The sequence below is a fragment of the Trachypithecus francoisi genome, unplaced genomic scaffold (assembly GCF_009764315.1).
Source record: "Trachypithecus francoisi isolate TF-2019V2 unplaced genomic scaffold, Tfra_2.0 Lachesis_group17, whole genome shotgun sequence".
Taxonomy (NCBI): Eukaryota; Metazoa; Chordata; class Mammalia; order Primates; family Cercopithecidae; genus Trachypithecus; species Trachypithecus francoisi.
In genome coordinates, this window is record NW_022681462.1 from 26639192 (window position 1) to 26711280 (window position 72089).

The following is a 72089-nucleotide window of genomic DNA, read 5'->3' on the forward strand; positions in this document are numbered from 1 at the left end:
TTAGTACTGGTTCTCTCATTTACTTGGCCACACAACCTTGACACCATCATGGAACTGTTTTAAGACTTGATTTCCTCATTTGCCCTTGTGCCCTGTTGGCTCTCACCACACATCAGGGAGTTGCTGTTTATTGTCTGCTACACCACCAAAGAAGCTTTCCACCCCTAACAATATGTCCTTAAGGAGAAATTAGACCAACTCTGCCACGTGCCACATCAGTGCTTACCTTGGTCATTCACTGCCAGAACACAGGTCACTTCAGTCATCCATCATCATTCTGAACCTCATTCTGATGCTGTTCTTTACCTTCCCCCGTCCCTCTACTCTGTACTCCTAAATCTCTCCTCTACTCTCTTTGTGATTTGCAAGATCTCTCATCCTTTAGTTCAGCCATTTTCTACTGTCTATCCATACTCTCCTGAATTCATTTTTCTCCTTGCTCAGATCAAATTCCACTATTAGAATCATTCTCTTGCAACTAATCATAGTTCTATTGTATCCTTTTCCTTCTATTTCTTATTTTTCTTCTTATTTCTTGGGAAAAACTCAAACCTTGAATGAACATTACTTTCTCTATATATTCTTCATGTCAGCACTTGTGCAAATTAAACATTGCTGGGGAAAAAATCACATGGTTAAGGCTTCACTCTAATCATCTCAATTCTCAATTTGGGAGTATCTATCTACTAAAACTTCCAAAAGCTCTTTTCTACTCTCACATTCAACTGGAGACCGTGCCTCAAACTTAGTGGAGAAAGTAGAAGTCATAAGAAGCAAACTCTCATATTTTCCCACCATAAACCCTATAAACCTTCATAAAATTACTTTTTTGTTTTCTTTACCCTCTTATCTTTTTAAAAGTCCATTCTTTCTCTTTTCTCTATGGGATCATTCTATTTTTTTTTTTAACTGCTAAATTCAACAGACATGTTTCTTTCCTCACTTTGCTCCATCTTTTCTAGAATTCACAACAGTTAACCATATTCTTGTCGATTCACTCTCTTCTCTTAGCTTCAGTTACGACTCCGCCTTATGCTTTTCTTTCCATTTCACTGACTATTCTTTCCATGCTCCTTTGTTAGCTTATCTTTTCCCAATGATCTCCAGATGTGGAAGTGATTTGGAGTTCCATTCTGGTCCCTTTTCTTAAGTGGTATTTTCTCACTAGGTGATTTTCCCTTTCCTTGCATTTATCTGTCGTATTTGTGTTTATAAATTCAACATTACCAGCAGAAATTTTAGGTTTACAGAGTCAGCTTTCTGCTTTTTCATCTCAACTTGAATGTCTTAGAGATATCTTTAATATAACAGGAACATTAAACTCTAAAAGTAAATCCACAAAACTAAACCCTTGTCTCTCATCTTCAACAGTGCCATAACTTTGTAATGTCTCTTCTTAATAAATGGCAATATCGTTTTCCCTGTTCTCAGATCAAAACCTAGGTACCATATATATGAATCTAAGCCTTCAGTAAATCCATGTCACTGTCTTGCTGAAGAATTTCCATTGGCTTCCATTGCACTGAGATTCACCCAAACTGTTGAACATGGTCAATTAATGGATCAACACTATTTAGCTCTCCCGCTGAATGTCACACCATTGTCTTCCCAGATCCAGTAATGCTCCAGGAATGCTGATCTGTGTTTACTTCCTAGATCATGCTAAATTATTTCCTACCCCAGAACCCTGTCATGTTCTGTTGGCTTGGAATTTCTTCTGTCACTTATTTTGTAATTGTTTTTCCTTTTCCTTTGGATTTCAGCTTAAGCAAATCTCCTCAGAAGTGTGTTTCTAGCTGCCATATCTGAAATAAAATGTACTTTTCATCCCAATTCCATTATTCTCTGTCTCAGCAATTTGTTTTTCCTCATGGAAAAATGATAATTTTTTTTTTTTTAAATTTTGAGATTGAATTTTACTCTTGTTGCTCAGGTCGGAGTGCAGTGGTGCAATCTCGGCTCACTGCAACTTCCGCCTCCCAGATTCCAGTGATTCTCCTGTCTCAGCCAACCAGGTAGCTGGGATTATAGGTGCATGCCACCACGCTCTGCTAATTTTTATATTTTTAGTGGAGATGGGGTTTCATCATATTGGTCAGGCTGGTCTCAAACTCCTGGCCTCAGGTGATCCGCCCGCCTCGGCCTCCCAGAGTGCTGGAATTACAGGCAGGAGCCACTGCACCTGGCCAAAACGATTGTGCTATGGTGGTTTATTGACCCTTTAACCTATCTTGCATATCATTTCCCCTCTAGTATCTAAGCTGCCTGTGGCAGAAACATGTTTGTTTTGTTACTGTTTCTTCCTTGGTGCCTGGCTCATTTCTGGGCGTATATTAGTCACTCTATAAATATTCATTAATGAATGAATTAAACAATAAATGAGGAAAGAGGCCTATATAAGGTGAACATGAGGGTCAAATAAAATTATATAGGCCAATCAGCTTGGAAAATATTAAGGTGTTAAAGCAAGGCATTTTTATTCCATTTTGTTCTTTAGTGTGTGATAAACCTAAGACTATTTCCATCCTCCTATCTTCCGTGCCACCTTTCTGCCCTCATTCATAAATCTTTCTATCTCATGCAGGAAGCCTGCACAGACCAGGTGGGTTGGGAGAAAATTCTCACCTCCCTCACATATTTATGCCTAGCAACTGTCTTTCCCATATGTCCAATTATGTCTACATGATAAGAAAAGTAAAAATTATGTGGAAAAAAACCCAAAAACCTTAATTAACTCTAAAGGATAAATGTTGATTTTTTTCCTTTGTGTATATATGTCAGTGGAAGCGTGCTGTACATGAGGTTGTAACATGGGGTTGGGTTAGTGTTGAGCTGGATGACCTTAAAGACTCCATTTACTCTGTGATCTTTGTTCTTTTAGGATTATGTAGGTTGCAGGCTTAGACAGAAGACAGGCTTAAATGTTCAATAAGGGAAGCCTTTTCTTCCTTGTTTAATAGGTTAACTTAAACCAGCATATCCTGCTTGTGGTGTCCTTCAGTTTACGTGTTGGTTAAAATCATGTCATCATTTTTCCCCTTCATGTGGATAAATTTTTTTTTACCATTAGCATATCACACACAAGGTACCCTGTAAACCAAATCTTAACTATTCAGCTTTTCATTTTTTTTAAACCTCTGTCCCGTCTTTTCCAAACTACTCTGAAGACATTGCAAAATTTATGGTTTACTGACTATTAACCTCATGTTCTCTCATTTCTCTACCACTTTGTTCATTTCATGGCTTTTTTTCTGAAAGCTGTTAACCCTTTGGTCTTTTTACTCTAGAAAACATCCATCCATTTTTCAAAAATCAGCACAAATTTGACCTCCTCTATGAATATTTATTTAACCTCTCTAGAAAGAGTTAGGCATCTCTCTCCTGAGGTTTCATGTCTTCAGGATATTCTTTAGGAATATCCATACCCATACTTATATTTATATTTGTCACTCACATATGTGAATTATACTCTCTGAAGTACACAGTGCACAGTCTTGTTGGCAAAATATGGTGGCTGTATCAATTTTTATGTTTCTAAACATATTACATCTCTAACCTTATATCACAGCCTTTAATCTTAAATGCGATTTTGAACTTCTCAGTGCACACTTAATTACATTTTGGTTTGATTACACCCTCCCTCTGTACATACTACTTTCCTTATCATTGTAAGGAGCTCTACCATTTCCCTTGCCGCCATTTAAGTGTGGTGGAATTTTTAAAGCAATATACCTGTTATTTACTCATTTCTGTTTCTATCTCCCAGTTGGTTATAAATTTGAGAGTAGAAGACAACTGCTACTTATATGCCCTTTCAAATCTCAGGACTAATCTATAAAGCTCAGTTTTGCTTTGAGACACAGAAATTATTGTATTTTATTTCTTATAAATAAAACTTTATTTTAGATTTAGTCAGAATAGTAGCCATTCTGACTGGTGTGAGATAATATCTCATTGTGGTTTTGATTTGCATTTTTCTGATGATTAATGATGACCTTTTCTCATGTTTGTTTTTCATGTTTGTTTCTCATGTTTGTTGGCTGCTTGTATGTCTTCTTTTGAGAAGTGTCTGTTCATGTCTTAATTCATTTTTTAATAGGGTTATTTGTTTTAGTTTGGGTTCTTTATAGATCTTGGATATTAGTCTATTGTCAGATGCATAGGTTATGAATATTTTCTCTTATTCTGTAAGTTGTCTGTTGATAGTTTCTTTTGCTGTGCAGAAGCTGTTTCACTTAATTAGGTCTCGCTTGCCAATTTTTGTTTTTGTTGCAATTGGTTTTGAGGACTTAGTCATAAATTCTTTTCGAAGGCCAATGTCCAGAATGGTGTTTCCTAGGTTTTCTTCTAGGATTCTTAAAGTTTGAGGTCTTACATTTAGTCTTTAATCCATCTTGAATTAATTTTTGTGTATGGTGAAAGGTAGGCGTCCACTTTCATATTTCTGCATATAGCTAGACAGCTATCCCAGCACCACTTATTGAATAGGAAGTCTTTTCCCCATTGCTTATTTTTGTTGACTTTGTCAAAGATTAGATGGTTGTAGAAATGCAGTTTATTTCTGGATTCTCTAACCTGTTCCCTTAATCTGTGTATCTGTTGTTGTATCAGTACCATGCTGTTTTGGTTACAGTAGCTTTATGCTATTGTTTTAAGTGGGTAATATATGCCTCTGTCTTTGTTCTTTTTTGCTTAGGATTGCTTTGGCGATTTGGGCTCATTTTTGGTTCCATAGGAATTTTATAATAGTTTTTTTCTAATTCTGTGAACAATGATGCTGGTAGTTTGATAGGAATAGTGTTGAATCTGTAGATGGCTTTGGGCAGTATGGCCTTTTTAATAATGTTGATTCTTCCAATCTATGAACATGGAATATTTTTCCATTTGTTTATGTCATCTGTGATTTTTTTCAGTGTTGTTTTGTAGTTTTCCTTGTAGGGGCCTTTTTACTCTTTGGTTAGATATATTCCCAGGTATTATTATTTTTGGTGTGGCTACTGTAAATGGGATTATATTCTTGATTTTGCCTTCAGCTTGAATGTTATTGGTGTATAGAAATGCTACTGAGTTTTGTACATTGATTTTGTATACTGAAACTTTACTGAAATCATTTATCACTTCCAGGAGCCTTTGAAGGAGTCTTTAGGATTTTCTTTGTATAGAATCATATCATCAGTGAAGAGAGATTGACAAGCATTGCTTTAATGGTCAAACACTCAAGAATAAAATTCAGGGCAGCCAGAGTTAAAATGTGGCAATTTTGCTAATAAAAATGTTTCATTTTTGCCTGTTATAAAGTCTCAAATCATTTTAGTTCAGGTTAGTCTGCAGTGGTCCAATTCTATTGCTTTTTCTCACTGAAATGTCATCTATAATTTAGAGGAATAAGCAAAGAATTAAAATAGAGTAAAGTAAGTCTAGATCTTGTGATCAAGATTTGAGGAGCATTTGTAGTTTATTAAAAATTATGTCACTTCTATTTAAAAGCAACAGGGTCCCTCTATAAATTCAGAAATCAATACTTCCTTGTTTTTGCTTATTTGAAAACCCTATTTAATGATAATTGCTCTTCTGTTGGTTTTGGTTATTTAAAAGCTAAAAAGAACAAATACTTCCCTTAAGACATTTGTTTGCATTTAGCACTGTTGATTGGCTAGAGGGTAATGTTCATGAAGCCAAAATCACAGCTTTGATGCAAATATCCACCAGAACCTTTGCTCTGGTAAATGGCCTCCGTCACACTTTTAACCCCAGAAAGTTGTCTTATGATTATGGACCAATTACCTCAATAAACCCTTAGATGGAATCAGAATATATGGATGAAAGATCTACTGCCACTAACATAAAAACAACTTATGGTTTACTTTATTTATCAAAAAATTAGGTGAACTTCACCAGTCTCATATCATTAAGTATAATTTTTATGATGTTGACAGTGCTCTAATTTATATTTCTTCTCTTGACTCCAATTTCAACTCATGTAACTGTTTTTGTCTTCATTGGATATCTCTTTAGCGTTTCATATTTATAATGACCAACAAACAAAACAAATGAAACCATCAAATTAAAAATAAAAACCTTCCTGCTTTCACTTCCTACCCAACTTGTTTTTTCCTCAAGGCTTCTCCATTTCAGTGAAGGACATTAGCATCTACCCATTTGTTCAAGCTCTAAACCTAGGAGTCATTTTCAGTTTCTCTCTACTCTCCTCCCTCAATCTATCTGATATGCTTTAGTTCTGTGTCACACCCAAATTCATCTCGAATTGCTACATGTCAAGGGAGGCACCTGGTGGGAAGTGACTGGATCATGGGAGTGTATTTCCCTTTTGCTGTTCTCATGACAGTGAGTGAGTTCTCACAAGATCTGGTTGTTTGATAAATGTCTGGTGCTTCCCCCCTTCTCTCTCTCTCTCTCTCCTGCCGCCATGTAAGACATGCCTTGTCTTCCACCATGATTTCCACCATGATTGTAAGTTTTCTGAGGCATCCCTAGTCATGTGGAACTGTGAGTCAGTTAAACACCTTTTGCTTATAAATTACCCAGCCTCAGGTAGTATCTTTATAATACTGCGAAAACAGAGTAATACAGAGAATTGGTATTGGAATAGTGGGACATTGCTATAAAAGATACCTAAAAATGTGGACGCAGCTTTGGAACTGGGTAACAGGCAGAGGTTAAAACAGTTTGGAGGGCTTAGAAGAAGACAGGAAGACGTGGAAAAGTTTGGAGCTTCCTAGAGACTTGTTGAATGGTTTTGACAAAAATCCTGATTCATATTGGCAATGAAGTCCAGGCTGAGGTGGTCTCAGATGAAGATGAGGAACTTATTGAAAATTGGAGCAATTGGTAAATAAACTGGCAGCATTTTGCCCCTGCACTAGAAACCTGTGGAACATTGAACTTGAGAGAGATAATTTAGGGTATCTGGTGGAAGAAATTTGTAAGCAGGAAAGCATTTGAGAGATGACCTGGCTTTTCCTGAAAGTGTTCAGTTATATGCATTCACAAAGACATGGTTTGAAATTGGAACTTACATATACAAGAGAAGCAGAGCATAAAGGTTTGGAAAATTTGCAGTCTGACCATGTGGTAATACAGAAAAAACCTATTTTCTGGGGAGGAATTCAAGCCAGCTGCAGAAATATGCATAAGAGATGCTGAATGTTAATAGCCAAGATAATGGGGAAAATGTCTCCAGGGCATGTTATGTCAGAGACCTTCATGGCAGCCCCTCCCATCGCAGGCCTGGAGGCTTAAAAGAGAAGAATGGTTTTGGGGGCAAGGTCCTGGGCTCTGCTGCTCTGTGCAGCCTCATGACTTGATGCCCTGTGTTCCAGCTGCTCTAGCTCCAGTTGTGGCTAAAAGGGGACAGTTTGGAACTTGGGCCATTGCTTCAGAGTATGCAAGTCTCAAGCTTTGGCCGCTTCCACATGGTGTTGGGCCTGCAGGTGTGCAGAAGGCAAGAATTGAGGTTTGGAAACCACTGCCTAAATTTCAGAGGATGTATAAAATGCCTGGATGTCCAGGCAGAAGTCTGCTACAGGGGCAGAACCCTCATGGCGAGCCCCTGTTAGGGAAATGTGGAAGGGAAATGTTAGACTGGAGCCCCCACGCAGAATCCACTCTTTGGCACTGCCTAATGGAGCTGTGTGAAGAGGACCACCCTCTTTCAGACCCCAGATCCACTGACAGCTTGCACTGTGTGCCCGGAAAGGTTGCAGGCACCCAATGCCAGCCCATGAAAGCAGCTGTGGGGCTATAGGGGTGGAGTTGCCCAGGGCCTTGGGAGCCCACATCTTCCATTAGCATGGCCTGGATGTGAGACATGGAATCAAAGAAGTTGTTGGAGTTTTAAGATTTAATGACTGCCTCGCTGGGGTTTCAGATATTCATGGGGTCTGTGGCCCCTTTGTTTTGGTCAATTTCTCCCAGTTGTAACAGGAACTTTTTACACAATGCCTGTGCCCCCTTTGTATCTTGGAAGTAGCTAACTTGTTTTTTATTTTACATGCTCATAGGCTGAAGGGACTTGCCTTGTCTCAGATGACACTTTGGATGTTGACTTTTGGGTTAACATCCCAAAAGTCATCATTTTTGGGTTGATATTTGGATTATCATTAATGCTGGAATGAGTTAAGACTTTGGGGGACTATTGGGAAGGCATGATTGGTTTTGAAATGTGAAAAGGACATGAGATTTTGGGGGGCCAGGAGCAGAATGATATGATGTGGCTCTATGTTCCCACTCAAGTCTCATCTCAAATTGTAATTCCCTCATGTTGAGGGAGGAACTTGGTGGGAGGTGACTAGATCATGGGGTCAGAGTCCCCCTTGCTGTTCTCATGATAGTTAGTGAGTTCTGACAAGATCTGGTTGCTTGATTAGTGTCTGACACTTCCCCCTACTCTCTCTCTCTCTCCTGCTGCCCTGTAAGACGTGCCTTGCTTCCCCTTCACCTTCATTATGATTGTAAGTTTTCTGAGGCCTCCCCAGCCATGCAGAAATGTGAATCAATTAAACCTATTAAACCTCTTTTGTTTATAAATTACCCAGTCTCAGGTAGTATCTTTATAGCAGTGTGAAGATGAATGAATACAGGTAGTTCTGTTTTCTATCCCCATAATTACACTGACCTGCCTCTGAATCTCCATTGCTATCACCTAGCCCAAACCACCTGAATTATTGCTGTAGACCCCCAACTGGCCATCTGCTCTCACATTTGTCTCTATTCAATCTGTTTTCTACAGAGAAGTCAAGGAATTAAAAAGTAATAATGCAACTTTTTAGTATAAAACGTTCTTCTTCCTCCTCCTCCTCCTTCTCCTCCTCCTCCTTCTCCTCCTCCTCCTCCTCCTTCTCCTCCTCCTCCTTCTCCTCCTCCTCCTTCTCCTCCTACTCCTCCTTCTCCTCCTTCTCCTTCTCCTCCTTCTCCTTCTCCTTCTCCTTCTTCCTCTTCTTTTTGAGACAGGATCTTGCTCTGTCACTCAGGCTGCAGTGCAACAATCATAGCTCACTGCAATCTCAAACTCATGGGCTCAAGTAATTCTCTCTTTCAGCCTTCTGAGTAACTAGGATTATAGATGTTCACCACCACACATGACTCATTTTAAAAGTTATTGTAGAAATGGGGGTCTTGCTGTGTTACTCAGGTTGATTTCAAACACCTGGCATCAAGATAGCCTTCTGCCTCAGTCTCCCAAAGTGCTGGTTTGAGCCACACACACCCAGCCATAGAAAGCTCTTTGGTGACTTCTCTTTGCACTTAGGATACAATCCAAACTCTAATGATTGTCAGCAAAACCCTAACTGTCTGGTCTCTGCCTACTTTTGTGACTCAGCTTATGGCTCTCTCTCCCTTGCTCAGTGCTTTCTATATGCACCGGCCATATTTCTGTTTCTCACACCCACCAGCTCTTTTCCATCACAGGCCTTGTATCTGCTATTTCTTTTGCTTTAACTTCACTGTCCCCAGATTTGATTTCCCCATTCCAGGTTTCTCATCATTTAGGATTAATTTCAATGTCACTTCCTAAGTGAGATATTCCTCTGAAGGCCAGATCTGTATTAGCTATCATATTTCTCAGTCAACTCTCTATTATGTCACTCTATTTTATGGTCATCATTAGAACATATTCTTATCTGAGATTATTTTGTTTATTTATTTGTTTACTCATTTATTTTCTGACCCCTTCAATGAGACGGTAAGCCTCATGAGAGCAGAGACTTTATGTGACTTATTAATATTCACACTTCTGCTGTATATCGAGAATTCAGAGTAATAGTCAACATCAAATGGACCATTAGTGAATATTTGATGAATAAATGAATATTGATTTGCTGCAAGAAAAAAATAGATCATCAATGACAAATACTGTTTCCTGTTTGATAGTTTGGTACATTGCTTAATTAATAGTTCCCTTTACATCTTTGACTATTAAGATTTTGAGGCTCCAGAACTGAGTCCTTTGAATAAGGACGATGAGAAAAATTAATATTTTTTGAGAAGATATATGGTCCAAAATAAGCTAAGCATAGTTTCTTATAACTTCTATGAGAAATGTCAGCTGAAATAAATATAATTGGAATAATAAGTAATAATAAATATTGTCATAAAATTGTAAAAGACATGCAGAAAGTATAAGAACAGGAAAAATATAAAAAAGCTTAACAATAGATGTGAGGTTAAGTGAGACTTAAATAGAAAAAGAATTAGTTATTAGAAGATTGTGTGTATTTGTCAGTTTTGAATGGTGGAGAAAAGAGTTTATGGCTATGCCTCTTTGCAGAGGAATATGAGCAGCAGACAACAGTATCACTGCTTCTGAGAAACCAATGCCTTGGTGCTCTAACTTCTTTTGGAATATTTGACTAAAACATGTGCTTTCTTATTCTAATTGTCTGTTCTGTGGTTTGTAACTCCAAGAGCACCCCAAATGCAAAAACCACACCTTATCCTTGCCTTTGCATCCATTTATCAGCACGTTCAATGCTAGGCACGTGATAGGTGCCATCTTTCTCATGAGGAAGCACTCAAATGTCCTGTGGTGGTGAAAGTACAGGCATGGTATCATGACATCTGTGTTCTGCTACTCTTGCTTCTGCTGCACTCAGCATTGTAACCCCTCCAAGTTTTTCTTTTTGCACCAGTTTTTATACACAAGTTTGAACTATTTAGTAGCTACAGAATCTTTTTTACCTTCAATGAAATTGTAAGGATAAACTTGAATCTAAAACAGAAAGTGGCTTAGCTTGGCTGCAGAACCTCTTAATATCCTAAGTAACACTCTCCAATGGCAGGTCTTCAAATTCCTCCAAAGTCTTACAGTAAGAATTCTATATGTAGCAGGCTTTCAAGTAGAACTTTTCCTATTTGACGATTGCAGCTAAGGCATTGTTCAGTAAAGGATTAACCTTGCCCAACAAAAGATTTGGCCATTGCCTCCAGCTCCTTAGAGGTAAACTCTAAGCTCTTGGGATATCCTGCCTGGTAAGAGTGTCTTGATTTACAGGGCCATTTGTCATGCCAGATAGTCTATGCTAGCAATGTGATTTATGCTGGAAATGAGGATACCAGCTTTACCTCTGCAAGGGCTGGAGACTCAGTCAGCTGTGCCTGCTTGACCAATGCCCAATAAAAACTTTGGACTTCAAGGCTTTGGTAAACTTCCTTGGTTGACAATACTCTGTGCATATTGCCACACATCATTGCTGGGAGAAGTAAGCACTGTCAACACAGCTCAGTAGAAGAGAACAACTGAAAGCTTGTGCCTGGAACTCTCCTGGACCCTGCTCTCTAGGCCTTTTCCTGTTTCTAATGTCATTCTGTATCTTTTTGCTGTAATAAACCAAAACCACGAGTACAACAGCTTTGCTGAGTTCTGTGAGTCCTGCTAGTGAATTACTGAGTCTGAGGGTGGTCTTGGGGACCTCCTGTACTGTAGGCACAAAGCCCCAAACAAAAGGCACTAATACTGCCCTGTCAATCTGCCAGATACTTCCTTTGTAGGACTTACTGAGAGGTGAGGAGTATGTCCAGTACCATTAACCACCACCCTGCCACCCCTCCCCAGGCCATACAAGGAGAAGACTGAGAGTTGGGTAGTGTGAGGGTGTGTAGAAGTGGGGAGGCATTGCCTGTATATGGACTACAGTCCTGTAGTGGAAGACCTCTCTATTCTCTAAAGCAAATGAAGGGGTTTCCAAGAGAATCATGCATGAATGTTTAGGGTGCTGCCAGATGCAGAGATTGACAACAACTCCTAACCAATTGCTTCTGCATAAATGGTCTATGCCTACTCAGTGCTGCCTCAGCAACAGTTAGGTGGTGAGGAGGGTGAGAAGACTCTTTATGGAGCCTGACATGAGCATCCTTAAAGTTTGGTGGTAAACATGAGCATAGAGATGGATGCTGATATCTACTTCTTACCTAAATGGCTCTGAAGGAGCCTGTACTGAATAGCTCATAGGGAAGGGTTTAACAAGCTGGTGGCATACTGTGCCCAGTCCCTGTGGCTCTCAAAGGATGGAGCAGAGGACTCTAGTGGTTCCAGAGAGCCCACATGAAGGAGTAAGGAGGTTACAGAAGGGCCCTGGGCCATAGGACAGTCTGGATGGATGCTCAGGAAAGCAGTGGTTTCCTCAAACCCTGAGATTTATGGGTACATACTTTTGGCAGGGCTGACAGAAGATGTAGTGTCTCTTCTCCGAAAACATCCTCAACGAAAGAGGAAGCTGGAGTGATACTGAACATTACCCTAAGAAAACATTTGCATCCATATGGAGCCCACCACCTTGGGCCCCCGGCAGGAGATAGAAATCGATTTAACCAGCAGAAAGCCAGCACCATCCTGCACCATCATATGGCCAATTATACAAGCCCACCCTGCTTCTCTTATTTTCTCTCAGTGCCCGTTTCTAATAACAGTGGGAAATGGCTTACGTGATGAAGTGGAGGTTCACTGTGGGCAGTTGCGTCCTCTTTCCCACCTCATATGCCTACTTTGCACTGGGGGTTAGAACAAAGAGGGGACCAAAGTTTTCAGCTGAACCAAACAAATTCAGTAACTGCATATAATTGGAAATATATGAAATCCAAGCTGTCATTTAAAAAACAGAGAGATAAACCAGCATAAAATTAATGAATATTGTGACAAAATTTATATTTATGTTCTCCAAGGTGGAGACTTCTAAATAAATCCAGAATATTTGGCCTCACTTCTTCCTTTTATCACTTTTCTTCTTTCTCCTTGCCTTTCTTCCTATCCTTCTCTTCTATTATTTATGCTGTCTGTCTATCCATTTACTATCCATATATCAATCATCTGTCTCCCAGATCCCTGCATCTAAAGGTGAGATGTGGCAAAGCACATCATACAAGAGTTTACATCGGCTAGTGATTGAATGAATAAACTGTGTCATTATTTTTGTAGATATTAGGTCAGTACAAAAGTAATTATGGCTTTGCCATTGAAAGTAATACATTTTTTTTTCTTTTTAAGAAAGTTTTTTTTATTTCCATAGGTTTTTGGGAAACAGGCAATATTCGGTTACATGAGTAAGTTCTTTTTTTTTTTTTTTTTCGAGATGGAGTTTTGCTCTTACTGCCCAAGCTGGAGTGCAATAGCGTGATCTCTGTTCACTGCAACCTCCACCTTCCAGGTTCAAATGATTCTCCTACCTCAGCCTCCCGAGTAGCTGGGATTACAGGCATGCACCACCACGCCTGGCTAATTTATTGTGTTTTTAGTAGAGATAGGGTTTCTCCATATTAGTTAGGCTGATCTCGAACTCCCGACCTCAGGTGATCCGCCTGCCTCGGCCTCCCAAAGTACTGGGATTGCATGCATGAGCCACTGCACCTGGCCATGAGTAAGTTATTTAGTGGTGAGTTGTGAGATTTTAGTGCACCTATCACCTGAGCAGTATACACTGAACCAAATTTGTAGTATCTTATTCCTTACCCCTTTTCCTCCCTTTCCCCCTGAGTCCTTAAAGTCCATTGTGTCATTCTTATGCCTTTGCATCCTCATAGCTTAGCTCCCACTTATGAATGAGAACACATGATATTTGGTTTTCCATTCCTGAGTTACTTCACTTTGAATAATAGTCTCCAATCTCATCCAGGTTGCTGTGAATGCCATCGAATTCCATGACCAAGAACCCAAAAGCAAATGTAATAAAAACAAAGGCAAATTGTGGGACTTAATTAAACTAAAGAACTTTTGCATGGCAAAAGGACAGTCAGCAGAGTAAACAGACAATCCAGGAGTGGGAGAGAATCTTCACAATCTATACATCTGATTAAGGACTAATATCCATAATCTACAATGAACTCAAACAAATTAGCAAGAAAAAAACAAACAGTCCCATCAAAAAGTGGGCTAAGGACACGAATGCACAAAAGTAATATTTCTTGATGGGCAAAAGTACAAATGACTATACACTATTCTCATTACATTACTTTGTAAAAGGCATACTTAATGTTCAAGGGCACAGATGATTCTTTGGATGGCTTAGTCTCAAATATCCTGTTGTTAAGGTTGCAGAATAGATCTGACATCAGGATGGATATGTTCAGTATTTCTTCAGTAATGATATTCAGTGTGAAAGTTTAGCAAGTGTATACTCTCAATGAGATAGCCCAGACAGATGGCTAGGGCCATGGGTAAAGAACTTTCTGTTTGGGTAAAAATGGTATTTCAGAGGTCGTTTGTAATGCCATGATCCACATGGAATCAAGTTCTTGAAAGATTATGCATACCTTAGGAGGTACTCTTCCATATACCTTAAAATGGTATACTTCATGTCTTCAACTTTTAAACAAGTTTCACTCATTAATAAATCACATTGCATTGAAATTCTGTTTCTTCATCCCTTAAATGAGATTTGTCAAATGTAAACCATTGAGCTTTTTAGGGTCTCATTTTTTCTGTTTTTTTTTCTAAATCAAATATTAGGGTTAAGTCAGATTATCAGAACTTTCAAGTTCTAAACTCTGTAATTTTTCAAAATGGGTAGGTATGGGGGCAGGAGGAATGTTTAGCTTCTGGACCAGCCCCGATAAGAGCCTGTGATATCAGTAAGACACCAGCTTAGCTGCAGCAGAGTCCAAAAGACTCCCAGGCTGGGTGGTTTGCTTCTAAGTTTTGGTCATCAATTCTCAAACAAGAAATCACAGAAAAACTATCTCATCATCTTCACAGTTGGAGAGAATTATTGTACTACCTAAATTAGGCCAAGGACTGAGCCACAGTGGGGACTGAACTGCCTCTTTAAAAGCTGCAGTCTCTCCAAGTCAGGGTAAAGGGCATTATCAGAAGAAACCCACATCAAGGCTAATGAGGACTTTACTGAAAGCAGCCATGGGAACACTTTAGAAAACTACCTTCCTGCTAGTGCCTGAATTTAAACTCTGCCATTCTCGAACAAAATACTTTACTTGTGTCTCCTACCTGCCACCAACCCACTAACTTAATTCAGAGGAAAGGAGAATCGGTGCTGGCTGTGTTGTCCCACCCTTCTCTCCCCTTTCACCTTCAGGACAGCATGGCAGGACTTAACTGCAGACCAGTGTTTTCATTAGAAGGAACGAGCTGCCTGTAGATGTGTCCTTACAACTCCATTATGCTCTGAACAGCTTCTTGCTGACCACTGCCTCAATATCAGTGATTCCACCCTAGACCATAAGCTCCATGAGGGTAAGAATCAAGTACTTGTTTTGTTTTGTTTTTGTTACCGTATGGACTCAGTGACTAGCACAGGCTGTGACACATCACTGAAACCTGATTCATGGTTTTTTTTGGGTGAAATAATGGTCTTCTATATGAATTGTCAGGAAACATCGTGCTAATCTAGGTTTTCCATGTACCATTCTTGATGGGGGGGGACTATAGGACAGGGTGCGACAAGAATTTTCTGTAAAGAGCTGGACGATAAATATTTTCAGCTCTGTGGGTCACATAGTCTCTGTTGCAACTACTCAACTCTGCCATTTTAGTGTGAAAGCAGCCATAAGACAATATATAAATGAAGGAGTGTCACTGTGTTCTAATAAAACTTTATTTACAAAACCAGGTGGCAGGCTCGTTTTAGCCCATGGGCTAATGGTTACAGTTTCCTGTTTTAGGTATAACAAAGGGCATGAAAATAACTTGGTTGAAATATGCAAGAGGCATATAGGTATAGTCTTATTTCATCACCATTTCAAGGAAGTATTCAGGTCCCATATAAGACTTCCCTCAAGCCAGACATGCAAGACTTTCATATCATAATCAAGATGACAAGATGATCAATTAATCAGTCAGCTGTATACGGATTACTTACAAGTACTCAGTCCCCATGTTTTGTCACACTTTGGCAAAAAGTTGTTAGACTCTACATCAAAGTGCTGAGAAAGAAATCATGTCTTATGAAAATTTTCATTTCAATTGTGGGAAAAAACAATATTTAAAAGGAATTGATAAGAAACCAATTAAGAGTCTATCAAACATGTTTTACAACTGTGAGGTTCAGTTCATAAAATCTTTTTTAAATCAATTTTTTTCCTGCCAAAAGAGGTATGAAAAATCTCCAGATGAGTCAAATATTATAATATTTCTGAATCTGAAATAAAAATAGGTTAAAATAGTGAAATTTTAAGCCTACCTGGATCTTGCAGATTCACCTTACTATCCTGGCAGTTTTCAACTTCCATTCAGGAGGTAATATTACAGCTTGACAAGATGTGTGAGAAGGAGGAGAAAGAAATAAGAATTTCAAAGGGAAACTCAAGGAGTTCTGTCTCAGAGGGTACTTGCTTCACTTCTTTTTTATTTTTTAATAAGGTTTATGTTTTAGAGCCGTTGTTTACAGCATAACTGAACAGAAGATACAGAGCTTTCCCTTCTATATTTCTCCTGCCCTCTGACATGCGCAGCCTCTCCCATTGTCAACATCCCCTACCAGAGTGGTACATTTATTACAACTGATGAACCTGCATTGACACATTGTTATCACCCAAAGTCCACAGTTTACATTAGGGTTCACTCTTGGTGGTGTACATTCTGTGCGTTTGGACAAATATATAATGGCATACGCGCTTTTATAATATCAAAGTAGTTTCACTGCCTTAAAAATAGTACATGCTCTGCTTTCACTTCCTCCTTGTTGTCACTGGCAGAAGGAAAAGGGAACTATCAAGGAAAGGTCGTGCTCTTACATGTCTTTACTGCTCCAGGTCACCAGATACAATTAGCAGCAGTCTGTACTTACTTTGTAAGGAAAGAATTATGTCTATACAATTCTTAAGAAAGGGAGACATTTTATTTGAAGTCATCTTCATTTTCTTGGCTGTTACAACTTTCTATAAAGCTTCTTTAATGAGCACTCAGAATATGATAAAAAAGAATTACTGAATAGCTGTGATGTGCATGGAATCATGACATCATTGGTTCCTCGCTTTGCAAACTACAGCCTGGAAACTTTAACATAATAGTTATTATTTGGAAGGCAGCATATATTCTTGTAAGAGTCAGAATAGTAGCTACACATTTATCTGCAGAAAATAAATATACATAGTGTATTAGGAAAGATTCTTAGTTGTAAGCTATAAACACCATCCCTAGGTAGTAAGAACAAATAAATTTATTGGAAGGATATTGGCAGGTTTACAGAGGCCCTGGGTACTTGAAAAAGGAAGCATGAACCTAGGGGAATCTGGAGAACCAGGAAAGGCACTGGGGGCGTAGCAATGGCTTTGGAGCTGAGCACTCTTGCCAGGATGCCAGTATTATCACCATTGTTTCATTGCTTCTGCTACAACCACATAATGAATAACTTCCAATCCTCTCCATTCTTTCATCACTGAATCAAGATTTAAGCACCAGGAGTGAGCATCCAATAGGCTAACATTAGGCCATTTGCCCTTGCTCAGATACTGTTAGGAGGAGCAGAGAATCCAAAATCTTGAATTACCCAACTATGAAGACTGCATATAATGGGAGGCTCGGTGATTCCTCTGAACAATCAAAGTGCTGGTAGGAAGGGGGAAGATGCAGAGTAGCCAAATAATGGCAAATGTTCTCTGTATTCACATACTGAAAATACCAGTAGAATTTTGGAAATTATTTCAGTTTATTGACCAAAAACTGCCTCTGTTGATCATTTAAAGGCCATTTCCTTCTACTTTAACATCCAACCTCAATTCAGCAAATTCACTGACAAATTTTGAAGAGAGAATCACTGAGACTCAAAATTAAGTCAGAAACAAATTTTATTTATAAGAAATGTTTGGTCTGGTAGGCATAAGAGGAAATTGATGCAAGTTATTATAACACAGTGAGTAGTAATTGCTAAATTGATGGATAAGTTATAATAGGATTACCTAAGTGATAGATAGCTATTTTAGTTGGGTGGGTCAATGTAGACTTCATAAATGAGGCATTTTGAGATGAATCTCAGAGTAAGCTAATATTTCAACACATAGAAATGGAGCCCAAGAGCATTCCAGTCATGAGCTAAGATAAGAATTTGAGAAAAAGGTACAATACCATTGCAATGCATCATATGATCAGCTAGTTACTTAAAAATATGCAAGGTGAGGTGCTGTGGGCATCAGCATCATGAGAATTTGGTGGGAGCTGACCACAGTGACTCTGGTAGGGGATGAAGCACAACCTTTATACTATAGGTGGTCAAAAACAGTGCAAGATCAATATTAGCATGTGAGCAGAGTAGGGACCTGATCATCAATACACTGAAGACAGTTTACTGTGGAATAGTGTACAGGATGGAATGAGATTGGAGAATTTAAAGGCAGGAAGTCTTTCAAAGAAGACATTGCAAAAACCTAATCTGAGAATGTTTGATAACTAAACAAAGGCAATGTGACCAGAAAGGAGAACGTAGACGTGCAAGCCATTATCAAGAAAGCTGGCTGCACTGAGTGATAGAGAAGGAAGTATATTCTAGGTGAAATGCAGATTTGGAATCAGTTTGAATGTAATATCTGGTTAAAGGTGCTATCTAAGGAACTTGAATTACTGAGGCAAGTCTTCTAAGTTTAATTTTAGAGATGTTGAGTTTAATATGCCATAGACATCTAAAAATATTGATGTCTAATAGGTAGTTGAAAATGTAGATGAGGAGGTAAGAAAAGTGACTGAGACTACTGGTATGATTAAAAGAGTCATATAGGTAACACAAGTGATGCAAGATGAAAACACGTAACATAGACACATATAAAATTGAGATAATTTTTCTTAAATTCCAAAATAAAAATTGCAAATAGAACATCATACTCATGTATTATCTTTCATAATTTTTATTTTGTTGACTTGGAACCACCCTTACAGTGTTGTTTTATGGGACAAAAATATGACTGTATGTCTTGCATTTTGGATTTCAATATACAAAAAACATTCAACTGTGATATTTTTAAATGGGGCAATGTTCAGTTTTATTCATTTTCATAATTTAAAAACAACTAAAATAGGGAATTCTGAATATGGATAGTATTTTGGCTTGGTTGTTTTTGCATTTAGCACAACTTTATCTGATGTACTTGTAGACTTCTGATTTTTTAATATCACCATATTTGTTTTTCAGTTTTGTTGTACTCCAGCTCAGTATCTCTCACTTGCTTCTTCATTTACAGAGGAAAGCGAACTGCAAAATATCAGGTAATTTTTATAAAATGTAGAGTCAGGTAATATATTTTGAAAGTCAGTTCTTAACTGTAAAATTTTGAGAATGTAGCTGAGGCTCTACTTTCATTTCTGAAAACCAATTTTGGGGCAGAAAGGTGGGCTAGTTATAATTATTATACCTTAGCAAAGATCTTCCCAAAGCCACAATTTTTCTACAAATAAGTGAATAGAGTCATACATTTTGTGGAAAGTATATTTGAACACTGATTTAAAAAAAATATTTAGGATTTAGATCGGCTATAATATCAACCAAGAAGATCAAGTCTGATCCAGTTTTGACTGGGGAACAGAGGCTAGAAGTTTTCCTTGGGTAACACAAGAAAGTTTCTTTGAATAGTTAAAAACTTCTCTTTAGCCTCATGTCACCACTAAGCCAGCTGCTTTCAAGTAGTGCAGGCTCTAATTCATCAAGCCAATCACCGTATTGCCTGTGATTCAGACAGTCCATATGGTAATGGCTACCTTGACGATGAGTTTCATTTTTAACTTTAAAGATCTCCCTGGTGAGTGATGCATTGGTCAGGCTTATGTTCTATAACCTAGGAACATGTTGTTACCTTGAATTAAACTTGTATATCACTGACCATTACAGGATCACTGGCTGTAGTCTTGACTACTAATTTTGAGTAGACAAACATGGACATTTTCCTAACACACAAAAGCAAGTCATTTCCTGATGTTATTTCTAGCATGGGCATCCTGCCCAAAAGTCCTTCGGTCACATCAAAATTCTCTTCGACATCATGAATAAATATAGCTAATTGGGTGGTATTATTTATATCTGTGCTTTCATCAGCTGCCATAGAATATGCCACAAAAGATTTAACTTTTTCACGCATTGTGTCCTGTAAGTTCTTAGCTAAGTCTACAATACATTGAACTACAGCATTTCTGGCTAGACATAGTTTTGCAATCGATTGTTTCTGGTTGATGCACATAATTTCTAATGCATTCTGTAGACAGTTTATAGAAATAAGCTTACCAACTGCAAAAGGTTTTGAAGTCCCAGGAAACATTCACTTAATACGTAATGGCATTGCATGATAGCATTGCTTATTTTATCCACTTTAAAATACTTAGAGTTGATTTATTTTTCATCACTCATCATTTCTGTTTATTGATAATAGTTCTTATCTTGGGTTATCTCATAATGATGCATTAGTCATATTCTTCTGATACCTTCTTTGCATAATGAACATATTATAGTCACATTTTTTAAAAACACATATTCCCCTTTGTTTGTCCCTCTTCACCCCATTTTTTATAGTGATATGGGCATCAAGAAAAACTGTTTAGGAAACCAACAGAACTAGTGGCATAATAATGAATAGCCACTTCATTCTGCCTTCAGTTCTGGCTCAATAGGGATTAATGGGGACGATGGTAAACTAGATCCGGAATTCTCACATAAAGGGGATTCCAAGTATATATAATTTATCTAGTTATCATATAGTTATTGATTTTTTGTTTAGTTGCAATTTGGTCAGAGAATGTGGTCTGGATGATACCAATCCTTTAAAATGTAATGAAACTTGTTATATGTATGGTGTAATATTAAGGAAATTTTTATAAATGTTCCATATGTGCTTCACAATGATGTGTATTCTACAGGAATGGAGTGCAATATTCCATGTAGCTTCATAGATTAAGCTTGCCAGTGTTGTATACATTTCCATGTACTTACTGACTCCTGTTTGCTTGACCTATTGGTTTCAGAGTGATATGTTAAAATCTCTTTCAGTGTGAACTTATCTGTTTCTACCTGGGGTTATGCAGTTTTTGCTTTATGTCTTATATTTTTATGTTATGGAATTAGGTACATATATATATTTAGAACTGATGAATCAATCATTCTATTATAACTCCCCTTATTTCTTACAATGCTTTTTATTTAATGCCTTCTTTGTCATTAACATACCTATGCTTGTTTGTTTTGGTTAGTATTTGCCAGATAATATCTTTGACTTTCAATGTTTGTGACTTTATGCATGTATTTATTAGATGTGTATCTCTTTTATGTTTCATAAGGTTAAATAAATATAAAACCTGGTGCTCTTGCTTCCACCAGGGATTCATGTTGCTGTTTTATGATGATGAATTTGGAATTGCTTTCTCTTTCTCTCATTCTCTCTCTACTTTTTATTTTGAAGTAATTTCAAAGTCATGGAAAAGTTGTACAACAGTATAACACCTACATACCCTCTACTCAGATTCCACTGTTGTTAATATTTGGCCACATTTCCTTTACATTCTCTCTGTGTCTCTATCGGTCTGTCTGTCTAGCTTTTTCTATATTTTTGTACCATTTGAAAATGTTTTTTGATATGATGTCTCATTATCTATAAATTGCTCAGTGTCTATTTTTTAAAAGATACTCTCCTATGTTACCATAGTATATCCATAAAAATCAGAAAATTAACATTAGTAGAATACAACCACCTTACCCTAAGACTCCATTCACATTTTTTCTGCTATCCTAATGATGTCATTTATTGAAAAAAGCAAATAAAAAATCGATCAATCAAACAAAACCTCCTCTTTTGTCTCTTTCCTTTCTGATACAACGTTCAATCTGGGATCATGCACAGGATTTAGTTGTCAAGTCTTCTTAGCCTCTTTCAGTCTCTTCAGTCTAGAACAATTTATCAATCTTTCCTTGTCTTTCATGACTTAATATTTTTGAAGTGTGGAGTCCGGTTAATTTTATTACATATTTGTTAAGTATTTCCTCATGATTCAATTCACATTATGCAATTTTGGCAGAAATATCAGACTTGAGGCGCTACTTAATATGATGTTATTTGTCTCATTAATGTTAATGTTAAATTTTAGAAGTTTAAAAATGGTGTCTTCCAGATTCTTCACTGTAAAGTCAATTAAAATTATTTCTTACTTATAGATTGTTAATTATTATATTTCCTACAGAGGTGATTTGAGATTATGAAAATAAATTGTTTCTTATCAAACTTTTACCCATTGATTTTAACATTCATTATTGATTCTTATTTTTAATTTATTGTTTAGTTGAAGAATTATGGGGTAGAATAAAAGTTGAACAATTAGGATCTAAATGAACTTCTAATTTTTCTCTTTACAAAATGGATGAGCAAAGACTCTGCTATTCGCTAGGGTATGGCTTCAGTCTGTGGACCATCTGGTTTTGGAGTCACTTCAGGTTGGGTATTTCTTAACTATGCCCTACCTTGGAGTTACTGAATCAAAATTCCTGGAGGTTGGGTAATAGGAATCTTTCTTTTTAACAGATTTCCAGGTGATTCATAAATATAGAGATCTGCTCTAATAAGAGTCAAGTGACCTTTGGTTTAAGGATGCCTAACACCTGCAAATTGTGGATAAAGGATACAGAAGTTTCTTTTAATGTAATGGGTTATAAATATTACATCAGACACACCATTGAGACAGGATGAATTTATCCAGCTTAGAATGTTCATATTCTGCCCCAAAATAGATGAATGTGCAGCAAACCATTTAAGCAGAAGGCTGTTCTGCTCTACATAATGCAACAAGTGAAGTGGAAAGAAAAATCCCTTTCTCTGTAGTCCTAAGGTCTCCACACACAGTCTAAATTTTTAATTTTTCGTAGTGAATATTAAAGCAGATAGCATTTCAGTCCTTTCTACTTTATTCCAGGCCCCTCATCTTCAGCCCTTTATTTCCTCTGCTTTCCAGTAGCAAACACACTATTATCCGTTCAGTTGCTAGGTTCTTTGTCTCTTGAAAGCTTCTGCTGCTGTGAATCATGAAAGAAAATTCTGTCTTTGTGTATATCACCTTTTTAGTGCTGTTTTACCTTGGAAAATTTATCTGAACCACAGTCCCAGACCTGTTACTTCTGGCCACTTTTATTATTGTCGCTGGTATGAATTGGCATCCCATGAACTTTTCACAATTATAGTCCTATTTCAGATCTCCCCCAAGTGCCATAACTTTGCCCAAGTGAATTTATTAAGTGCTCTTTAATCAGCCCAAGCTTAAATCTCATGAGTAAAATGCAGTCTGGGCTCTTTCAGTTAATATTAATGCTTTTCTCCATTCAGACTTTCCTGTAATTCAACCATAGGGTATTTCATTGCAAGAAAATTGCCTACCAAACATGAGCACTCACAGTTTTTCCTGGCTTTAGGGAGAGTGACATTTTTTGAGGTCCTGTTTATTTAATATGACAGACACATAGAATTATGTTTTCATTTAAAGACTATTCTTCACAATTCTGAATAGAAATATTGTTATCTTAAATCAAAACATATGAAAGACGGTAGTGTAAAAATCTCCTTAGAATACAAAGATAACAACTTTAAAGACAGAAAAATCTTGCCATTTCTAGAGTTTTAACCAAAAGCAGGATGATGAAATAAACAGCAAAAGTAAGTTTGGTTTAAAAATTTTTATATTTACCTAAGAGTTTATCACTACATTAACTGGTTTTCTTTTATGGATTTATCTATTGTATACCAGAAACTGAAACTTTACACACATATACCATATGACTTTGACATAGCTGATTTTACAGGTGAAAATGAAAGCTCTGGAAGACTAAGTAACTTTCAATAATATTAGAAACCGCCACACTGGTCTAACTCTGAAACCATGCCTTTCCTTTTCTATCATCCTACTCAGTAAGCCTTCCATGACAGCAGGTACAGAAATTACAGTCCTTAGTGATGCCCAATATTGGCATAAATCCCACCCTATTGGGTTAAAGTGACAGAAAATGTAAATATTCTTAATTTCTAAAAGAAAAATGAAAAAAAAATTATTGTTAGATTTTCCTTTGCATCAAAAACAAAAGAAGATTCTTTGCAAACAAAATATTTCCCACTTCTTGTTTAAGAGATTATGATGACAAAATTATATTTCTCAGAAGAATTTGTAAGCTAAAAACTCCATGTGCCTTGAGTTATGTTGGCAAACCCAAGTGCTTATTGGTTTTCTTCCTACGCTGATGAACAAGAGCAGTGTTAGAAAAACAAATAAATACTTTCTATTTTCTAAATAAAGTAGAAAGGTTTTAAATGTTCCATTATTTTGCGGTATTGGCAATTTGTAAATCTTGGCACTATGTATGATCAGGCATATGTGAGCCTAAAACTTGTGCACCAACATACCTATTCCCTTCTTTCCTCCCCTCCTCCACTCTCCCCTTCCCTCTTCTCTACTTTCCTCCCATTCCCTTTTTTGTCTCTCTCACTCTGCATTATATTTCTAATCTTCTTGCCTGCTACTTAGAAATACCCACCTATATTCAATGTGAATTGTGCCCATGCCAACTACCCTCACCTCCTTTCAATATGCATAATGTTTAGTCATTTTGCCAGGTTTTGATAAATAAAAAATAAGTTTTAAATTTCATCAAAAATCTTGTTTTACTTTACAATTTATTAGTAAAACCAGCACCTTACAAGATAAACTCCTATGAAATAATTACCTTTTAATTTGAGGTTTGAAGGATTTTTCAAACAAAATACATTTGTGTTATTGAGAAAGAAGCTATAATAAGAAAGAAAAATTAATTTCCAGTTCACTTTCATATTTGAATTTTTATACCATGTACTTTTTCAGATGATAAAAGTAATTCAATATTCTGCTTGAAAGTATGGAAAAGTATATTGAATAAAATAAAAATTTCCTACCATCCCATGAATGAGAAAAATATACTCTTATCTAAGTTTTACTTCATTTTTCTTTTAGTTAACTCCCAGTCACTCCTTAGAGTTGTCAGCTAAAACAATCAAGTCATTCTTCCTTATTGCCCCCTTGCTAATCCATTTGGATCTGGTTTTCTGTTAGATAACTTTCCATGCTACTCATTCATAGTTCATAAGCACTTTAGGTGTAATGAATTGTTTGTTATTATCTGTCTTCATCTAAGGCATACATAGGCTCTGAGTTGTTTAGTTGCAGTGACCCAGCTCTTAGTAAAATGAACAAATAAATACAAATATATAAAATTTTGAATTATGCTCTATTAGTTTTATAATCTGTTTACGATTTAACATATTACAATCAACTTCCCTTGTTATTAAATATTTTTGAATCTATACATATTTGTTTATCAACCTCTGTATAACTATAGGTAGATATAGAAGTTTTCCACTTTAGTCAAATATGTTAGTTATTTTTGGATGGATTCTGTCTGTATGACAATGCATTAGATATACACATATATTTACTAACTTTTTTCCTAATATTTTATGGGGTCATTGTTTATATTTAAACCTTTAATTCTTCTAGAATTATTTTTTTCTTAAACTTCTTGTTATAAAAGTGTAGAAAACAGTATAATGAACCTTCCTGTATATTACAATCCAGATTCACAATTATAAATTTATGGTTAATTCTGTTTCATTTATACCCCTACCCACTCCTTTTCCCCTCAATTATTTTGAGATGAATCCTAGACATCATCTTATTCATCTGCAAATATTTCTTTAGGTATCTGTAAAAGATAAAGGCTCTTTAAACTGATATAATCACATTATTTTTGTCACATCTAAAACAATAAGCAGCTATTCCTCATAGTATTAATTTTTCTCTTATTGAATGAAGTAGGAATTTCTACCATTTCCTCATGGCTTCTTAGCATCTGTCTAATGAGATGCCAGTGTTTGAATGACGTGTATTTTTCAGTGTAGTTATCTTTCTCTTTACAGAAACTCAGCAGAAGAGACAACCATTCTTTCTTTATTTCTGTCCAGCTTGGCATTCATGTGTTTGGCTGTACTATTTATCTGCCTTCTTCTTGGTCTTCTTTCTGTGGATCCCTGCTGTCTTTCAGCTGACAGGAGCAGTTTTTACAAACCTGGGGACTTGGGGCTTCTGCTGAACGCTGTTAATAAGCTGTAACTTACATGCTTTATGTAGTGTTGATTTGAATTATAAGTTGAGCCATGTCCTTCTCTACCATGGTCAACACTCTTTTTGATACACAGCCTTCCAAATTAGGAAGGTTTGGTTCCAGTTTCCTTGATATCTTCCTGCTACACTGCACAGCTGTCTCAGGAAGAGTAAACGCAGATTGTACCTCAGTGATTTTCTTCAATCAGGTATATTTGCATTCTCTAGAGTTTCCTGTTTGGGTTGCATTTTTCCTCCTCTTTTATATCACATGCAGGCTTGTCTCTGTTGTAATATTCTCCTGGTGATTTCAATAGATTCTTGGGATAGGGGAGCTAGATACCCACACTCACATGGATGTTGCTAGGAAGTCCTGAATGAATTTTCTTGGGGGAAATACCATAAAGATTATTTCTGCAGAGATTAAGGGCTGGTAATTATCCAATAATTCAAGAAACTTCAAGACTTTACTTATAATGTTAAAAAGTACATTTGGCAACTGAGTAATAGTAGCTAAAATGGCACTCTGAGATTAGGTAAAAAATTATATTGACAAATGGAATGTCAGCTCTGCTCAACCGAAAATATTGACTTCTTTCTCTGCTTTTCGTCTATCCTGTAAAACTTTCATTATTACCTGGGCTTGAGTTCAAATTCTTTGCAAGTTCAGGCACATCCACATATTCTGGTCTCTGACTCTCCAAAGGCCACTGTGACTTGTAAGGAAGAGAACACAAATTAGAATTAGAAAAATTTAATTTGATTTCTTATCCTCTCTATTCTATCTCTGTGGCTTAAAGCACATTACTTCATCTCCTTCAAAATCAGTGGCATTATGTGTAAAATGGCTTAATTATTTTACTAATAGAATGATTGTGAAGATTAAAAGACAAATATGAAAGTCTTTTTTTTTAGACGGATTTTCACTCTTGTTGCTCAGGCTAGAGTGCAATGTCACGATCTTGGCTCACCGTAACCTCTGCCTCCTGGGTTCAAGCAATTCTACTGCCTCAGCCTCCCGAGTAGCTGGGATTACAGGCGCCCGCCACCACACCTGGCTAATTTTGCACTTTTAGTAGGGACAGGGTTTCTCCATGTTGGTCAGGCTGGGCTTGAACTCCCGACCTCAGGTGATCCACCTGCCTCGGCCTCTCAAAGTGCTGGGATTACAGGCGTGAGCCATCGCACCTGGCTGAAAGTCTTTTAGAAGTGTAAACCATTTACTAATATTAGTTCCTATTATGAGTGTTTCATAAATTAAGATGGTTGATAATGGCTATCGCTGTAAGATTTAAAATTTATAGAAAGAATATAAATGTCTATTCGTCTCTTTCTGTGAGAACTACTTGTCTGTTTAATTTCTGAAGTCACTTGCAGTTCTCAGATTCTTAGATTCTATAAACCAGTTACTTTTTAAAGCAAATATAAGTATTTTTAGGTTGTTAGTTTCCAGAACACTCTGTTATTCTGAGACTTGAACTAGACCACTGTAGGTTAGGTTCCCCAGGACACAGACTCTAGGCAGAGATTTGCATGCCAACTGTTTATAGAGAGTGCTCTTAGTGACAGTGTCCTGAGGGGCGAGAGAAGCAGACTGAGCAGAAGGAGAAGTTGAGCTGTACTGCATTCACCACACAGACCTCAGTCATTTGTTTTCTGTAGCATAACGCTAGCATCTATCATTACATACACTTGGGTAAGGCAAATTTGCTCTCTGAGCCTTAGTTTCAGCACTTAGTATATACCTCTCACTGTTTTTTTTGTTGTTGTTGTTTGTTTTGTTTCTTTTGAGAATTAAATGAGATACTAGTCACATTTTGGATAATAAAATTGCAAATGCAAGAGGTCATCTCTTAAAGGAATAAAAATCTTGAGTCATGACTTTGGCTGTAGGACGTTAGACACATTAGGATCTGATTGCTGGATCAGAATAGTAGAAAAGGCTCCTCTTTGCTTGGGTTTGAATAATTACAAAAGAACACCCAGCTGCCAGAAGACACATTTTAGGAATTAGACTAGATTTAGAATTTGAGTTTTGCTATGGTTTGAATGTGTCTTCTCCAAAATTCAAGTGTTGCCAATGAGATAGTATTAAGAGGTAGGGCCTTTACAAAGTGATTAGGCCACGAGGGCTCCTCTCGTCAACGAGATTAAGAACCTCATAAAAGAGGCCTCAGGCAGCATTCAGCTGTCTTACCCTTTCACCTTCTGCTTTGTGGGGACACGATGTTCTTCTCCTCCAAAGGATAAAGCAGTAAGGTACCATACTGGAAGCAGAGAGCAGCACTTACCACACATCAAACCTACAGGTCCCTTGATCTCCAACTTCCCAGCCTCAAAAACTGTGAAAAGTGAGTATCTGTTTTTTATAAATTGCCCAGTTTGTGGTATTCTGTTACAGCAGCACAAATGGACGAAAACAAATTAAAAAAAACAGCTTGTCAACTCATCACTGGTTTAACTGATATTTTTATTCTTGCCTTTTAATCAGCAGCTCAAAGAAATGTGGAGGGAGTCCCAGAAAGTTAGGAAGCAATGTAAGCTTTATTTGTATTTACCCCCCTCAGTCTATGATATAACTTAGCCCCCTGAAGTTTTTAAAGGGAGATTAGTGGATATTACAGATTAATACTTGAATGAGGACCTCCTCCTAAGAATACAAAGTACAAAATAGCCTCCAACTCTATATATGCTGCTTGGATTGACCTATGTTGTCCTCTAAATTCCCTGCTCAAATTTTGATTTTCTTTTGATCTCGTAGTCATTTTCTTTCAACTGGGAGTCATTAAGGCAATTTTGAATAGTTGATTTTATAATCAACTACTATAAAATATACGTATTGATCTATTGACCTTAGTTATAACCTCATGCATATGTGCTGATGCCCTATAATTAACAAGCATGCAGCTTTGAACACAAAGGCAACTGCCTTGCGTTGAACTAAATATTCCTCTAGAAGAAATGTGTTTGAATGGAAAGATTATCCATTGAGGAGTTCACTTAACTGGGCTGGAGGACCTTCTAACTCCATTAAAATATAATTATTGGCTGCGGCTCTTCCTCTTTGAGGCACAGAGGCCAAAGTCAGCCATATACCTGCCTGCATGCAACAGATGGCCACATTCTTTCAACACTGGCCAGCTATTGGCATGTAAAACACCAAGGTTTTCTATTTTAGGGAAGGAGGGGGCTAAATAAAGTCCTGCATCATGATGTGAATAGCTTAGAGAAAGAACAACAAAAAAAAGTTTTTTCATTAATAACCTTGACATATGTTAATTTTTTCTCAACCAGAAAACTAGAGCAGTTTGGAAAATGAGGAAAGAATAAAGTGAAAATATTTCCTGAGTCTTCTTTTTTTTAAATAGTAATTTTCAAATCTTGTTAAAAAACTTGTGTCACTGTGAAAAGAATATTGCATTAAGAATATAAGGGCCTGAGTACTAATAGAATCTCTACTCTGTAATTTTGGAAAATGTACCTATTCTTTCTAAGTCTACTTTTTCTTGTGGTGAAATTGAAGACTTTAGAGTAGATGAGGACTCAGCAAGCACCGCCATTGTACCAAGAAAACAGCTGTAGATAATATGTAATGAATGAGTGTGGCTGTGTTCCAATAAAATTTTATTTACCAAAATCCAACAGCTGGCCACATTTGGCCCACGGGTCTGTAGTGTACTAATCTGTGTACTAGATAGTTTCCAAAGTTTAGTGATTGTTGAAATTCTTGGGTGTATCAATATATATTTCCTGGCATCACAGTCTATTGACTGCAGTCACGAACGAAAATCTCAGTTGCATACAGCACTAAGCATTTATTTATCAAGTGCCTGTGATTCCACTCAGGTGGTCCTGTTGCTCTCAGTTGGGCTGGCTCATGGGTCTTCAGGTCAGCTGGGGTTGCTGGTCTGCGTCACAGGGTTTGGGGAAGCTCTGCCTCCTGCTGTATATGTGTGAATCAGTTGTGACTCCTGGGATGGCTCTCTTCCACAGGTATTCATTTTATGGATACTCTGAAACTGTTACAGAAGCTCTTTCCAGGTTAATGGTAGGTGCACAAGAGTGTGAGGAAAAAAAATTACAGGTAACTTCTTAAAGGCCCAAGTTTGAAATCGGCAAAATGACAATGTTACTTTTTCCCACATGTCATGGTCCAAAGCAAGTCACGTGGACTATCTCAAAGTCAAAGGATGGCGCAGTGAAGTCATGGCAAGAAAGCAGATAGAGGGTCACTTAACCTATGAAACTTGGAATTTTTTTTTATATTACACTCCTGGGCCCCATTGTGAAAGGTTCTGATTCAGCAGGCCTGTGACTGAGTTCAGAAATATGTAGGTGCTTAACCATCTTAATGACCAGTCAGCACAGAGACTCACTCCATTAGATGATTTCTAAGGCCACTTGCAACTCCATTTCATTTGATTCTATAAAATGAGTTTTATTTTTTAAAAGTACACTTTGTTCTCAGAAAGTTTTTCTAATTTGATAGCTAGTCTCTGTAGTGACTCTCTTTCAGGGCCACAAAGCAGGCTGACCATGGAAACTGCTATCTGCTCCCACACAGAGCTCTGACCTGCTTTTTCCTCATCTTCTCCTCCACCTCTTTCACAGATCACTCCTGTTGGGGCCAACTCATCAGGTCTGCATAGAGGGAAGTTGATGATCACTATCAGTAGGCACAGCTGGACTAAACCAACTCATTTCACACTGCAGTAGCTGGTAATCAAATGGTACTACATGCCTTATTAATCTGTAATCACCTCTACCCCTTCCAATTTCTTTTAGTCATAGGTCACTTAAAAATTCCTTGATTGTGCAACAGTGGGGAATAATCCTTCTCTAAAATATGTGGCACTTTCATTATGCAACCGCTAATCTCAGCATCTTGGGGGCATTTCTCATAAATATTTAATGCTGCATTTTAAAATTTATATTTTGTGTGATTGTTCTTTTCTCATTTGAAAGAAGGTTTTAATTGTGGCATAATGGCTGGTCCTGTCACCATCAATACTCGTGGGTCAATAATATATTAACGGGTAGCAATGTTAGGTCTCTGTTAAGTCACAGCTGTGGTTAGGAGGAACATGGATGCCTGCATAAGCTCTTTCATGAAAGCTGATGTCAGCATTATAGTCACAGAATTATATTCATCATTTGTCTTGCTAAAGTAACATGAATTTCTTTTAAAGGTCCATACATTTACATTGCCAGCATATAATTAATGCAACACTAGAATTTGTCAGCTGGTTTAAGCCTACATGCAGACTCATGCAGGCTTATATCTAGTAAGTGGGAAGAAAATGTGATACAGAACTCAGTAGTTTTTAATTAAAATATTGCATTTAGATAGCAACTCTTTCATATACTATGAGACTCCTTAAATATATTTATCTAATGAATTTTACTAATACCATCCAGAGTAATTGTACATCATCCCTTAGAGATGGCTAGATGCCATGTGTTGTGTTGATACTATTTTTTAACGCACCAAGTAAATTGTTCCTATTATCTCCAATATTTATCAGCTGATTTGTAAATGGTTCTAATTTGGGAACAAGAAACAACAAAACCCAAACTGTCAGAAATCATTTAAAATATAAAAACCAGGTCTTAGAGGATTGTGATTTTACGTGGGTTGGCAAACTTTCTTTCATACATGGCCAGATAGTAAATATTTTTGCCACAAAGGCAAATATTATTCATGATAATGAGTTCTCCTGAGATCTGGTCATTTAAAAGTGTGTGGCAGCCCCCACCCCTTTCACACACTCTGCATTTGCTTTGTGATGTGAGAGCTCCTGTTTCACTTTCCCTGTGAGTAAAAGCTCCCTGAGCCCTCCCCAGAAGTTGAATGATATTGGTGCTATGCTTCCTGTATAGCCTGAAGAACTGGGGGCCAATTAAGGGAATCTCTTTTCATTGTAAGTTAACCAGTCTCGGGTGGTTCTTGATAGCAATGCAAAAAACAGCCTAATATATAGTTGTATTCCAAGAAGAGTTTGTTTTCAAAAGCATGCAGTGAAATACATCAATTAAAATAGATGATCAGAACCCATCTATATGTTGTCTATGCAAAAAGTAATTTAAATAATACACAAATAAACTAAAAATGAAAGGGGTGGTGAAATACCATGCTAACACTAATCGAAAGGAAGTGAGAGTAGCCTGTTAATTCTAGGCAAAACAGACTTCAGAACAAAGAAAATTATCAGGCATAAAGAAAGTCATTACATAATTAAAAAGAGGTCAATTCTGTAAGGATACATAACCATCCTTAATGCTGATGTGCCAAACAACAGAACATCAAAATATGTGAGGCAAAGCTTACAGAACTACAAGGAGAAATAGACAAATCCACTATTTTGTTGGAGACTTCTATTGCCCTTCTATCAGTAATTAATGCATTCAGCAGGCAGAAAAATCAGTAAGGACATATTTGAACTGGTCAGTATCATCAATCAACTTGATCTAATTGACATTTATAGATTATTTTATCCAGATTGTTTTATGGCAGAATTCACATTTTTCTCAAGTTCACAAGGAACATTTAACAAGATAAACCACATTCTGGGACATAAAACACAACACGTTTACAAGAATAGAAATCCTACAAAGTACACTCAGAACACAATGAAATTAAACTAGAAATCAAAAACAGCTGAAAAAATGCTAAAATGTTTGAACATTTAACAACGCACTTCTAAATAACACATGACTCAAGGAAGAGGTCTCAAGGGCCATTTAAAAATATTTTGAACTAAATGAAAATGAATATAATTTTTCAAAATTTGTGAGATGTAGCAAAAGCATTGAATGCATATATTAGAAGAAATCTCTAAAAATAAAAAAGAGGCAGTGGATGAATTTAAGTCATATGCATAGATTGCTGACCCCTGATAAAAGGTGGTCAGTTTGATCTAAAGTAAACCAAATTATTTCTCTCCATTTCTGCAGCCAAGTCACAGAAAGCCATCCTAAACTACAGGGGTATCTATTAAAAAAGGAACAGTAAGATAAATGAGACAAAATAATTATAGACTCTTGTCATTACTCAAATAAAGCCCCTCAGTATATATCTCATGGATGGTTGGCATTAGCACTGTCCTTATGTACCACTCCCAAGCAGTGCAGTTCTTACCACTTTATTTAGCCTTCCTCTAAATCTATTTCTTTTTTTTTTTTTTTTTTTTTTTTTTGAGGCAGAGTCTTGCTCTGTTGCCTGGACTGGAGTGCAGTGGCCGGATCTCAGCTCACTGCAAGCTCCGCCTCCCGGGTTTACGCCATTCTCCTGCCTCAGTCTCCCGAGTAGCTGGGACTACAGGCGCCCGCCACCTCGCCCGGCTAGTTTTTTTGTATTTTTAGTAGAGACGGGGTTTCACCGTGTTAGCCAAGATGGTCTCGATCTCCTGACCTCGTGATCCGCCCGTCTCGGCCTCCCAAAGTGCTGGGATTACAGGCTTGAGCCACCACGCCCGGCCCTCTAAATCTATTTCTAACTGACAGTCCCTCTTCTCCAGTTGCCACAAACTGATATTCCCTCTGCCCCCATTACAAACTAGTTTACATGCAAGAACCAGAGTAACCTTCAAAAAAGTATCCACCTTTTAAAATTCTTTTTCTTCTGTTACCTTTATGACAAAAAATTATTATATGACCCTCAAGGCCTGTCATGATCTAGGGCTGTCTTTTCCTCCCAGTTTCACCTTGTGATTTTCCCCCATATTTATTATTTCCCCCAAACATTGAATGTTTCCAGAGGTATGACAAATATCAGTATTAGGAAATCCAATTACACCCTGAATGCTATATCTAGTTTGGATAGATATACTTATTTTTGGTAACATATATTAAGTGACACTAATTGCACAGTAACAATAAAGTATCATGAAATTGCAAAACTATAGCTTTGCCCCACCTGCATGAACTTGGACTTTCTTGGCTGAGCACATTTTCTGAAAACTGGATGCCCACTCTAGAGCCATGCCAATGAAATCTGTTAAGGAGCAAAACTCTGAGATGATAACTTGTCAGAGTACCTTGCAGCTGACAGATGATAGGTAGAACATGTTATAAAGTAGTTACAGCTTAATTCATTTTCCCCTGAAGAGCTAGGCATGTACGGTTCCCTAGAAGGTATCTCACCATCTCTTCAGGATAATCCTTCCTTGAATTAGTTTCCTAAGGCCACTGTAACAAATTACCACAACCTTGGTGCCTTAAAACAACCAAAATTTATTCTCTTATGGTTACTCTTTTTTTGTTGGTGTAACAAAATACCACAAACTAATTCATAAATAAAATAAGTTCATTTAGCTGATGGCTTTAGAAACTGGGAAGTTCAACAGCATGGCAGAAGGCATCAGATGGTGAGAGCATGTGAGATAGAAAATTACAGCCAAACTTGCTTTTATGACAAACCCAGTCTGAAGGTAACAAAGAGATTCCCATTATAAAGGCATTAATCCATTCAGCAGGTTTCTGACTGGGCTTCCTGTCTGCAGTATCCTTTAAAATCTAGCAGGAGGAAGCCATGCCTACACAGCTCTGCTATTCTGTGCACGAGCAGAATCAGCACCATTTGATACCAGCAGGGTTTATGGCTTCTGCCTTCCAGAGTGGGAAATAAAACTATACCTGGGCCTTCCTAAGCTGTACCTAAGACTCATTGAGCCATGGCTGGGGTACTTCACTGGAATGTGTGGAGTGGAGACTCTGGGTACCACGCCCATGGAAGGTGTCCTGGTCTTGTCCCCAAAACCGTTCTGACTACCTACAGTTCTGGGCCTCTGATGGGAGGGGCAGTCTCAACGATCTCTGAAATACCTTTGGGGTCTTTCTCCTGTTGTTTTGATAAATAGAACCTGGCTTTCTTCTATATATATATTAAGCTCTTTAACAAGTGGTCGCTTGGCTAAACTCTTAATGTTTTCTCCTGAACTTGCTTTTTCACTCTTTCCGTGGTCAGGCTGTGAATTTTCCAAAGTTTTCTTTCTACTTTTCTACTTCTTAAAAAATTATCAATTCCATATTTAAGTCATTTCTTTGCTCTTGCATCTCACTGTATGTGGTTAAAAGTGTGAATGCTTTGTTGCTTAGATATTTCTTCCAACAGACATTTCAGTTCATTAATCTTAAGTTCATTACTCTTAAGTATTCAGCTGAGGTCTTTGTACTTTATAGCAAGGATGGCTTTTACTCCAGTGTCCAAAACTGTGTTCTTGATCTGTTTGAGATCTCATCAGAATGGTCTTTGCTTTTTATATTTCTAACAACATTCTGGTCAAAACCACTTTAGTAATCTCTAAGAAAAAAGACTTTCCCTATGGCTTTTATCTTTTACTGAACCCTCATGAGAATCACCCTAATTTCTCATTTACAACAATGCTGACTTTTACTAACCTTCTCCTTCAAATTATTGTAGCCTCTCCCCATTACCCAGTTTCAAAGCCACTCCCACATTTTCAGGTATTTGTTATGGCAACAGTGTGACTTTTCCCTACCAATTTTCTGTCTTAGTTAATTTTCTTTTGCAACAAAGAAAACAAGTTTATTTGGCTCACAGTTCTGGAGGCTGGGAAGTCCAAGAGTACAGTGCTGGCATCTACTGAGGGCATGGCAGAAGCATCACGTGGAGAGAAAACATGAGACAGAAATCGCAGCTGAACCTGTTTTTATAACAATCCCAATCTCATGATAACTAAACCACTTCCAAATAAAAGCATTAATCCATTCCTGAGGGAAGAACCCTCATGACTTACCAATGAAATCTTGACATAAGTTGTAGGGAAGTCTAAATATTCAAACCAAAGCACTTATGGTTCCGGAGACAAGAACTCCAAAATCAACTTCACTAGACTAAAGTCAGGGTTGGCGGGATTGGTTCTTTATGGAGGTTCTGAGAGAAAGATCTGTTTCCTTGACTATTTTAGCTTTTACAGACCACCTGTATTCTTTGGCTTGGGAATCCTTCTTCTGTTTTCATTGTACATCACTCTAATCTCTGCTTCCATCATCACATGACGTCCTCTCCTGATTCCTCCTCTTGTCCCTCTTATGAGAAGCCTGGTAATTACACGTAGGGCTTACCTGGATAATCCAGAATGAACTTCCCATCTTCATTTTAAACTTAATTACATCTGAAAAGTCTGTTATGCCATATAAGGTAACATTTTCCAGGTTCAGAATTAGAACATGGTTACATTTGGGGGTCGTTATTCAGTTTACTGTACTGCTCTTCCTCCAGGTCTTCGTTTTGGTGTTTCTCCTTCAGAGAAAAACAGCTTGGCCCTGCAATCTACGTGTGCTCCCTCAGGTTGTCTCTTTCATCAAACTCTCTTTTCATTTTTATCTCAGTTACTTCCCAGTTTAACACCTGCCTTTCCAACAAGACTTTAAACTCAAAGAAGTCAAAGAACATGCCGCTTTATTTATTATTGTTAAAAACATAAATTAGTGATGTGGGGATGCATTTTTATATTTGCCACAAAAGAGCACAGCTTGGTTTCCTTAAGCAAGTTAAATTTATTACAATGACACATTTGAAGTAACTTTTTGTTTTAAACTTGTGTTCTCCCATGTACTTTCTTTTAGAATAGGCTGTAGGGAAGTAGAACCTGTGTTCAGGTATTTTTCTTTTGGTAAGGGGGGAAAAAATTAAAGCCCTATTGATATATGTTAGTTATAAAGTACCTTTACATTTAATGTACCTGTCCTGTTCTCAAAGCAATGGAAACCATGATATCTGTACAAAAACAATCCTTACAAATTATGTGTTTTACATTTGCATTTTTATTGAAATATATTTTATATGCAGTATAATATATTAGTATTTAGTGTTCAGTATTCTACTATGGTTTACATATTTGCCCCCTCCATAACTCATGTTAAAACTTAATCTTCAATGTGGCAATATTGAGGTATTGAATCTTAAAGATGTGATTGGATTATGAAAGCTCTGCCCTCATGAATGGATTAATCCATAAATGAATGAATCCATGGATTAATGGATTGATGGGTTAATAGATTAGTGGGTTATCATGGGAAGAGAACTGGTAACTTTATAAGGCAAGGAAGAGAGACCCAAACTAGCATATTTGCATACTCAGCCTCCCCACCTTGTGATACCCTGTACCACCTCAGGACTCTGAAAGGAGTTGCCACTAGCAAGAAGGTTCTCAACAGATACAATCCCTCAACATTGGACTTCCTGGCCTTCACAACTGTAAGAATAAATTTCTTTTCTTTTTAAGTTACCAGTTTCAGGAATTTTGTTATAAGCAACAGAAAACAGACTAAGAAAACTAAAGTACTTGAAAGCTAGGTAAATGACCCTCAATTTTTAATTACTTTTTAATGGCTTTAAGCATAGTAACTGTTTATAGTTTTAAAATACTGTGGAATACAGAGAAACCAAACAAGAAAAACAAAGTAGGGAAGGATTCTGCTACCCAGCAGTCTTAATCCTGAGTGTTCAGACACCAGTGCTGGTCCCTTCTATGGCATCTCTCCTCAATCTTTTTAGATGGGCTCAACCAGTCCCAGCTATAAACACTTATCGTACATATGCAATTCCCAAATCTGTGATCTTATTCCTTACCTCCCCTTGACTCCCAGACAACCTAACATCTCCTACTTACATGTCCAGTGGATATCTCAAACATAACATCACCAAAATAGAACCTTTGATTTGTGTTCCTTTGCAAATATTCTACTCTCCAGTGAATATATCACAACATATTTACTGACTCAATCCAAGAGTCTAGAATTTGTCTTTGGAAAATGAGGATATAAAAAAATGAAAGATCATTCAAATCAGTGAAGAACTCTTATGAAGCTAATTACAACTTAAAATCTAAGAAAAAAACAAACATATATGCAAGAAGTCAATATCTGGAAGAATATTTTTGTGGTGATGATGATACATCAAGTAGTCAAATATTTGGAGAAAAGTATAGGTGTACTGTCTCTCTCCTCTTGCTCTCTGTCCTTCCTTCTATCTTTCTATTTTCTATATTTTCTTTCTCTCCTCTCTTTGTATTTTTCATCTTTTTCTCTCCTTCTTTCTGTGAAATTTAAACTCTTCAAAACTGTGACTCTGATTAATATCACCAGTTATTACTTAGGGCAGAGCACTTTACTGAGTAGAGCTTTTATAACCAGACTTCATAGGGACTGATCAGCCTAGATCCATGGCATTTGGTTAAAATATTTCTGACCTGTTAGCTGTAGCTGGGCAGGGTTGGATCCACAGGTGTGTGACCTATGTGGTCACACATGGCTCTGTGCTTAGGGGGGTCTCACACTTGGGTTAATGCTCTGAATTGTCTGTATGAAAATTTTTCATAACGATTGAATGAGGAAATTTTGTTCAATTTTTACTTTGCATTGAGCGCCACAAATTATGTAGAAAGTCATACCCTACTGAGATTGGTGAACAGAATTGTGTCCAAGAATCCTTTCAGGGAGAGTTTTATTTTATGCAGAGGTTCTCAGGCTTCCCAGAAAAGCATAGAGTAACTTAAAGGTATCTTGCGTGAATTCCCAGAAGTATGAAATTAGAAAAAATAAATTAAAACTTATTAAATTTGTTCATAAAACATAGAGTCTCTCTGTTAGTAAAATATGGGTAATATAATGAAAAGAGGAATGAAAATTTCAGTGGGCTATATGTCCTTTCTGTAGTTATCCCACAATATTTTTAAGTGTAAAATTTAGTAATCTACCCAGAAAACAATCACTCCAATGGTATAAACAATTAACATGAAGGAAATATAAACAAATAAGTACACACATGAAAACATATTTCACCTAGTTAGCCATCTACAGAAGTCTAAATTCATTTATTTATTTTTAAAATTTTTAAAATTATACTTTAAGTTCTAGGGTATATGTGCACAACATGCAGGTTTCTTACATATGTATACGTGTGCCATGTTGTGCTGCACCCATTAACTTGTCATTTACATTAGGTATATCTCCTAATGCTATTCCTCCTCCCTACCCCCTCCCCACAGTAGGACCCAGTGTGTGATGTTCCCCTTCCTGTGTCCAAGTGATCTCATTGTTCAATTCCCAGCTATGAGTGAGAACACGCAGTATTTGGTTTTCTGTTCTTGCGATAGTTTGCTGAGAATGATGGTTTCCAGCTGCATCCATGTCCCTACAAAGGATATGAACTCATCCTTTCTTACGGCTGCATAAATTTCCATGGTGTATATATGCCACATTTTCTTAATCTAGTCTGTCACTGATGGACATTTGGGTTGATTCCAAGTCTTTGCTATTGTGAATAGTGCCACAATAAACATATGTGTGCGTGTGTCTTTATAGCAGCATGACTTATAATCCTTTAGGTATATCCCCAGTAATGGGATGGCTGGGTCAAATGATATTTCTAGTTCTAGATCCTTGAGGAATTGCCACACTGTTTTCCACAATGGTTGAACTAGTTAACAGTCCCACCAACAGTGTAAAAGTGTTCCTATTTCTCCACATCCTCTCCAGCACCTGTTGTTTCCTGATTTTTTTAATGATTGCCATTCTAACTGGTGTGAGATGGTATCTCATTGTGGTTTTGATTTGCATTTCTCTGATGGTGAATGATGATGAGCATTTTTTCATGTGTCTGTTGGCTGTATGAATGTCTTCTTTTGAGAAGTGTCTGTTCATATCCTTTGCCCACTTTTTGAGGGGGTTGTTTTTCTCTTGTAAATTTGATTGACTTATTTGTAGGTTCTGTATATTAGCCCTTTATCAGATGAGTAGATTGCAAAAATTTTCTCCCATTCTGTAGATTGCCTATTCGCTCTGATGGTAGTTTCTTTTGTTGTGCAGAAGCTCTTTAGTTTAATTAGATCCCATTTGTCAATTTTGGCTTTTGTTGCTGTTGCTTTTGGTGTTTTAGACATGAAGTCCTTGCCCATGCCTATGTCCTGAATGGTATTCCCTAGGTTTTCTTCTAGGGTTTTTATGGTTTTAGGTCTAACATTTAAGTCTCTAATCCATCTTGAATTAATTTTCGTATAAGGAGTAAGGAAAGGATCCAGTTTCAGCTTTCTACTTATGGCTAGCCAATTTTCCCAGCACCATTTATTAAATAGGGAATCCTTTCCCCATTTCTTGTTTTTCTCATGTTTATCAAAGATCAGATGGCTGTATATGTGTGGTATTATTTCTGAGGACTCTGTTCTGTTCCATTGGTCTACATCTCTGTTTTGGTACCAGTACCATGCTGTTTTGGTTACTGTAGCCTTGTAGTATAGTTGGAAGTCAGGTAGCGTGATGTCTCCAGCTTTGTTCTTTTGACTTAGGATTGTCTTGGCAATGCGGGGTCTTTTTGGTTCCATATGAACTTTAAAGCAGTTTTTTTTTTCCCCCCCCAGTTTTGTGAGGAAAGTCATTGGTAGCTTAATGGGGATGACATTGAATCTATAAATTACCTTGGGCAGTATGGCCATTTTCACGATATTGATTCTTCCTATCCATGAGCATGGTATGTTCTTCCATTTGTTTGTGTCCTCTTTGATTTCACTGAGCAGTGGTTTGTAGTTCTTGAAGAGGTCCTTTACATCCCTTGTAAGTTGGATTCCTAGGTATTTGATTCTCTTTGAAGCAATTGTGAATGGGAGTTCATTCATGATTTGGCTCTCTGTTTGTCTGTTCCTGGTGTATAAGAATGCTTGTGATTTTTGCAATTAATTTTGTATCCTGAGACTTTGCTGAAATTGCTTATCAGCTTAAGGAGATTTTGGGCTGAGACAATGGGGTTTTCTAAATATACAATCATGTCATCTGCAAACAGGGACAATTTGACTTCTTTTCCTAACTGAATACCCTTGATTTCTTTCTCTTGCCTAATTGCTCTAGCCAGAACTTTCAACACTATGTTGAATAGGAGTGGTGAGAGAGGGCATCCCTGTCTTGTGCCAGATTTCAAAGGGAATGCTTCTAGTTTTTGCCCATTCAGTATGATATTGGCTGTGGGTTTGTCATAAGTAGCTCTTAGTATTTTGAGATACATTCTATCAGTACCGAATTTATTGAGAGTTTTTAGCATGAAGGGCTGTTGAATTTTGTCAAAGGCCTTTTCTGCATCTATTGGGATAATCATGTGGTTTTTGTCTTTGGTTCTGTTTATATGCTGGGTTATGTTTATTGATTTGCGTATGTTGAACTAGCCTTGCATCCTGGGAATGAAGCCCACTTGATCATGGTGGATAAGCTTTTTGATGTGCTGCTGGATTCAGTTTGCCAGTATTTTATTGAGGATTTTTGCATCGATGTTCATCAGGGATATTGGTCTAAAATTCTCTTTTTTTGTTGTGTCTCTGCCAGGCTTTGGTATCAGGATGATGTTGGCCTCATAAAATGAGTTAGGGAGGATTCCCTCTTTTTCAATTGATTGGAATAGTTTCAGAAGGAATGGTACCAACTCTTCCTTGTACCTCTGGTAGAATTCGGCTGTGAATCCGTCTGGTCCTGGAGTTTTTTTGATTGGTAGGCTATTAATTATTGCCTCAATTTCAGAGCCTGCTATTGGTCTATTCAGGGATTCAACTTCTTCCTGGTTTAGTCTTGGGAGAGTGTAAGTGTCCAGGAAATTATCCATTTCTTCTAGGTTTTCTAGTTTATTTGCATAGAGGGGTTGATAGTATTCTCTGATGGTAGTTTGTATTTCTATGGGGTCAGTGGTGATATCCCCTTTATCATTTTTTATTGCATCTATTTGATTCTTCTCTCTTTTCTTCTTTATTAGTCTTGCTAGCAGTCTATCAATTTTGTTGACCTTTCCAAAAAACCAACTCCTGGATTCATTGATTTTTTGGAGGGTTTTTTGTGTCTCTATCTCCTTCAGTTCTACTCTGATCTTAGTTATTTCTTGCCTTCTGCTAGCTTTTGAATGTGTTTGCTCTTGCCTCTCTAGTTCTTTTAATTGTGATGTTAGGGTGTCAATTTTAGATCTTTCCAGCTTTCTCTTGTGGGCATTTAGTGCTATAAATTTCCCTCTACACACTGCTTTAAATGTGTCCCAGAGATTCTGGTATGTTGTATCTTTGTTCTCATTGGTTTCAAAGAACATCTTCATTTCTGTCTTCATTTTGTTTTGTACCCAGTAGTCATTCAGGAGGAGGTTGTTCAGTTTCCATGTAGTTGAGCGGTTTTGATTGAGTTTCTTAGTTCTGAGTTCTAGTTTGATTGCACTGTGGTCTGAGAGACTTATAATTTCTGTTCTTTTTCATTTGCTGAGGAGTGCTTTACTTCCAACTATGTGGTCAATCTTGGAATAAGTGTGATGTGGTGCTGAGAAGAATGTATATTCTGTTGCTTTGGGGTGGAGAGTTCTATAGATGTCTATTAGGTCCGCTTGATGCAGAAATGAGTTCAATTCCTGAATATCCTTGTTAACTTTCTGTCTCATTGATCTGTCTAATGTTGACAGTGGGGTGTTGAAGTCTCCCGTTATTATTGTATGGGAGTCTAAGTCTCTTTGTAAGTCTCTAAGGACTTGCTTTGTGAATCTGGGTGCTCCTGTATTGGGTGCATATATATTTAGTATAGTTAGCTCTTCCTGTTGAGTTAATCCCTTTACCATTATGTAATGGCCTTCTTTGTCTCTTTTGATCTTTGATGGTTTAAAGTCTGTTTTATCAGAGACTAGGATTGCAATCCCTGCTTTTTTTGGTTCTCTATTTGCTTGGTAGATCTTCCTCCATCCCTTTATTTTGAGCCTATGTGTGTCTCTGCGTGTGAGATTTGTCTCCTGAATGCAGCAAACTGATGGGTCTTGACTCTTTATCCCGTTTGCCAGTCTGTGTCTTTTAATTGGAGGATTTAGTCCATTTACATTTAAGGTTAATATTGTCATGTGTGAACTTGATCCTGTCATTTTGATATTTGCTGGTTATTTTGCTTGTTAGTTGATGCAGTTTCTTCCTAGCATCGATGGTCTTTACATTTTGGCATGTTTTTGCAGTGGCTGGTACCTGTTGTTCCTTTCCATGTTTAGTGCTTCCTTCAGGGTCTCTTGTAGGGCAGGCCTGGTGGTGAGAAAATCTCTAAGCATTTGCTTGTGTGTAAAGGATTTTATTTCTCCTTCACTTATGAAAGTTAGTTTGGCTGGATATGAAATTTTGGGTTGAAAATTCTTTAAGAATGTTGAATATTGGCCCCCACTCTCTTCTGGGTTGTAGAGTTTCTGCCGAGAGATCTTCCGTTAGTGTGATGGGGTTCCCTTTGTTAATAACCCGACCTTTCTCTGTGGCTGCCCTTAAGATTTTTTCCTTCATTTCAACTTTGGTGAATCTGAAAATTATGTGTCTTGGGGTTGCTCTTCTCGAAGAGTATCTTTGTGGCATTCTCTGTATTTCCTGATTTTGAATATTGGCTTGCCTTATTCTAGTTTGGGGAAGTTCTCCTGGATGATATCCTGAAGCATTTTTTCCAATTTGGTTCCATTTTCCCCATTACTTTCACGCACATCAATCAGATGTAGGTTTGGTCTTTTCACATAATCCCATATTTCTTGGAGGCTTTGTTCATTTCTTTTTACTCTTTTTTCTCTACATTTCTCTTCTCGCTTTATTTCATTCATTTGATCTTCAGTCACTGATACTTTCTTCCAGTTGATAGAGTCAGTTTCTGATGCTTGTGCATTTGTCAGGTAGTTCTCGTGTTATGGTTTTCATCTCTATCAGTACTTTTAAGGACTTCTCTACATTGGTTATTCTAGTTAGCCATTTGTCAAATCTTTTTTCAAGGTTTTTAGTTTCTTTGCGCTGGGTACGTAATTCCTCCATTAGCTCTGAGAAGTTTGATCGACTGAAGCCTTCTTCTCTCAACTCATCAAAGTCATTCTCCGTCCAGCTTTGTTCCGTTGCTGGCAATGAGCTGCTTGCCTTTGGAGGGGGAGATGCGCTCTGATTTTTTGCATTTCCAGCTTTTCTGCACTGCTTTTTCCCTATCTTTGTTGTTTTATCTGCCTTTGTCTTTGATGATGGTGAGGTACTGATGGGGTTTTGGTGTGGGTGTCCTTTCTGTTAGTTTTCCTTCTAACAGTCAGGACCTTCAGCTGCGGGTCTGTTGGAGTTTGCGTGAGGTCCACTCCAGACCCTGTTTGCCTGGGTATCAGCAGCAGAGGCTGCAGAAGATAGAATATTGCTGAACAGCGAATGTTGCTGTCTGATTCTTGCTCTGGAAGCTTCATCTCACGGGTGTACCCCACTGTGTGAGGTGTGAGGTGTTGGTCTGCACCCAGTGGGTGATGTCTCCCAATTAGGCTACTCAGGGGTCAGGGACTCACATGAGCAGGCAGTCTGTCCGTTCTCAGATCTCAACCTCTGTGCTGGGAGATCCACTGCTCTCTTCAAAGCTATCAGACAGGGGCATTTACCTCTGGTTTACCGAGGTTTCTGCTGCTTTTTGTTTAGCTATGCCCTGTCCCCAGAGGTGGAGTCTACAGAGGCAGGCAGGCCTCCTTGAGCTGTGGTGGGCTCCACCCAATTTGAGCTTCCCAATGACTTTGTTTACCTACTTAAGCCTCAGCAATGGTGGGCACCCCTCCCCCAGCCTCACTGCTGCCTTGCAGTTAGATCTCAGACTGCTGTGCTAGCAATGAGGGAGGCTCTGTGGGCGTGGGACCCTCCCGGCCAGGTGTGGGATATAATCTGCTGGTGTGCCATTTGCTAAGACCCTTAGTGTAAAGCGCAGTATTAGTGTGGGAGTTACCTGATTTTCCAGGTGTTGTGCATCTCAATTTCCTTTGGCTAGGAAAAAGAATTCCCTTCCCCCTTGCACTTCCCTGGTGAGGTGATGCCTTGCCCTGCTTCAGCTCTCGCTGGTGGGACTGCACTGGTGGACCAGCATCAACTGTCGGATATGCCCCAGTGAGATGAACCCGGTCCCTCAGTTGAAAATGCAGAAATCACCTGTCTTCTGTGTCACTCACACTGGGAGCTGGAGGCTGTAGCTGTTCCTATTCGGACATCTTGGGCACACCTTTTTGTTTTCTTCTATTTTAAAACTAGATTTATTTTGTCTTTTTTCAGTAATATGGTAGTTTATTTTATCCAAACCACCTTTAATGTCTTAGTACATTAAATTATTTCAGCATACCTCTTTTTTTAAAACATTTGATTGATGAATACAAATTGTATATATTTATTGTGTACAACATGTTTTGAAATATGTATACATTATAGAATAGCTAAATAAGGCTAATTAACATATGCATTGTCTCACATTCTGGTTTTATTTTGATGAGAATTCTTAAAACCTACATTCTAAGCAAGTTTCAAGAACACAGGCAAGGAAGATGGTGGATAGGATACAGGGCTGACTCCTTTCTTTTGTTAGCCCTTATGTTCCAGATTTTTCCACTGAAATAGTCTACCCAAATGAGAAGGAATCAGAAAAAGTAATTCTGGTAATATGACAAAACAAGGTTTTGTAACACCCCAAGTAGACAATAGCTCCCAGCAATGGATCCAAACTGAGATGAAATCTGAATTGCGAGGTACATAATTCAGAAGGTTGATTATTTAAGCTGCTCAAGGAGATACCAGAGAAAGGTGAAAGCCAACTTAAAGAAATTAAAAAAAAAATTACAAGATATGGATGAACAATGTTCCAGAGAAATAGGTATCAGAAAGAGAAAACAATCATGACTTCTGGAAATGAATGACACAGAGAAATATAAAATGCAATGGAAAGTTTCAACAGTAGAATTGAACAAGTAGAAGAAATAAGTTCAGAGCTCAAAGACAAGGCTTTCAATTTAACCCAATTGGACAATGACAAATAAAAAATAATTTAAAAAAAAAGCCTCCAAGAAATTTGAGATTATATTAAATGATCAAACCTAAGGATAATTGGTGTTCCTGAGGAAGAAGATAAATCTAAAAGTTTGAAAAACATATTTGAGGGAATAATTGAGGAAAATTTTCTGGACTTGCCTGAGATCTAGACATTCAAATACAAGAAGCTCAAATAACACTATGAAGGAAAACCTATCATATTAACAACAGATTTCTCAGCAGAAATCCTACAAGCCTGGAGGGATTGCAGTCCTATCTTTACCTCCTAAAACAAAATAATTGCCAGTCAAGAATTTTGTATCTGGCAAAACTAAGCTTTATAAATGAAGGAGAGATTAAATCTTTTTCAGACAAACAAATGCTGAGAGAATTTGACACTACCAAGCCAGCACACAAGAACTGCTAAAGGAGCTTTAAATCTTGAAAAAAACCTCAAAATATACACCAAAATAGAACCTCCTTAAAGCATAAATCTCACAGAGCCTATGACACAATAACACAAAGGAAAAAAACTCAAGTTTTTCAGGCAACAGCTAGCACAATTAATAAAACAGTACCTCACACCTCAATACAAATGTTGAATGTAAGTGGCCTAAATGCTCCGATTAAAAGATACAGAATGGAAGAATGGATACATTCACCAACCAAGTATCTGCTGTCTTCGAGAGACTCACCTAACTCATAAGGACTCATATAAGCTTAAGGTAAAGAGGTGAAAAAAAAATTCCATGCAAATAGAAACCAAAAGGAAGCAAAAGTAGCCATTCTTGTATCAGACAAAAGAGACGTTAAAGCAGCAACAGTTAAAATAGACAAAGAGGGACATTATATAATAAAAGGATCAGTCCACAAGAAAATATCACATTCCTAAATATATGTTCACCTAATATAGAAGGTCCCAAATTTATAAAACAATTACCACTTGACCTAAGAAATGAGATAGATGGAAAAACAATAATCATTAACAACATTAGACAGGTCATCAAGACAGAAAGTCAACAAAGTAACAATGGACTTAAACTCTACCCTAGGACATATAGACTTCACAGATATTTACAGTATTTTTTTTTTTTTTTTTGCAGCTGTTATAAAAGGGACTGAGTTCTTGATGTCTTTCTCAGCTTGGTCATTGTTGGTACATATCAGTGCTATAAATTTGTGTACATTAATTTTGCGTCCTGAAACTTTGCTGACTTTTATCAGTTCTAGGAGCTTTCTGGGTGAGTCTTTTGCGTTTTCTAGGTATATAATCATATCGTTGGTGAACAGTGACAGTTTGACTTCCTCTACCGATTTGGATGCCCTTTATTTTTTTCTTTTGTTTACAAAAGAACATTCTACCCCAAAACTGCAGAATATAAATTCTTTTTATCAGCACATGAAACGTTCTCTGAGATAGACCATATGATAGGACAGAACACAAGTCTTAACAAATTTAAGAAGATCAAAATTATGTCAATTACCCTCTTAGACCACAGCAGAATAAAATTGGAAATTAACTCCAATAGGAACCTTCAAAACTATAAAAATACGTAGAAATTAAATAATCCGCCCCTGAATGATCTTTGGGTCAACAGTGAAATCAAGATGGAAATTAAACATTCTTTGAAGTGAATGATAATATTGATACAACTTATCAAAACCTCTGGAATACAGAGAAAGCTGTGGTAACGGAAAAGTTTATTGCATTAAATGCCTACATCAAAAACTCTGAAAGAGAGCAAGTACACAATCTAATCTCACACTTCAAGGAACTAGAGAAACAAGAACAAACCAAACCCAAACTTAGCAGAAGGAAAGAAATAATAAAGATCAAAGCAAAACTAAATGGAATTCAAACAAAAAAGATAAATGAAACAAAAAGCTGAGTCTTTGAAATGATAAACAAAATGGGCAGACCATTAGTGAAGTTAACCAAGAAAAGAAGAGAGAAGATCCAAATAAGCCCAATTAGAAATGAAATGGGAGATATATAGAACTACAAATGGCCTTTCAAGGCTACCATGAACATCTTGATGTGCACAAACTAGAAAATCTAGAGAAGATGGATAAATTCCTTGAAATATATAACCTTCCTATATTAAATTAGGAAAAAATAGAAACTCTAGACAGACCAATAACAAGCAGCGAGATTGAAACAGTAATTAAAAAATTGCCAAAAACAAAAAGTCCAGGACCAGATGGCTTCACAGCTGTATTCTATCAGGTGTTCAAAGAATTGGTGCCAATCTTACTGAAACTATTCCAAAAGACAGAGAAAAAGGGAAATCCTCTCTAAATCATTAGATGAAGCCAGTATCACCGTAATACCCAAACCAGAAAGGGACATAACAAAAAAAAAGAAAACTGCAAAGCAACATCCTTGATGAACCTAGATGCAAAAATCCTCAAGAAAATATTAACTAACCTAATTCAATAGTGTATAAAAAAGATAATACATCATGATCAGTGGGTTTCATAACAGGGATGCAGGGATGGCTTAATGTACACAAGTCAAATGTGACACGTCACATAAACAGAATTAAAAACAAAAAATTACATGATTATCTCAACAGATACAGAAAAATCATTTGACAAAATACAGCATATCTGTATGATTAAAACCCTCACCAAAATCAGCATAGAACTTACATACCTACAGGCAATAAAAGCCATCTATGACAAACCCACAGTCAACCTTATACTGAATGGGGAAAAGTTGAAAGTATTTCATCTGAAAACTGGAACAAGACAAGGATGCCCACTTTCACCACTTTTATTCAACATACTGCTGGAAAGCCCAGCCAGAGCAATCAGACAAAAGAAAAAAATAAAGGGCATCCAAATCGGTAGAGGAAGTCAAACTGTCACTGTTCACCAATGATATGATTATATATCTAGAAAACTCAAAAGACTCACCCAGAAAGCTCCTAGAACTGATAAAAGTCAGCAAAGTTTCAGGACGCAAAATTAATGTACACAAATTTATAGCACTGATATGTACCAACAATGACCAAGCTGAGAAACACATCAAGAACTCAGTCCCTTTTATAACAGCTGCAAAAAAAAAAAAAAAAAAAAGATACTGCATAACCAAGGAGATGAAAGATATCTTCAAGGAAAACTACAAAACACTGCTGAAGAAAATCATAGATGACACAAACAAATGGAAACACATCCCATGCCCATGGTTGGGTAGAATCAATATTGTGAAAGTGACCATACTGCCAAAAGCAATGCAATTCTCATCAAGATACTATCATCATACTTCACAGAACTAGTAAAAATCCTAAAATTCACAAGGAGCCCAAAAAGAGACTGCATCACCAAAGCAAGACTAAGCAAAAAGAGCAAATTTAGTGGCATCACATTATCTGACTTCAAACTATATACTTCAAGGCTATAGTTACCAAAACAGCATGGTACAGCATGGTACTGGTATGAAAAATAGGCACATAGATTAATGGAACAGAATAAAGAACCCAGAAACAAAGCCAAATACTTACAGCCAACTGATATTTAACAAAGCAAAGAAAACATAAGTTGCAGAAAGGACACCCTATTCAACAAATGGTGCTGAGATAATTGGCAAGCCACATGTACACAAATGAAGCTGGATTCTCATCTCTCACCTTATACAAAAATCAACTGAAGATCAAAAGCTTAAATCTAAGACCCAAAACCATAAAAATTACAGAAGATAACATTGGAAAAACTCTTCTAGACATGGGCTTAGTCTAAGAGTTCATAACTAAGAATCCAAAAGCAAATGCAACAAAACAAACATAAATAGTTGGAACCTAATTAAACTAAAAAGTTTCTGCACAGCAACAAAAATAATGAGCAGAATAAGCACACAATTCAGAGTGGGAGAAAATATTCGTGAAGCATGCATCTAAGGACTAATACCCAGAATTTACAAGGAACTCAAATCATCAAAAAAAAAAAAAAAGGAAATAAAGAAAATAATCTCATCAAAAAGTGGGCAAAGGACATGAATAGACAATTCTCAAAAGAAGATATATACATAACCAACAAACATATGCAAAAATGCTCAATATCATTAATTATCAGTGAAATGAAAATTCAAACAACAAGATACCATGTTACTCCTGCAAGAATTGTCATAATCAAAAAATTAAAAAAAAAAATAGAGTTGGCATGGACGTGGTGAAAAGAGAATCCTTTCAAATAGCTGATAGGAATGTAAACTAGTACAACCACTGTGGAAAACTGTATGGATATTCCTTAAAGAAATAAAAGTAGAACTACCATTTGATCCAACAGTCCCACTACTGGGTATCTATCCAGAGCAAAGGAAGACATTATATGAGAAAAAACACTTGCACACATATGTTTATAACAGCAAAATTTGCAGTTGCAAAAATATGGAGCCAGCCTACATGCCCATCAACCAATGAGTGGATTAAAAAATTTGGTATATGTACACTATGCAATACTCTTCAGCCATAAAAGGGAATGAAATAATGGCATATGCAGCAACCTGGATGGAGCCAAAGGCCATTATTCTGAGAGAAGTAACTCAGAAATGGAAAACCATACATCATATATTCTCGCTCATAAGGAAGAGCTAAGCTATGAGGATGTAAAGGCATAAGAATTATATAATGCACTTTGGGGACTTGGGAGGAAGCATGGGGCGGGGGTGAGGGCTCTAAGATTCCACATTGTGTACAGTGTATACTGCTTGGGTGTTGGGTGCACCAAAATCTCAGAAATCACCACTAAGGAACTTTTCCATGCATCCAGACACCACCTGTTTCCCCAAAACTATTGAAATAAAACTTTAAAAAAGTAAAAAGAATGCAATACACTTTTATTAACTATAGCTACCATGATATAAGATAGATGTCTTGAACTTATTGCTACTGTCTAACTGAAATTTGTGTTCTTTGACCAACCTACCCACAATCCTCTCCTGGTCCCAATCTGTGGTAACCACCTTTTATTCTGTTTCTATGAGTTAAACCTTTCTGAACTCCATATATAAGTGAGATTATATGGCATTTTCCCCTATGCCTGTTGTATTTCACTTAACATAATGTTCTTCAGGTTTACCTATGTTGCAAATGGCAGGATTTCCCTTTTTAAAGACTTCATAGTATTCCATTTTGTATAAATACCATATTTTCTTTATTCATTGATCCATTGAGGGATACTTAGATCGGTTCTATATCTGGGCTATTGTGAATAATGCTGCAATGAACATAGGAGTTCAAATATGTTTTCAACGTGCTGATTTAATTACCTTTGGATATATACCCAGTAGTGAGATTCCTGGGTCATATGGTAGTTTTATTTTTAAGTTTTTGAAAAATTAGAGAAGCCCAAATTTAAATGAGGTATTGTATTTACTTATAAAATTTGCAGTTTTTAAAAGTAATAGCATAATCATCAGCAGAGGGAAGAGGGCTCTCTTGTCTGTTGGGGAGAGTGTAATTGGTGCAATCAATTTGGCAATACTTCTTTTTTTTAAATTTAAATACCTATTCCATCAAGTCGCCTTCTGGGTATTTGCCTTAAGAAAATAGTTAAGTTTATGTTTGGAATAATTCCACTACAGAGCTTTTCTTTGAAGAACTGTTTGAAAAATTGTTTCTACATATACAAAATAAGTAATACAATATCTATATGTATATATGTGCACACACATAAGACACATCGTGTGTAAAAGTATATATATTAAACATTTACAGTGTTGGGTGGAATTATGGGGAATTAAAAAATTTACATTTAAAAGTTAAATGAAAATATTATTTAAGCAATTGTAGAAGTTATTTCTAGAAAATGTAAGTGGCAAAAAGAGAATTCCAAGAACAATTGTGTCAGAAAAGGTAAGCAATTTTTTTCAAGGCCCAGTTCCCAGTTTTCCCAAGTGACTCATCACCAAGAACAAGCATGACCCATCTCAGCACTCCTGCTCCTCAGGGCAAATGAAATAGCAAGGACCTTCAGAATACCCTATGTATGGGAGAAAATCACAAAGAGTGCCAAAGTCTTAGAAACACTTGTCACTAATAATTCAGTTATTTTACTTCTAGAGATTATTGTAAGCCAGTGACTTTAAAATTCACAGAATGATTTACATGCAGGAAAGTATATCACTTAATTTATGGTGAAAACTGGGACGTTTCTTGAAAGTATAACAGGAAATCTTTGCCTAAGTCAGTGTCTAGAAGGACTTTTCTGATGTTATCTCCTAGAATTTTTATGGTTTCAGGTCTTAGATTTAAATTCTTGATCCGTCTGGAGTTGACTTTTGCATAAGGTGAGAGTTGAAGATCCAATTTCATTCTTCATGTGGCTTACCAATTATCCCAGCACCATTTGTTGAATAGGGTGCTTTTTCTGCAATTTATGTTTTTGTTTGCTTTGCCAAAGATCACTTGGCTATAAATATTTGGCTTTATTTCCTGGTTCTCTATTCTGTTCCATTTGTCTATGTGCTGATTTTTATACCAGTACCATGCTGTTTTGGTGACTATAGCCTTACAGTATAGTTTGGAGTCAGGTAATGTGATGCCTTCAGATTTGTTCTTTTTGCTGAGTCTTGCTTTGCCTATGTGGGTTCTGTCTTGATTCCATATGAATTTTAGGATTGTCTTTTCTAGTTCTGTGAAGAATGATGGTGGTATTTCGATAGGAATTGCCTTGAATTTGTAGAGTGCTTTTGGCAGTATGGTCATTTTTGTTATATTGATTCTACCCAACCATGAGCATGGGATGTGTTTCCATTTGTTTCTGTTATCTATAATTTCCATCAGCAGTGTTTTGTAGTTTTCCTTGCAGAGTTCCTTCACCTCCTTGGTTAGGTATATACCTAAGTTTTTTTTTTTTTTTTTTTTTTTTTTTTGCAGCTATTGTAAAAGGGGTTGAGTTCTTGATTTGTTTCCGAGCTTGGTCACTATTGATGTATAGCAGAACTATTGATTTGTGTACATTTATTTTGTTTCCTGAAACTTTGCTGAATTCATTTATCAGTTCTAGGAACATTTTGGATGAGTCTTTAGGGTCTTTAGGTATATTATTATAACAAAACAATGATAAATAGATGGGACTTAATTAAACTAAAAAGTTTCTGCACAGCAAAAGAAACAATCAGCAGAGTAAACAGACAAACCACAGAGTGGGAGAAAATCTTCCCAATCTATACATCTGACAAAGGACTGATATCCAAAATCTACAAGGAACTCAAACAAATTGGCAAGAAGAAAAACAATCCCATCTAAAAATGAGCTAAGGACATGAATATGCAATTCTCAAAACAAAATATACAAATGACCAACAAACATATGAAAAAATGTTGAACTTCACTAATGATCAGGGAAATACAAATAAAAACGACAATGTGATACCACCTTACTCCCACGAGAATGGCCATAATAATAATAATAATAATAAAAGACGTCGATGGGGCTGTGGTGAAAAGGGAACACTTTTACACTGCTGGTGGGAATATAAACTAGTATATTCACTATGGAAAACTGTGGAGATTCCTTAAAGGACTAAAAGTAGAACTACTATTTGATCCAGCAGTCCCACTGCTGGGTGTCTACCCAGTAGGAAAAGAAGGAAAATAAATCATTATGTGAAAAAATACTTGCACACCCATGTTTATAACAGCACAATTTGCAATTGCAAAAATATGGAACCAGTCCAAATGCCCATCAATGAGTGATAAAGAAAATGTGGTATATATAAACCATGGAATACTATTCAAGTATAAAAAGTAATGAAATAATGGCATTCACAGCAACTTGGTTGGAATTGGAGACCATTGTTTTAAGTGAAGTAACTCAGGAATGGAAAACCGAACATGCTATGTTCTCACTTATAGTGGGAACTAAGCTATGAGGATGCAAAGGCATAAGAATGATACAATAGACTTTTGGGACTTGGGGAAAAGGACGCAAGTGGGGTGAAAGGTAAAAACTACAAATTGGGTACAATGTATACTGCTTGGGTGATGGGTGCACCAAAATCTCACAAATCACCACTAAAGAACTTACTCATGTAACCAAACACCATCTGCTCCACAAAAACCTATGAAAAAAAAAAAAAAATAAAGTATAACAAGAGTGTATTGCTAAATAAATTACAGTACATTCACACAGATATTTGAAATGCCATGTTCAAAGATTATATTTTCAAATATAGAAATGCTGTTAGCCTTTCTGAATTTGCTTTATAAAAATGTAAGCCCGTTAAGGATATCCTACTAATTTCCTTTAGTAGGTAAAATAGTGCTTCTGCAAAAATGTCCATATCCTAATCCATGTTACTTGATGTGGCAGGAGACTTGTGATATGATTCAGGTTAAAGACCTTGAGATGAGATAATCCTGGATTATCTGGGTGGGCCTAATGTAATCACAAGGGCCCTTGACAATGAAGAAACTTTCCTACTATGTTTAGAGAGAGATTTCTGCTTTTGAATGTGAAGGAAGAGGCCAAAAAACCAAAGAATGTGAATGGCCTTTAGGCTCTTGACAAAAACTCAATAAAAATGGTTAGATTCTCTCTTGTAGTCTCCACAAGAGGCTCCCCAGCAACTTGATTTTGTCCTGTTTAAAATTTCTTATCTGCAGAACTATAAGATAATAAATTTGGGTTGTTCATCAATGATAGACTGGATAAAGAAAATGTGGCACATATCCACCACGGAATACTATACAGCCATAAAAAAGGATGAGTTCCTGTCCTTTGCAGGGACATGGATGAAGCTGAAAACCATCATTCTCAGCAAACTAACAGAAGAACAGAACACCAAACACTGCATGTTCTCACTCATAAGTGGGAGGTGAACAATGAGAACACATGGATACGGGGAGGGGAACATCACACTCTAGGGCCTGTTGGGGGGTGGGGGACTCGAGGAAGGATAGCATTAGGAGAAATACCTAATGTAGATGACGGGTTGATGGGTGCAGCAAACCACCATGGCACGTGTATAACTATGTGACAAACCTGCACGTTCTGCACATGTATCCCAGAACTTAAAGTATAATAAAATAAATAAATAAATAAATTTGGGTTGTTTTAAGCCACTATCTTTGTGACAATTTGTTGTAATAACTATAGAAAACTAATTCTGTTCCTCTCCACGAAGTGATAGAGAGGGATACAGTGAAAGGGAGATATTACCCTGAGTCTGGAAAAATAGTCCTAGAGTTTGAGAAGACATGGAGACTATGAGTACAAAGATGGTATGACTCTGAGAAAAGAAGATAGTGAGAATATGAGGGGGAAATGGCTGCATAATAAGTCTAGATATGTGGGATCAGGAATGGAACTGAAGAATGCCTTGGAAGCTGCAAAAAGCTTCAGGCTTTAAGGGACCATGCAGAGAAGACCAGGGAATGTCACAAGGTGATGCTGATTTCTTGTCCTTTACTTCTTTCCTCCAGCACCTTAATATTTTTAGAACATCTCAGAAACTTATCTAATCCTTAAAAATAAATGAAGAGAGGAGATTGAAATGACTGAATTTTTTTTTTTTTTTTTTTTTTTTTTTTTGCCAAACCAATGAGATGGGAGTAAAATAAATTAAGGAAGTTAATTCTTACAGAGCTGAGTTTACAGCCTGATGAGGGAACACACAAAATTAGATCATCAGATGATACTCACATGAACCAGAGATCTATCCCTGTGTCAAACTTTGCTAATAGCCTCAAGTATATAGATATCAAAAAGCAAAGAGAAGTCTAAGCCATCAAGGGTGATTTCTCAAGTCCTTTCTCACATTCAAACACTCTCTTTGACCAGAATAATAGATGAGGTCTCAAGTAACATCTTGTGGAGGTTTTACACAATAGAGACTGTTTAAATTATGAAACATTACAAATTTAAATCCCAGCTATGGTAGAGCAAATATGACATTCTTTAGGGAGCCATGACTCATTTGCTTATAGTTAGCAAATGGGTTTATTTATTTTAAATAATACTTTAGCCATGGATATCCTGCCAAGGGCATTCTGTAAGTTTCTTTTCCTTAGAAAATATTGGTAGTCTTATGATCCACACGTTCAGTTGACATGGAAACTACGTAGGTTAGTCTATCCTTCTTTACCTTGAAGCTGCCCCTGCAGTAAAGTCAGTGAATAGATGATTGGCTAGTGGCTTAAATTCCTTTCTCTCACCTGATGCTTAGTAACAACTATGCTTACTATTATTACTGACATTGTCCAAAGAGGAAAAGGGCTTTAGAAGCTAGTAAAGGACAAGTTGGAAGGAAAAAGATAATGTAGAAGATATGTTTAAGTATGGTCTTCAATTTTTAAGGTGTCTTTAATTTCTATGAAGTTATGCTAAAGTTATGATATTGTATAAAGCTTTAATATCTGTGACATTTAAAATCAGGGACAAATCTGGGATTACTTTTATTGTAAAACTGATTTGTAGGCTTGAATATGGATTCTTTTATAGAATAGATTTGAAGTGTCAGGTGGAGTAGAAACCTTGCTTGCGGTCCATTCTCCTTCCAGAGGTATATGGGAGGGTGAAATGGAGAAATAGCTAATCAGAAATTCTACTGTGTCTTACAATATTACTGTCGGGCCTTGGAGAGGAAAAATGATGGGACACGAATGAGTAGGGACAGTAAATATCTTGACGTGGGCTTAGTCTTTTTTTTTTTCTAATATTAGTAGCTCCTTTAGAGTGCAACTGGTATCTTGTAAATGATTTTCTTGACTTCTAAATAAAGAGACCACAGTAACAGATTATCTCCCCCGCCCCCCCCCCACACACACTGAATTCCTCCTTCTTTCTAGATTTTTGTAGAAGAAGGGTTTGGTTGGACCTCGTGCCAGAGATTCTCCCGTGGTTCGGTGGGAGAGGAGTAGAGCTCTAACAGGGTCCTAGATAGAGAAATTGTTGGAGGCAATCACTTCAGGACTTCTTCAATAGCATCAGTTTCTACTATGTGGCAGGCCTATCTCTGAACACCATCTTTGATCTCTCTTGCTGCAGAGTATCAGAGTAGTTTATGTCCAAATTAATAGCGCCTACAAATAACAAAAAGTGATTTTTCCATTCTGAAATTTTATATATACACACACACACATACATATATACAGATACACAAAGACACATATATATGCATATATATTTATACACAGAAACATGTATATGCATATATATACACATACACACATATACATATATATGTATACCTACATATATATGCACACAGTCACTATTCATTTGTATTCACTATTTTGCTTAATTTTGAGGATTGACACTACTTTTATATATATTTTAAATGCAAACCTATAGTCAAGTTACTATTGAAAGAAAAGGTTTTGTAGGCGAGTCCAATTTTAAGTTTCATTAAATTGCATTGTTTCTTTGCAATTTGGGTTTTCAACAGGTAACTATACTGCCTATGAACTTCTGGAATATAGCCCATTTATAGCCTGGAAATGTAAATAAGTCCCAATATAATTGTCAGACCCACTTATTCTTAACTGTCATTCCCTGAACTAATTTACATGTTCATTCTTGTCAGCAACACACAACGTTTAATGACCTTGATGCCCCTGTTAGATTGACCTGCTTTGCCCCAGTAGGCCATGACACCCTGAAATATTCAGCTTCGAATTAATAATCTAGCATAGTAATTAGCAGCCCAGTAGAAATAAAACACAGCTAAAGTCATAGCTATTTATTTAAGAGCAAATTATTAAGTAGATGTTCAAGATTGTTTCTGTGCTCTCAACCTCAGAGAGTGTCCTTGTAAACTGCAAGTTCGCTCTCTCCAACATAAAAGAACTGACAGCAGCAATAAACATTCTTTTCAGAGAAAATATAGGCACTCAATTTAGATAGTTGGCTTCATCAAAAACTTTTGTTCCAGATAGTTGTGAATAAACCACACACACATGCACACACTCACATAAACATGTATACACAAAATGGAAACAGTGGCTGGTGCTGTTTTTCGATGGATCACAATTGTTTTGCTAAAGATTCAGTAACATAAAAATTTGCTCCAGGAAAATGCAAATTTACAGAAATAATATAGATGAGTATAATCTTGATGTTTTTGATTAACAATGATATAGTTGTGAAAAATACGGTTAAGTATAAATAAGTCTATCATTACGATGGGTGATGGTCAAAGAATGATGCTCCCTAGTACAGACAGAGACAAGCAGTCTTTAATGCCCTGTTTAACTGGAGCCAGTATATATGAGACTGTTCTACTCACAATGAATGTAATCTATGTGTGTTCTTTTAAGAAGGGAATGTACCCTGCAGTATAAAACAGTACTGCTAGAGCAGAGAATCATTAGATTAGGTCAGATTTATTAAATAAATCTTTAGTTCATTTTCTCAGTGTACTAACATTTAAGAGAATCAGACATTTGGGAACTTGGCTAATCCAATTTTATCTGGTATTAACCCCAGATATTATTTCTACTCCTTTTGAAGAGCCTGTTTCAGAAATATATTATATTCCTTAGATTTCCTATGTCTCGTCTGCCTTGTAGTCCTGGCCACAGCTGCCAGACCCTGAGCCAGCCCATGTCGTTCTACCACTTTTCAAGGTTGGAACAGCCAGCCTTATTAATCCAAGTTTGAAAGTTTTTATTATTTTCAATTTTAACAGTACAATAAGAAGAGGAAAGGGGAGAAAAGAAAATAAAAACCGTAAATCTAAAAGTCATATCATATCTACTTTTAACCAAAAGAGAATCTCTCTCCAAGATTTAGCCTATGTTCTATACTATAGCATAGGATAAAAATAATATTTTGTATTTTTCTAAATTATTTCCCTCAAAACCAGATTTCTTTTATCATTATTCTGAAGTTTTTAAATAATATTACTCATTCTTTATTCTCATTCTTTTTTAAAATTATTTCTTAAAAGATTCCCAGGACTGATAGAATACTTGATAATTGCTGTTTGTCAGAAATAACTTACTCTTCTAAGAGTGAATGGAGAACCAAATAATTAGAAACACATACATGATGAGTCTTTAAACCTCTTTTTCTGAAAAGAATGTATCTCCCAACAGGATATTATTACCCAACACAATGACAGTCTTTTCTGATGCAACTGAACAGAATTATTTCCTTCTGCTCTATTCAAAACCATCTATTGGCCAAAAAACTTATCTTTTGACAAATTAAACTCTAGAGAAAGTACAGTTGATAAAAGAAATTCTGTCGAGTGGCTAAACCTGGGAATTAAGTTAGAATTTCCTGGTGTAAATTGGTCATACAGAGATTTTATATATCTCTTGCTCTTCTTGGTTTACTTATCACATCTGAGAAGTATTGCCAAACCATGAAATAGGATTACTGATCTTATTATTAGTAAATTGTTTTTAATACTCAGAGGAGTGTTTTTGTATGGGGATAATAATTTGTCTTTACCTTTGGTAATGTTTTGCAATTTGTTACCTATTTAATTCTGTTTCTTATACTGTTGCTGTATTTGTGTCAATATCTCTTAGGTTTTCAACATAAACATTAAAATAAGTTACTTTTGGGAAGGTATCATATTTATTACATACCTCAATTATATTTCCTTAAGTGTCTGAGGTAAAAACTGTAAACACTGAGTTATTTAATAAATACTTACTGAATTGGCAGGGCAATTAAGAATATGTTGTATCACTGGATAAATCTGTCATTCTCCAAACTTTTGCATGTTGGAAGTGAACCATCCTACCATTTTTTTTTCGTTTTCACTAATTTACCACAATTTATTCCCATCCATATCTTTTGTCCAAATGTCCTCAGTAGTCATGCAAAACTGCCTTGATTTAGATCTGGTACTTTTGGCGATCTGACATTAGGAAAACTTTTCATTTTCTTCAAATGAAACTTCAGGAAGCTATTGGTGAAGCTGTTCCTCTAAAGGAAAGGTACCTCTGTGCCTCAAATGAACCCCGTTTCTGCAGCAATTTACTGGAAGGGGGATAGTAATGTATACTGCTGGAAGGGAACTCCATAACTGAATTTTAAATGAAAACTAAAACAGAGGTAACACATACTTTCTTTGCTTATTTGTTGATATTTTAAGAACAGAGCTGAATTAGCCCCATCTCATATTTGATAGTACACTATTACAATTTGTCTTTTCAGTGTATCTTATTTTTTCACACTCTTGTTCCTGTGTGCAGGCACATAGTCTAATGTGTTTGATGCACGTACTAGGACATATATACATTCTTGAGAGAGATGTTGTATTATTTAGCATATATTTTAATTTTCCCTAAGTAGTGGTATAATTTTGTGCTAGTGCTATTTTTTACTATTTTCATCAACATTGTTTTTATTTTAATTTAATTTTATTTTTGAGACAGAGTCTCATTGTGTCACCGGGTTGGAGTGCAGTGGCATGATCTCAGCTCACTGCAACCTCTGCCTCCTGAGTTCAAATGATTCTCCTGCCTTAGCCTCCTAAGTAGCTGGGACTACAAGTGCGCACCACCACAGCCAGCTAATTTTTGTATTATTAGTAGAGATGGGGTTTCACCATTTCGGCCAGGATGGTCTTGATGTCTTGACCTCATGATCTGCCCGCCTCAGCCTCCCAAAGTGCTGCAATTACAGGCATGAGCCACCACACCTGGCCAACATTCTGTTTTAAAGATGTATGTACCTTGTACCTTGCTGGATTATTGCTTAGAACCACTACAGAGTGCCACGTAGTACTACATAGTATGCATCCATCACATTTTACTTATCTGTTCCCTGAATGATGCTCTTCTAGACTGCTCCCAACATCTTGTTACCACAATCTGCATGCTGTAGCATTTTTACATATAGCCTTTTTGGATGTCTGTGACAGTTTCTCAGGGCATATACCCAGGAGTGGAATTGCTGGATCATATCATGTAGGTATTCATACATTTACTAAGTATTGCTTCATTATCCTCCAGAATGATTGTACAAATTATATTTCCAATGACTGTGTACAAAGATTTTCATTTTTTAATGTTTCTATATTTGGTATATTAGTTATTAATTTGTATGTAACAACCACAAAACCTTATGATTTCAGACAATATTTATTATTTCACAGTTTCTGTGGATCAGGAGTCTGAGTGTGGCTTAGGTCAAAAGGTTATAGTGAAGTTGTGAGCCAGAGCTGTAGTCTCATCTGAATGCTCAACAAGGGGAGGATTCCCTTCCAGATTTATTTATATGGTTGTTAGGATTTAGTTCTTTATGTGCTATTGAACTGAGGGTTTTAATTTCTTACTAGCTATTGGCTGGAGTCATCTTTAGTTCCTTGCTGCATGGGGCACTGTGGTATAGTAGCTCACAGCATGGTAGCTGGTGTCCATCAGCACAAGCAATTGAGAGAGTGAAAGAGAGAAAAAGAGAAAATGACACAGGCTAAAAACTCAGTGTTCTTATTAGGAAAATGTGTATAATACTAGAGTCGTGAAATATTTTGAAAATTTAACAATGTGTATAATACATGGAAATTATTCAACCAATATTTTCTAGTATTATTTTCATTAAACTGTGTCTTTTGTACTGAGGTTTATGTTGAGAGTGTGATGGCAAAATATATGCTATCTTAGAGTGTATACCCTGCAAAAATGGAAAGGAATAAAAATAAGACAGTTGAAGAGACTGAGTATGGTTAGAATAAAGGTTTTCCTGTAAGATCTGCATATTTTTGAATGTGTCCTTTGGAGAAGAAGAATACTAGGTGGACATGTATTGTTTTATAAGATGAAAATAGAATGTGACTTTCAGTTAGAGAAAATGGTAAGTAGAAAGTATAAAATCAGCGGGATATTAAGAAGTTAAACAACTACCAGAAATTATCTATTATTATGGGTAGTGTGATGCTAGCTCTTAGTTACTTGGGATTATCCTACTTATTCAAACATCTCTAATACTCGGGGAAAAAAAAGGTGAGAGTGAGTAAATCAACTTTTGTGCTCTCCACAGTAAAGGAGTCATGTAGGCTGCATTTCAGCATGAGGGACATGGTGAAGTAACATAACAGTAAAAATACTTCAGACCTGTGTTTTAGAATGAGTGAGAACCTGGTGTTAGGAGCCCTGACAAGGGATCTCTTCACATGTCCTAGGTTCACAGGGCTCCCATCAGTCAAACCTTGTCAGTTGTCTGCCTTCAACGGTAGTGTAGGGAGACTGGTGTTTTACTGTCATGCATTATTCATCTCAACATAAAGGATAAACTCAGCTTTGTTAACCACTGCCTGAGGGCCCTCAGAGTCAGAGGAGAATATGTGGTTTTGGAATTGTGTTTTGTTATGGGAATGGAAAAAGCAGACCAGCCATAAGAACTTGCCACTATGATCCAGTTAGTAAAATATGTGTAATCAAAAGTTACTTCTTATAATCTAGAGAAGACCAGAACAGACACAATTAGTTTTTACTTTATTCTATACAAGCTTTACTTAAATGAATTCTATTTCTGGACAAAGAATATTCAGTTGAGCGGTCTAGAAAGTAGATAAAGAAAACATATAAAAAATGCTGAACTATGTTAAAAAATCCAAAAGCATCCTGTTTGAAATGTCAGCCTTTGACAGGCAGTGAATTAAACAGTAAGATAGTTAACACATCCAGAACTTACGAAATAAGTTAATGTAGTGAAAATGACTAAGATTATCAGCAACCACTTCTATCTTGCTCCTTTTGGACTGCTATAACAAAATACCATAGACTGGGTGGCTTATAAACAGAAATTTCATAGACAGTGCCTTTTTCTCTCTAATATCACAAGGTGGAAGGGGCAAGGGGTGTCTCCAAAGCCTCTTTTATAAAGGCACTAATCACATTCATAAGAGTCCTACCTTCATGACATAATCACTTCCCAGTACCCAATCACATTTTAATGCCATGCCCTCTGAGTTTAGGATTTCAACATATAAATTCTGGGAGAACAAAATATTCAGACCATAGCAGCCTGTAAGCATACATGATGGGGAGGTGGGATGAAAGAGAGAGGAAATAAAAAAGGGATGTTAATTATTCTTTAACAATAATAATTTAACTTTCAGTGAAAGCTGTAATATAAACCAACATTTACCAAAATGTTTAAAGTGTTAGTTCAATAACTAACCTTTGTAAGTTAAATATATTTGAATGTACTATGTATTTTTAAAGTTTATACATTTTTATTATAAAAGTAATATATGCTCATTGAAAGAAACTTAGAAATTAAATGAGCAACAGGGAGCGAAGACATCATCCAAACATAACTGCTACTAATATTATTTTTATGTATACTCTTAGCTTTTCCTCTATATTAATGTATAACTTTATATTGTTTTGAGCATAAACTTTTATAATGTTATAAAAACAATAAAAACCAAACAAAATAAAATGAGTTTTGTGTATGTTTTGTGAGGTTTTAAAAACCATAATAAATGTCATTTCCCATGTTACTTTTCCCTTTTTTTCTTTCTTAAATTAAACTGCTCTTATTTTACATTTTAAAATTTATATAAATTTTATGGGGGATGTGTGAAATTTCATTATGTGGATATACTTACTGCATAGTGATCAAGTCAGGTTATTTAGGGCATCCATCACCCAAGTACAATACATTTTTGTTTACTATAGTCACCCTACTCTGCAATCAAATATTGAATATATTTATTCTAACTGTATGTTTTTACCCTTTAACCTAATTCTTTTTATCCTTCCCCTACTCACCCTTTCCAGTATCTTATTTACTTTTCTACTTTCTGCATGTGATGAAATTGTGACTTCCAGTTCCATGCATTTTACTGAAGATGACATATTTTTTATGGAACAATAATATACCATTGTGTATACATACCACCTTTAAAAACAACTGTTCATTTGTTTGTAGACACTTAGGTTGATGCCATAACTTTGCTGTTGTGAATAGTGCTGTGATAAACATGTGAATGCAGATGTCCCTTTGATATATTGACTTTGCCAACAGTATTGTATTAGTCTGCTTTCACGCTGCTGATAAAGATATATCTGAGACTGGGAAATTTACAAAAGAAAGAGGTTTAATTGAACTTACAGTTCCAGGTGGCTGGGGAAGCCTCACAATCATGGTGGAAGGCAAGGAGGAGCAAGTCACATCTTACATGGATGGCAGCAGGCAAACAGAGAGCTTGTGCAGGAGAACTTTCATTTTTAAAGCCACCAGATATTGTGAGACTTATTTAATATCATGAGAACAGCACAAGACTTGCCTGCATGATTCAATTACCTCCCACTGGGTCCCTCCCAAAACGCATGGTAATTTAAGATGAGACTTGGTTGAGGTCATAGCCAAACCATATCATTCTACCCCTGGTTTCTCCCAAATCTCACGTCCTCACATTTCAAAACCAATCATGCCTCCCCAACAGTCCCCCAGGGTCTTAATTCATTTTGGCATTAACTCAGAAGTCCATAGTCCAAAGTCTCCTCTGAGACGAGACAAGGCAAATGTCTTCCAACTATAAGCTTGCAAAAAGAAAAAGCAGATTAGTTAGTTCCTAGATACAGTAGGGGTAAAAACATAGGGTGAATACAGCCATTCCAAACAGGAGGAATTGGCCAAAACAAATGGGCTACAGGCCCCATGCAAGTCCAACATCTGGGGGTGGGGAGGTGGGCAGTGAAATCTTAAAGCTCCAAAATGATCTCCTTAGACTCCATGTCTCACATCCAGGTGATGCTGATGCAAGAGGTGGGTTCCCATGGTATTAGACAGCTCCACCCCTCTGGCTTTGCACAGTACAGCTTCCCTCTTAGTTGCCTTCATGGGCTGGCATTGAGTGTCTGTAGCTTCTCCAGGTGCACAGTGCAAGCTGTCAGTGAATCTGTTATTCTGGAGTCTGGAGGATGGTGATCCTCTTCTCACAGCTCCACTAGGCATATTTTCATATAGTTATTGGTCATTTGTATATCTTCTTTTGAGAAATGTCTGTTATTTGCCTATATTTTTAATGACATTATTTTTCTGTTGAGTTGTTTGAGTTATTGTGTATTATGAATATTATTAGTCCCTTTTCAGATAAATAGTTTTCAAATATTTTCTGCCATTTGAGAGGCTTTGTCTTCACCCTGTTGATCATTTCTTTTGTTGTGCAGAGGCTTCTTTAATTCTCATTTGTCTACTTTTGTTTCTCAATGCTTTTGCTTTAGAAGTCTTAGTTGTAAGTTCTTTGCCTACACCAATGTCTAGGAGAGGTGTGCCTAGGTTTTACTGTAGTATCTTCATAGTGTCAGGCCTTATATTTAAGACTCTAATCAATCTTGTGTTAATTTTTGTACATAGTGAGAGATCGGGGTTCAGTTTGATTCTTCTGCATTAGGATCTCCAATTTTCCACCACAGTTTATTGAAGACAGCATCCTTTCCCCATTGTAAATTCTTGTTGGATTTGTTGAAGATCAGTTGGCTGTAAATATGGGCTTCATTTTTGGTTTTTCTATGCTGTTTCATTGATCTATGTATCTATTTTTATGTCAGTACCATGCTGTTTTGGTGGTTATAGCTTTGTAATATATTTTGAAGTCAAGTAATGTGATGCATCTTTATTTGTTCTTTTTACTCAGGACTGCTTTGGCTATTGAGGCTCTTTTTTGGTTCCATACAAATTTTAGAATTGCTTTTTCTAATTTTGTAAATGATGACTGGTATTTTAGAGACTGCACTGAATCTGCAGATTGCTTTGGGCAATATGTTTATTTAATGATATCAATTCTTATCCATGAACATGGGGTGTTTTTCCATTTCTTTTTTAAAATTTTTAATTTTTGTGGGTACAGAGTAGGTATATATATTTATGGAGATCATGAGACATTTTGGTACAGGAATGCAATGTGGAATAATCACATAATAGAAAATGGGGTATCCATCCCCTTGACAATTTATTATTTGTGTTACAAATAATCCAATTATACTCTTGTAGGTATTTTTAAATGCATGATTAAATAATTATGGACTATAGTCACCCTGTTGTGCTATCAAATAGGTCTTCATTCTCTCTAACTACTTTCTTTGTACCCGTTAACCACCCTGATATGGTTTGGCTCTGTGTCCCCATCAAAATATCATCTTGTAGCTCGCATAGTTCCCATGTGTTGTGGGAGGGACCGGTGAGTGAAAATTGAATCATGGGGGCAGGTCTTTCCTTTGCTGTTCTTGTGATAGTGAATAAGTCTCACAAGATCTGATGGTTTTAAAAACAGGAGTTTCCCTGCACAAGCCATCTATCTTTGCCTGCTGCCATCCATCTTTGCCTGTTGCCACCCATGTAAGACGTGATTTGCTCCTCCTTGCCTTCCGCCATGATTGTGAGGCCTTCCCAGCCATGTGAAAATGTAAGTCCATTAAACTTTTTTTTTTTTTGGTAAATTTTCTAGTCTCAGGTATGTCTTTATCAGCAACATGAAAATGAATTAATACAGTAAATTGGTACCAGTAGTGGGGTGCTGCTGAAAAGATACCCAAAAATGTGGAAGAGAGTTTGAAACGGGGTAAAAGGCAGAAGCTGAAATAGTTTGCAGGGTTCAGAATAAGACAGAAAAATGTGGAAAAGTTTGGACTCCCTAGAGACTTGTTGAATGGCTTTGACCAAAATGCAGATAATGATATGGACAATGAAATGCAGGCTGAGGTGGTCTCAGATGGAGATAAGGACTTGTTGGGGACTGGAGCAAAGGTGACTCCTTTTATGTTTTAGCACAGAGGCTGGTGGTATTTTGCCCATGCCCAAGAGATTTGTGGAATTTTAGACTTGAGAGAGATGATTTAGGAGGAAGAAATTTCCAAGCAGAAAAGCATTCAAGATGTGACTTGGGTTCTGTGAAAAGCATTCAGTTTTATAAGGGAATAAGACAATAAAAGTTCAGAAAATTTGCAGCCTGACAATGTGATAGAAAAGAAAATCCCATTTTCTGAGGAGAAATTTCAACTGGCTGCAGAAATTTGCATAAGTAATGAGGAGCCAAATGTTAATCCCCAAGACAATGAGGAAAATGTTTTCAGGGCATGTCAGAGGTCTTCACAGCAGCCCACCCATCACATACCCAAGGACCTAGAAGAAAAAAGTTTTTTCATTGACCAAACCCAGGGTCCATGTGCTGTGTGCAGCCTAGGGACTTGGTACCCTGCATCCTAGCCACTGCAGCAATGGCTAAAGGGGTCCAGTGTAAAGCTTGGGCTGTGGCTTCAGAGGGTGCAAAGCCCAAGCTTTGGTAATTTTCACATGGTGTTGAGCCTGCCAGTGCACAGAAATCAAGAATTGAGGTTTGGGAACCTCTACTTAGATTTCAGAAGATGTATGGAAACATCTGATGCCCAGGGGCAGAAGTTTGCTTCAGGGGCGGGACCCTCATGGAGAACCTCTGCTAGGGCAGTACAAGGAAGAAATATGGGGTCAGAGCCCTACACAGAGACCCTACTTAGGTACCACCTAATGGAGCTGTGAGAAGAGGGCCACCATCCTCCAGATCCCAGAATGATAGATCCACTGACAGCTTGTACCATGCACCAGGAAAATCTGCAGATACTCAATGCCAGCCCCTGAAGGCAACTGGGAAGAAGGTTGTACCCTGCAAATCCACAGAGGCAGAGCTGCCCAAGACCGTGGGAACCTACCTCTTGCATCAGTATGACCTAGATTTGAGACATGGAGTGAAAAGTGACCATTTTGGAGCTTTAAGGTTTGACTGCCCCACTGAATTTCAGACCTGCATAGTGCCTGTAGCCCATTTGTTTTGGCCAATTTCTCCCATTTAGAATGGCTGTAATTACCAAATGCCTGTATCCCCATTAAATATAGGAAGTAACTAACTTGCTTTTGATTTTACCAGCTCATAGGTGGAAGGGACTTCCTTGCCTTGGAAGAGACTGGACTGTGGACTTCTGAGTTAATGCTGAAATAAGACTTTTGGGGACTGTTGGGAAGGTATGATTGGTTTTGGAATGTAAGCACATGAGATTTGGCAGGGGCCAGGAGTGAAATGATATGGTTCGTCTCTGTGTCCTCTAAATCTCATCTTGTAGCTTCTATAATTCCCATGTGTTGTGGGAGGGACCCAGTGGGAGGTAATTGAATCATGCAGGCAAATCTTTCTCGTGCTGTTCTCATGATATTGAGTAAGTCTCATGAAATCTGATGGTTTTAAAAATGGGAATTCCCCTGCATAAGCGCTCTCTCTTTTTTTGCTGCCACCCATGTAAGATGTGACTTGCTCCTCCTTGCCTTCCATCATGATTGTGAGGCCAATTCACAATCAGATTGTGAGCCACGTGGATCTGTAACTCCATTAATCCTTTTTGTTTGTAAATTTCCCAGTCTCAGGTATTGTCTTTGTCAGCAGCATGAAAACGAACTAATATGCATCCCTGCCTTGCCTGCAGCCACCCATGGTCATTCCCAGCCTTTAGTAGCCATCCTCCTACTCTCTATGCTCACGAGTTAAATTGTTTTGATTTGGAGATCCCACACAAAATAGTGACAACATGTGATGTTTATCTTTCTGTGTCTGGCTTATTTCACTTAACATAATGATCTCCAGTTGTATCCATGTTGTTACAAATGACAGACTCTTATTCTTTTTTATGGCTAATACTCCATTGTGTATAAGTACCACATTTTCTTTACCTATTTATCTGTTGATGGAAACTTAGGTTTCTTCCAAATCTTTGCTATTGTGAACAGTGCTGCAACAAACATAATAGACAGCTAAGTCTTTGATATATTGATTTCCTATCTTTTGGGTATATAACCAGCAGTGGGATTGCTGGATTGTATGGTAGCTCTGTTTTCAGATTTTTGGGGAACCTCCAAACTTTTCTCCATAGTGGTTGTACCAACTTACTTTCTAACCAGTGGTGTATAAGGGTCCTCTTTTTGCCACATCCCTGCCAGCATTTGTTATCGCTTGTCTTTCGAGTAAAAGCCATTTTAACTGAAGTGAGATGATACTTCATTATAGGTTTGATTTGCACTTCTCTGATGATCAATGATGTTGATCACCTTTATATATGTCTATTTGCCATTTGTATTCCTCTCTTGAGAAATATCTATTTAAATCTTTTGCCCATTTTAAGATCAGATTATTAGTTTATTTCCTAGAGAGTTGTTTGAGCTTCTTGTATATTCTGGTTGTTAATCTATTGTCAAACTGGGCGTTTGCACGTATTTTCTCCTATTTTGTGAGTTTTCTCTTCATTTTGTTGATTTGTTTCCTTTGTTGTGCAGAAGTTTTATAACTTGATGTAATCCCATTTGTCTACTTTTGTATTGATTGTCTGTGAGGCAATGTTAAAGAAATTTTTGCCTATACCAATGTCCTGGAGAGATTCCCTAATATTTTCTTGTAGTAGTTTTATATTTTGAGGTCTTAGATTTTAGTTGGTAATCAGTTTTGAGTTGATTTGCATATATGGCAAGAGATAGGGGTCTAGTTTTATTCTTTTGCATATAGATATCCAGTTTTCTGAACACCATTTATTAAAGAGACTCTTTTATCCCCTGTATGTTCATGACATCTTTGTAAAAAATGAATTCACTGTAGGTGTGTGGATTTGTTTCTGGGTTCTCTATTCTGTTTTCTTGGTCTATGTGTCTGTTTTTATGCCAGTACCATGCTGTTTGATTACTATAGTTTTGTACTGTAATTTGAAGCTAAGTAATGTTCTTTTTGCTCAGAATAGCTTTGGCTATTCTGGGTATTTTGTGATTCCATATAAATTTTAGGATAGTTTTTTTCTATTTCTGTGAACTACGTCATTGGTATTTTCATATGAATTGCACTGAATCTGTAGATTGCTTTGGGTAGCATGGACGTTTTAACAACACTGATTCTTCCAGTCCATGAACATGTAAATATTTCCATGTTTTTGTGTGCTATTCAATTTCTTTCATCAGAGTTTTATAGTTTTCATTGTAAAAATTTATCACTTCTTTGGTTAATTCTTAGGTATTTAACTTTATATGTAGCTATTGTAAATGAGATTATTTTTCCAATTTTTTCAGTTTGTTTACTTTTGGCATATAAAAATAATACTGAATTTTTATGTTGATTTTGTATCCTACAACTTTACTTAATTTGTTTAATAGTTCTAATCATGGTTTGGTGAAATCTCTACATTTTTTCCAAATGTAAGATTATATCGTCTACAAGCAAGAATAATTTGACTTATTTTTTTTTTCCTAAGAGAATGCTGTTTATTTCTTTTTCTTTTCTGATTGCTCTAGTTTGGACTTTGAGTGCTATGTTGAATAACAGTGGCAAAAGCAGTCATCCTTCAGTTCCAGATCTAAAAAGAAAGGCTTTTGGTTTTGCTCATTCAATATAATCTTAACTGTGGGCCTGTTATATATAGCTTTTCTTATGTTGAAGTATATTCCTTTTATCCCCAGTTTCTTTAAGGTTTTTTTTTGTTTTTCCCCGAGGGCTGTTGGACTTTATCAAATGGTTTTTCAGCATCATTTGAAATGAAATGGTTTCCATCCTTCATTCTGTTGATCTGATGTATCACACTGATTGATTTGCATATGTTAACCCATTCTTGCCTCCTTGGGGTAAATCATACTTGGTCATGGTGAATGATCTTTTTAATGTATTGTTGAATTCAGTTTGCTGGTATTTTGCTGAGAATTTTTGCATCAATGTTCATCAGAGATATTGGACTGTAGTTTTTATTTTATTTATTTATTTTTTAATATATCCTCTGGTTTTGTTGTCAGGGTCTAATAATACTGGCCTTGTGTAATGAATTTAAAAGCACTTTTTCCATTTTTTGAAACAGTTTGAGTAGGATTGGTATTAGTTTTTCTTTAAATGTTTGGTAGAATTTAGCAGTGAAGCCGTTGGTTCCCAGGCTTTTCTTTACTGGGATCCTGTTAAATATGGCTTTGATCTCATTATGTGTTACTGGTCTATTCAGGTTTTGGATTTCTTCATGAGTCAATCTAAATAAGTTCTATGTGTCTAGGCATTTATCTCTTTCTTCAAGATTTTCCAATTTATTGGCATATGGTTGCTCATAGTAGCCATTAATGATTCTTAGAATTTTTGCAGTATCTTTTGTAGTGTCTCCTTTTTAATCTCTGATTTTATGTATTTGAGTCCTTTTTTTTTCTTAGTCTGGATAAAGCTTCATCAGTTTCCTTTGTTTGATTCATTTCAAATTTATTTATTTCTGCTGTGATTTTTATTTCTTTTCTTGTACTAATTTTGGGTTTAGCTTGCTCTTCCTTTTCTAGTTCTTTAAAATGCATCATTAGGTTATTTATTTAAAGTTTTTCTTCTTTTTTAATGTAGGCAGTGATAGCTATAAATTTTTCTCTTAGTACTACTTTTGCTGTGTCCCATAGGCTTTGGTATGTTGTGTATCCATTATAATTTGTTTCAAGAAATTTTTCAATTTCCTACTTAATTTCTTCATTGACCTACAGGTCATTCAGGAGCAAATTGCTTAATTTTCATGTGCTTGTATAGTTTCCAAAATTCCTCTTGTTATTCATTTCTAGTTTTATTCCATTGTGGTCAGAGAAGATGCTGATATTATTTCAATTTTTTGAATGTATTAAGACTTGTTTTGTGGCTTAATATATGGTCTATCCTTGAGAATAATCCATTGGCTGAGGAGAAGAATGTTACTCTGTAGCCTTTGTACAAAGTGCTCTATAAACATATAGTAGGTTCACTAGTTCTATAGTGCAGATTACATTCAATGTTTGTTTCTTGATTTTCTGTCTGATTGATCTGTTCAGTGCTGAAAGTGAGATGTTCATGTCTCCAACTATTACTGTGCTGGAGTCTCTTTTTAGCTCCAATATTTGCTTTATATATCTGTGTGCTCCATCATTGGGTACATATATATTTACTATCATTATATCTTGATAAATTGACCCCTTTATCATTATATAATGACCTTCTTTGCCTTTTTTTGAACAGCATTTTCCTTGAAATCCATTTTGTTTGATGTAAGTGTAGATATTCCTGCTCTATTTTTGTTTACCTTAGCAGGTAATATATATATTTTTTATCTATGTGTATCTTTATAGGTGCAGTGTGTTTCTTGTAGACAACAGATCAATGGGTCTTGTTTTTTACTCCATTTTGGTGGTCTATGTCTTTTGATTGGAGAGTTTAGTCCATTTACATTCCATGTTATTCAAGGTAAGTAGGGACTTCTGCCATTTTATTTGTTTTCTGGTTGTTTTACAGTTTCGTCCTTTTGCCTTCCTGTCTTTTAATAAAGGTGACTTTCTCTGGTGGTATGCTTTAGTTTCTTGTTT